A 72,089-nucleotide genomic window follows, 5' to 3' on the forward strand; every position below is an offset into this window, starting at 1 on the left:
TTCCGTCCCCAAGAAAGTTAGGGACATGTAAACAACGCATTAAATGTGTTTGTCCTAAGACGTCAGCGATAAGCATGGACACTGTAGCAACTTTACACCTCATGTATGCACTATACACCACAGTGGTAGCCCCTTGGTATAAAAGGAGGCCCAAGGCAATACAGGAGAGGGACTTTTGGACTTTCTGGCCCAGTTTGCATGCGTGCAATGAGCCAGAGCTCAAGAACTCTCAATACACCAATGCAGGACTAGGGGTTTATGCTTCTCAGCGGCCCGAACCTGGATAAAAATCCCTCGTGTTGATCGCTACATCTGCTCTTTGCATACACCTTGTTCCCTTCCGAACCGTATAAGGGATCCACAGGATCCCATAGGTGTTGTTGCCCTGACATCTTTGGCACGCCATATAGGGCGCGTGAGGTTGTGCAAACGTGATCTAGCAGTTAGCGCGTCAGTTTCTTCGAGATCTTCATCATCATGTTTCCCAAGAGGAAGGGTATCACGACGATTGGTTCATCTGCGGCCGATCTGCCCGTACCAACACGGACGGGCGATGGAGTGGACGCGGGTGGAGGAGAAGTTGGGGATCATGGGCTTCCATGACATTCTAGTGAATAAATCGAGGCGAGCGGTATTGCCCGTGGCCGCGACGATGGCACACGCATCGCTGGATCCAAGGACGGAGTCGTGCTGCCTACGGGCGGCACATCGACTTCCAAAGGTGGAAAGGCGACTTCCAAGACATCCCCACTGGCGCATGCACCGCGGTCTTCCCAGGTCATGCGTGATGAGCATCGGCGCGACATTGATGACCCCAGGCGTCCCCATCGAAAGAGCCCTCAGCATCATTCCCGAGACGCGCGGGGCCAACATGCACGCTAAGAGGCCGATGGAAATGACGCGCGGCCGTGGGACCGTGATGGGGCTCCTTCTAAGACAGTTAGGAGTCAGAGCACCTCACGTTCTTCGCACCCATTGTTGCTGCCTACACCTGCAGAAGCGTTGGCGTGAGCGCAACTACTCCTAGATTTTGCTCCCACTGCGGAGAAGCTAGAAGAATGGAGAGTTGCCATTCAGAGCCTCATCGGTTTCACCAATGTAGATGGGCTGCAGCAGGTGGAGCCCTTGCAGCGGCGGTCCATCGAGCTGGCGCGTGCCTATGGCGGAAGGATCGTTGGTGCCACAACTACGGTGCCCTCCCCTCCATCACGACAGCAGCGGTCGCCAGTTCGGCGGATCGATGCACGCGATGATGGATCCACAACATCGTCCGATCCACGAACTCGCCGCAATCAACGTCAAGTCCTTCAGGAACAACTCAAAGAAGACGCTCGGACCACCATTGAGCGGCGGCGGGAAGCGTGCCATCAATCTAACAGGCGTGTAGGGCCCACTGTGGACAAGCCTGCACCGGGGGATTCTGGAGACTTACCTTACGAGGTAGGTTGTCCAGCTTTTACTCGTGAGCTGCGGTGCGTCCAGTGGCCCACTTCCCGCATGTTCAAACCAGAGGTCCCGGAGAAATACGACGGCAAGACTCACCCGTCGAAGTTACTAAGCATCTACACCAACATGGTGCAGGCTGCCGGGGCTCGAGACGACAAGTTGCTAGCCAACTACTTCCCGTTGGTACTCAAGCCCAACGTCAGGTCGTGGTTGATGCACCTACCAGAAAATTCCATCTCTTCTTGGTCGGATCTGTGCCACGAGTTTGTTGGCGCCTTTACCGAAGGCCACCAAGCTCCCGGCCAGGCAAGTGATTTACATCTCATTCCCTAGAAAGAGGGTGAAACCTTGCACAAGTATATACAGAGATTCAGCTGTGTACAATACAATATCCCAGACGTTCATCATGCCACTGTTATCAGTGTGTTTCATCATAATGTGCGCAATCGCAAGATGTGTGAAGAGTTGGAAATGAACAAGGTTAGGGATGTTGCCGAGCTTTATGTTTTAGCCGATAGATGTGCTCGAGCTAAAGAAGGGAGGAAATACATCGGCAAAGACGCCGGTGCGGGAACTGACTCCGGAGACGAAGATGCCGCCGGCCCGGTGAAGAAGGGCCGACGGTGTAACATGATGTTCAAGGGTAAAACTGTGCTTGCCGTCGAGGGATCCAGCAACCCCGGCACCGCCAAGAAGGCCAAGGTTGACGACCCCGGCAAAGAGGTTGCTAGGTGCACCGCCTACTAGGTCTTTGCAGCTGCTGACAAGCCGGAGAGCTCTAACAAGCAATACTGCAAGATCCATCGCACCAAGGGCCATGACCTCCAGAATTGCTGGCAAGTTGAGCTGCTTGCCGAGAAGCAGAAAGTTGAATATGAAAGGCGAGATAAGGAGAAGGGACAGGATGGTGCTGAGGGGTCCGGCAAGAAGTGTGGTGGCGGAGGGGGTCGCCGCGGCAAGGATAAGCAACAGGAGAGGCCTGCTCGAGGCCGCGACAAGAAATAGGGGGGATGATGACCACAAAGAAGGCGATGAGTCCAGCGAGCATGAGTTCCAAAAAGCTACTGAAGCCATGTGCATCGATGGTGGCGCCTCATTGCATTCTTCTCACCGCCAACTTAAATAGTGGGCGCGCGAGATTAATGCGACAGAACCATCAGTCGATGCACAGAAGCCGCTGAAATGGTCCAACACGCCTATTATTTTTGATGCTAAGGATCACCCTGATCGCACAACAGCGGTCGGGTGCTTGTCATTGTTGGTTTCGTCAACAATCCGCAACCTCAAAGTAACAAAAATATTAGTTGACGGTGGGGTCGGTTTGAACTTGATCTCGCCCAATGTGATCACGAGGCTGCAAATTCCCGATGAAGATCTCAAAGAGACGGACACGTTTCAAGGGATCAACCCAGGAAGAAGCCAACCAAAAGGTAAAATCATGCTACCAGTTACATTTGGTGGCGAGCTGAACTACGGGATGGAAAAGATCGTTTTTGATGTTGCCAAGATCTCATTGCCATATAACAGGATCCTCAACCACCCGGCGCTGGCCAAGTTTATGGTGGCGTCACATTACGCCTATAACACGTTGAAGATTCCCGGGCCGATTAGTGTCATCACTATCGGTTCTGACAAGAGGGATGCACTTATCTGTGCCGACCAGCTCTAACGGGAGGCAGTTGTAGCACCTGCCATGAAGGCACCTGCTCAATGCCACTGAAGCTCCCAGGGGGAATAATACCGGCAAGACCAATTGCACCAGCAAGACCTCTTACACCGGCAAGACCTCTTACACCGGCAAGACCTCTTGCACCCACTCCGGCAAACGCACCTCTTCGGAGTGCTGCATTCCCGTCGAGGAAGTGCTGGAGAGCTCCACCGACAAGAGCAAGAAATCCAAAGCAGCTCCACCAGAAACTAAGAAGGTGCCCGTCAAGGAGGACGCATGGGCGGAACTTTCACCATAAGTTACACCCTCGACAGCAAATAGGAAAGTGTGCTCATCGCCTTCCTATGGCCGAATGTCGATGCGTTTGCATGGCAGGTATCTAACATCCCTGGCATTCCCAGGGAAGTTATTGAGCACCATCTTGCTTTCTGTCCTCACGCACGGCCCGTCAAGTAGAAGGTCAGGAAGCAAACTTTGGAGTGGCAAGAGTTTATCACCAAAGAGGTCAGGAAGTTGGAAGCAGCAGGTTTGCTCAGAGGAGTGCTCCATCCAACATGGTTGGCCAATCCGGTTGTAGTGCGCAAGGCGAATGGAAAATGGAGGTTGTGTATTGATTATACAAGTGTCAATAAAGCCTGCCCAAAGGATCCTTTCCCCTTGCCACGCATCGACCAGATTGTGGACTCCACTACCTGATGTGACTTGTTGTCATTCCTTGACGCTTATTCAGGGTACCATCAGTTCTTCATGATGAAGGAAGATGAAGAGAAGACCGCGTTTATCACCCCATGTGGCACGTATTGTTTTATACGAATGCCTTTTGGGTTGAAAAGCACTGGTTCAACGTTTGCAAGAGCGATCCAGATCGGTTTTGAGCCACAGCTACATAGAAATATGGAGGCTTATATGGATGACATAGTGGTCAAAACCAAAGACAAAGCAATGGTCATACAAGATTTAGAAGAGACATTTGCAAATCTGCGCAAGATGAATCTCAAGCTCAATCATGAGAAGTGTGTGTTTGGTGTCCCATCCGGCAAGCTTCTCGGATTCTTTGTGTCTCAGCGTGGGATCGAGGAGAACCCCAACAAGATCAAGGTGATTGAGCAGATTGAAGCGCCGAGGCGAGTCAAAGATTTGTGCCGACTTGTCGGCTGCATTGCTGCTCTAAGAAGGTTCATCTCCAAATCTGCTGAGCGCGCCCTGCCCTATTTTAAGATCTTGAAAAAGGCAGGACCAATGAAATGGACTCTGGAAGCGGAGGCGGCGGCGCAAGATCTGAAGAGGTACCTCTCCTCTACGCCAACATTAGTCGCGCCTAAACCACGAGAGCCATTGCTGCTATATCTAGCGGCAACGAATCAAGTGGTCAGTGTTGTGCTAGTGGCGCAGAGAGAAGTCGATGGCGAAGTAGCAACAGCGGCAAGACTGTTGAATGGCGAGTTGGGTTGCTCGGTTGGAGTGGAGCAACTTCAGGGCGTCGACGAGGCCATCGAAGAACATGGTCAGTCTGGCGCTCGTGGACACCCTGTCGTCAGAAGAATATTGGAAGTTCGGCAGGCCCATGGTGGATAGTTCTGCTGCAAGCCTTTCCACGACGTTGATACGTCTCCAACGTATCTATAATTTTTTATTGTTCCATGCTATTATATTACCCGTTTTGGATGTTTATGAGCTTTACTTTACACTTTTATATCATTTTTGGGACTAACCTACTAACTGGAGGCCTAGCCCGAAATGCTGTTTTTTCCGCCTATTTCGGTGTTTCAAAGAAAAGGAATAACAAACGGAGTCCAAACGGAATGAAACCTTCGGGAGAGATCTTTTTGGAACAAACGTGATCCAGAGGACATGGAGTGGAAGTCAAGAAACAAAGGAGGCGGCCATGAGGGTGCCCGGTGCGCCCCCTACAGGTGGGCACGCCCCCCACCCTCGTGGGCCCCTCGAGCGTCCACCGACCTACTTCTTCCTCCTACATATACCCATGTACCCCGAAAACATCAGAAGCGACCACGAAAACCTAATTCCACCGCCGTAACCTTCTATATCTGCGAGATCCCATCTTGAAGCCTTCGTCGGCGCTCCCCCTGAGGGGGAATCAACCATGGAGGGCCTCTACATCATCTCCAAGGCCTCTCCGATGAGTTGTGAGTAGTTTACCAAAGACCTTCGGGTCCATAGTTATTAGCTAGATGGCTTCTTCTCTCTCTTTGAATCTCAATACAAAGTTCTCCTTGATCTTCTTGGAGATCTATTCGATGTAACTCTTTTCGCGGTGTGTTTGTCGAGATCCGATGAATTGTGGGTTTATGATCAAGTTTATCTATGAGAAATATTTAAATCTCCTCTGAATTCTTTATGTATGATTAAGTTATCTTTGTAAGTCTCTTCGAATTATCAGTTTGGTTTGGCCTACTAGATTGATCTTTCTTGCAATGGGAGAAGTGCTTAGCTTTGGTTTCGATCTTGTGGTGTCCTTTCCCAGTGACAGCAGGGGCAGCAAGGCACATATTGTATTGTTTCCATCGAGGATAAAAAGATGGGGTTTATATCATATTGCATGAGTTTATCCCTCTACATCATGTCATCTTTCTTAATGCGTTACTCTGTTATTTATGAACTTAATACTCTAGATGCATGCTGGATAGCGGTCGATGTGTGGAGTAATAGTAGTAGATGCAGGCAGGAGTCGGTCTACTTGTCACAGACGTGATGCCTATATGCATGATCATGCTTGCATCTTTACTTTTCCAATCTATATCATAAAATACCAAAAGTATATTTATCTAATCATATTATCTCTATCAGATCTCACTTTTGCAAGTGGCCGTGAAGGGATTGACAACCCCTTTATTGCGTTGGTTGCGAGTTCTTGTTTGTTTGTGTAGGTGCGTGGGACTTTTGAGAAGCCTCCTACTGGATTGATACCTTGGTTTTCAAAAACTGAGGGAAATACTTACGCTACTATTGCTGCACCACCCTTTCCTCTTCAAGGAAAACCAACGCAAGCTCAAGACGTAGCAAGAAGGATTTCTGGCGCCGTTGCCAGGGAGGTCTTCACTCAAGTCAAGACATACCAAGTACCCATCACAAACTCATCTCCCTCGCATTACATTATTTGCCAGTTGCCTCTCATTTTCCTCTCCCCCACTTCACCCTTGCCGTTTTATTTGCCCTCCCTTTCCCAATCTTCCCTCTCTTTACCATTTGCCTTCCCATTGCCATGGCCGAATCAAAAAGAACTAAGGGTCCTTTTCAGGGTTTTAGTACCTTTGATAGTCCCTCTATCCTCTCTAAGCTCATAAATAATGATGCGATTGAAAGACCCACCGGTGTCACCAATGAGAGTTTGAATAATTTTGATGAAGATGACTCCAAAAATTTTCGTTATTTACTTGATGAGTCTTTAAAAGATGCTTGGGATAGGTTATTAAGGATTCGGGCTAGCTATGTGCCACGATATCAAATTGAGGTTTACTTAAAAAGTTTCTATGTTGGCTTACCTGTTTCTTTCAAGCAAGTTCTAGATTCTATTTTTGAAGGAGGTTATCTTGAAGGGGATGCTATAGACACCTATGAAAGAATGAAAACTATATTTTGGCACCCCATGAATGATAAGGTTGAATCTACCACCCTCTTATGCTTTTATCAAAACGAAATTATCAAAGAGATGAAGGCTAGCTTAGATGCAAATTTCCGTAATGTGCTTAATATTAATTCCTCCATTAATGGCAATGTTCTTTCCCAAAATAGAAGGATGAATGCCATAGAAAGGAAATTCGCTCTTTTCTTTCCGAGTGCCAAAGATGGCACTACTTAGATCTACCCTCGCTTTTATGCCTAGCTAGGGGCGTTAAACGATAGCGCTAGTTGGGAGTCAACACAATTTTATTTTTGTTTTTTTGTTTTAGCTTATGTTTAGTAATAAATTTTGCATCTAGCTTCTTTTTAGATGTGTTTTTATGTTTTAATTAGTGTTTGTGCCAAGTAGAACCTATAGGATAACCTATGGTGATAGTTAATTTGATTCTGGTGAAAAACAGAAACTTTGCGCACACGCAAATAATTTTAGTAATTCACAGAAACGTGATTTTGTGTTCATTCTTTTTGCTGTAGATCAATAGACAAATTTCCCAGGACTTCCTATTTTTCAAGGATTTTTAGAGTTCCATAAGTATTCGAGAGTTACAGATTGCTACAGACTGTTCTGTTTTTGACAGATTCTGTTTTTTCATGTGTTGTTTGCTTATTTTGATGCATCTATGGCTAGTATGTAGGGTATGAACCATAGAGAAGTTGGAATACAGTAGGTTTAACACCAATATAAATAAATAATGAGTTCGTTACAGTACCTTATGTGGTGGTTTTTCTTTCTTCCACTAACGGAGCTTATGAGATTTCCTGTTGAGTTTTGTGTTGTGAAGTTTTCAAGTTTTGGGTAAAGATTTGATGGACTATGGAATAAGTAGTGGCAAGATACTAAGCTTGGGGATGCCCATGGCACCCCAAGATATTCAAGGATAACCAAAAGCCTAAGCTTGGGGATGCCCCGGAAGGCATCCCCTCTTTCGTCTTCGTCTATCGGTAACTTTACTTGGAGCTATATTTTTATTCGCCACATGATATGTGTTTTGCTTGGAGAGTCTTGTATGATATTAGTCTTTGCTTTTTAGTTTACCACAATCATCCTTTCTGTACACACCTTTTGGGAGAAAGCCACTTGATTGGAATTTATTATAATACTCTACGTGCTTCGCTTATATCTTTTGAGCTAGATAGTTTTTGCTCTAGTGCTTCACTTATATCTTTTAGAGCACGGTGGTGGCTTAATTTTGTAGAAATTGTTAATCTCTCATGCTTCACTTATATTATTTTGAGAGTCTCTTAGAACAGCATTATATTTGCTATGGTTATAAAATTGCCCCTAGAATGATGGGCATCCAAGTTGGGTATAATAGAAACTATCATAGAAAGTGAATTGGATGCTATGATCAATTTGATACTTGATAATTGTTTTGAGATATAGAGGTGGTAATATTAAAGTCATGCTAGTTGGGTGATTATGAATTTAAAGAATACTTGTGTTGAAGTTTGTGATTCCCGTAGTATGCACGTATGGTGAACTGCTTTGTGATGAAGTTGGAGCACAATTTTATTTATTGATTGTCTTCCTTATGACTGGCGGTCGGGGACGAGTGATGGTCTTTTCCTACCAATCTATCCCCCTAGGAGCATGCATGTAGTACTTTGTTTTCAATGACTTGTAGATTTTTGCAATAAGTATATGAGTTCTTTATGACTAATGTTGAGTCCATGGATTATACGCACTCTCACCCTTCCACCATTGCTAGCCTTTCTTGTGCCACGCAACTTTCGCCGGTACCATACACCCACCATATACCTTCCTCAAAACAGCCACCATACCTACATATTATGGCATTTCCATAGCCATTCTGAGATATATTTCCATGCAACTTTCCACCGTTCTGTTTATATGACACGCATCATCATTGTCATATTGCTCTTTGCATGATCATGTAGTTGACATCGTATTTGTGGCAAGGCCACCTTCATAATTTTTTCATACATGTCACTCTTGATTCATTGCATATCCCGGTACACCACCAGAGGCATTCATATAGAGTCATATCTTGTTATAAGTATTGAGTTGTAATCTTGAGTTGTAAGTAAATAAAAGTGTGATGATCTTCATTATTAGAGCATTGTCCCAAGTGAGGAAAGAATGATGGAGACTATGATTCCCCCACAAGTTGGGATGAGACTTCAGACTTTATAAAAAAAGAGGCCAAAGAGCCCAGCAAATAAAAAAAGAGAAGGCCAAAAAAAATAAAGGCCAAATAAAAAAATGAGAGAAAAAGAGAGAAGGGACAATGCTACTATCCTTTTTACCACACTTGTGCTTCAAAGTAGCACCATGATCTTCATGATAGAGAGTCTCCTATGTTGTCACTTTCATATACTAGTGGGAATTTTTCATTATAGAACTTGGCTTGTATATTCCAATGATGGGCTTCCTCAAAATGCCCTAGGTCTTCGTGAGCAAGCGAGTTGGATGCACACCCACTTAGTTTCTTTTGTTGAGCTTTCATACATTTATCGCTCTAGTGCATCCGTTGCATGGCAATCCCTACTCACTCACATTGATATCTATTAATGGGCATCTCCATAGCCTGTTGATACGCCTAGTTGATGTGAGACTATCTTCTCCTTTTTTGTCTTCTCCACAACCACCATTCTATTCCACATATAGTGATATGTCCATGGCTCACGCTCATGTATTGCATGAAAGTTGAAATTTTTTGAGATTACTAAAGTATGAAACAATTGCTTGGATTGTCATCGGGGTTGTGCATGATTAAATACTTTGTGTGATGAAGATAGAGCAATAGCCAGACTATATGATTTTGTAGGGATAACTTTCTTTAGCCATGTTATTTTGAGAAGACATGATTGCTTGATTAGTATGCTTGAAGTATTACTATTTCTTATGTCAATATGAACTTTTATTTTGAATCATTTGGATCTGAACATTCATGCCACAATAAAGAAAATTACATTGAGAATTATGCTAGGTAGCATTCCACATCAAAAATTCTGTTTTTATCATTTACCTACTCGAGGACGAGCAGGAATTAAGCTTGGGGATGCTTGATACGTCTCCAATGTATCTATAATTTTTGATTGTTCCATGCTATTATATTACCCATTTTGGATGTTTATGGGCTTTACTTTACACTTTTATATCATTTTTGGGACTAACCTACTAACTGGAGGCCCAGCCCGAATTGCTGTTTTTTTACCTATTTCAGTGTTTCGAAGAAAAGCAATATCAAACGAGTCCAAATGGAATGAAACCTTCGGGAGCGATCTTTTTGGAACAAACGTGATCCAGAGGAATTGGAGTGGAAGTCAAGAAACAAAGGAGGTGGCCACGAGGGTGCCCGGCACGCCCCCTACAAGTGGGCGTGCCCCCCACCCTCGTGGGCCCCTCGAGCGTCCACCGACCTACTTCTTCCTCCTACATATACCCATGTACCCCAAAAACATCAGAAGCGACCACGAAAACCTAATTCCACCACCGTAACCTTTTGTATCCGCGAGATCCCATCTTGGAGCCTTCGCCGGCGCTCCATCGGAGGGGGAATCGACCACGGAGGGCCTCTACATCATCTCCAAGGCCTCTCCGATGAGTTGTGAGTAGTTTACCACAGACCTTCAGGTCCATAGTTATTAGCTAGATGGCTTCTTCTCTCTCCTTGAATCTCAATACAAAGTTCTCCTTGATCTTCTTGGAGATCTATTTGATGTAACTCTTTTTGCGGTGTGTTTGTCGAGATCCGATGAATTGTGGGTTTATGATCAAGTTTATCTATGAGAAATATTTGAATCTCCTCTGAATTATTTTATGTATGATTAAGTTATCTTTGCAAGTCTCTTCGAATTATCAGTTTGGCTTGGCCTACTAGATTGATCTTTCTTGCAATGGGAGAAGTGCTTAGCTTTGGGTTCAATCTCGCGGTGTCCTTTCCCAGTGACAACAAGGGCAGCAAGGTACGTATTGTATTGTTGCCATCGAGGATAAAAATATGGGGTTTATATCATATTGCATGAGTTTATCCCTCTACATCATGTCATCTTTCTTAATGCGTTACTCTGTTCTTTATGAACTTAATACTCTAGATGCATGTTGGATAGCGGTCGATTATGGAGTAATAGTAGTAGATGCAGGAAGGAGTCGGTCTACTTGTCACAGACGTGATGCCTATATACATGATCATGCCTAGATAATCTCGTAATTATTCGCTTTTCTATCAATTGCTCGACAGTAATTTGTTCACCCACCGTAATACTTATGCTATCTTGAGAGAAGCCACTAGTGAAACCTATGGCCCCTGGGTCTATCTTTAGCATATAAGCTTTCAATCTACTTTTATTTGCATCTTTACTTTTCCAATCTCTATCATAAAATATCAAAAAAATATTTATCTTATCATATTATCTCTATCAGATCTCACTTTCGCAAGTGGCCGTGAAGGGATTGAGAACCCCTTTATTGCATTGGTTGCGAGTTCTTGTTTGTTTGTGTAGGTGCGTGGGACTTTTGAGGAGCCTCCTATTGGATTGAACACTTGGTTCTCAAAAACTGAGGGAAATACTTACGCTACTATTGCTGCACCACCCTTTCCTCTTCAAGGAAAACCAACGCAAGCTCAAGACATATCAGACGTCAATAAGGCACTCAGTCCAGATCTTCACGCCTTTCTCGTAGTCGTTGTAGGTGGCGGCGGCGCTCTCAATCAGCTCCTTCTCGTTCTGGAGGTCCTTGGCTAGGGTCTTCTCGTGAGCCCTACTACTCTCAAGGGACTCTTTCAGCGTGATCAGCTTCAGCTCCAGACCGGCAATAGATTCATTGGAGGAGGAAAGTTTCTTGGTCTTTTCGGATATGGCAACTTGCATCTCCACCAAGTCATAGAGAGTGTTTTCTCTGTTGGTCTTGAGCGTCGAGATCTCCTTGCTGTGATCCTCCAGATCTGCCTCCAGCTTCTTCATCTTGTTAGCCAGCTCATTCTTGGCGGCCTCTGCAGCTTCAGCAGCATCGATGGCTTCCTTTAGCTTGCTGGTGTGGTCTGAGATCAGAGCGTCAAGTGCTTCTTTGTGCTTCTGCTCCAGCTCTTGGGTTCGCTGCGTGATAAGTTTTTCAATTTCTTTATCCTTTCCGCGGAGCTTGGCAGCAAGCGCCTCCTCGCGAGTGACAAGGTTCTCTTCGTAAGCATCGAGCCTGACACGACGTTCTATTAAGCGAGCATCTTCTGTAGTATCATGTTGAGCAGCATCTTCCTATGGCTTCTTGATATCAGACTGCTTCAAGAGGAGCTCATCCCAACCTTGGCTCGGCTGCTCCCGGCCAGTCCTCAGCTCTTGTAAGGCCTCCGGCATACCAACCCTGCATTTGCTCGACACGACTCTTGAGGTCTGCCTCTGCTCCATCAACAACTGCTGCTCTGGAGTCTAACTTCTCCTTTCGGGTACAATGAAGCTCCCAAGCTTCTCGAAGTTATCGCTCATGGCCTGGAGGAGCTGTACTTCTTTAGATCCACTGTTGTTGGCGCGCCGCTCGTCGATGACCTTGAGCCCGACAGTGGCAATGACTTCCTTGTCAACAGTCTCTCCTTCGATTGGCGCTCTGGTGCTTGCCGTCCTTGGGATGTTGATGAACAAGTTGTCACCAATCTTCAGGTATTTGCTTGAGGGGGGAACTTCAGATGTTGATGGTTGATCCTCGACAACCACCTCACCGGCAACTAGAGGCTCTAGAACCGGTGTAGCGTCGGGCACTCTTGCGGCAGGAATGTTGTTAGTACGGTCGCCGGTCTCCTTGCCGGCCTCACCAATGGACCCCTTGGCGGTTTTCTCATGTACGTCCTTGGCGGCCTCGTCGGCAGTGGTTCTAGCGGCTTCAGCGGCAGCATCCTTGGTGGTCTCCTCGGTGTTCACGTCGACATCCATTCGTTCCGTCATGGTGAGATCTGAAAGCCAAGGAGGAGAAACGAGATGAGACCAAGAGAAAAAGATCAAACAGGAAGAATGATAAGTGCCCTGAAGCGGGCGGCTTACCTGTGAGGAGTTGCTGGGAGGTGGTCCCTTCCCTGGCAACACTTGTTGCCAGTGTAGGACTGTCGGTGCCCGTGCTTGCCGGCTCTTCCTCCACGCGAGTGGGCTTGTCATTAGAAGCCCTTGCCAGGGATCCATCCCTGGGCGGTGTGGTTGACAGAGGCGGCATGTCAGGGGCGGCCCTCATTGGCCCTCTTTGTTGCCGTTCTTCTCCTGCATGCCTGGCAATGTCAGCACTAAAGATATAGACCCCGACGCCCGCCAACGGGAAATGAGTAGTGGACTCATGCTGGGGGCTAGGTTGGGGGCTGCATCATGGGCTAGGCTCCGGGCTGATGAAGATGGCCTCCGTCAAACCTACGGTGCTTGCCGGGGGCTCGTATCTCGTTGAAGTTTTAGCCTTCTTCGCCATCCTTTGCGCCAGGATTTCCGTATCTCTGTGAGGACAGGCCAAAGCAAGAATAAGTGAGATAAGCAAAACCAGAGATTCAGGAAGAAAAGGAGGCGACGATACCCTTACTCTTCTCTCTCCGAGCTCTCTTCTCTTTCCGGGCTAAAAGTGGAGAGGTCAAAATCAACCTCCGCTATAGCATCCATACAAGGGGATGGAGGAGGGTACCTGGGCCGCTTGGCTGTGGCGGAAGCGGCAGGCTGATGTGAGCCTACTCCAGTTTCCGGCGCCGTTGCCCGAGCCGCCCCCGCTGCTTTCTTTGCCGCCGTGGTTGTGCGCCTCGTCTGGCGCACAGGTTCCTGCTGAGTTTCTTGCCATAGCATAGCCTTGTCGGCCGCCCCCCTACCGGGGATCTCTTCGTGCGAGGAAGTTCGCTGGACTGGCTCGCCGGGGTGGCTCGCCGAAGGACACGCTTTTTCTTTTCCGGAGATGAGGGCTCCTCATACGGCTGCTCTTCAACTGTACCTCCGACAGAAGAGCCACTGGCAACACCGCCACTATGCTCTCCAGCAGTCTCCCCCTGCTCGGCAAGATTCTCATCTTCACTGGCTTCATCTTCCACAAAGCCAACACTGCCGGCCTCCGCGGCGAGGGCCGCCTCTTCCGCCCTACTGGCAATGTATGCCACTTCATCGTTAGTAGTTGGGCGGATGAGGTCGCCTCTTCCCGGATGGCCCTCTCCGACAAGTTGTCAAAGAACTCATGTGCGCGCTCCACGGAGGGCTCGACCCAGGTCGGCATTGAACACCGGCATCATGGCGATGATCGAGTTCAGAGCAGAGTTGTTGCACAAGGGAATGACACTTGCCGACAACTTGAAAAGCCCGTCAGTCCTGAACAGCTTGTGGCAGAGAGCTGTGTGCTGAAAAACCGTCAAGTTGTTGTTCAGGACGGGGTGCAGCCTCATGATATCTGTTGTGTTCCAATATTCCCAAGCTGGCCTTCTTTTGTTCTGCAGAGGGGCGATGCAGCGGCGGAGGAAGTCAGCGACAATCATCTTGATTGTGAGTCTGACAGCCTTGAGGCGCTGGATCCTGGTGGTTGCGATTGTGAGCCTCCCATCCTGAGGGTCGAGATCGCTCCAATCATTGCCGCGGGTCAGTCTCGTTTGTCGGGGCATAAAGAACGGCTGCAGATCTTTCTCCATAATCTAGCACCACCTGCGCCGCCATTCATCCCATTTCTCGCGGTAAATCCCTTCTGGTTATGTCTTCTTTATCCCTGCCCTTTGGATCCAGGCGACGCAGCCAGAAAGGGCCTCTCCTGGCTGGATGCGGGGGATGGAGTAATGACAGAAGATGGCTATATTGGGGACCACTCCGGCAAAATTCTCACAGAGGTGGGTGAAGGTGGACATACATGCCACATCATTCGGCGTGGAAACCAAGATATGGAATCCAAATGTGTACATGATGTCGTTGAGGAAATCAGAAAATGGGGGACAAAGCCTGTAGTAGAAGTAATCGACAAAGAAAGGAAATTTATCTGGGACAGCCATGGCGTAGGAAGCTGGGACTACGCGGGTAGCAGGGTGCCCTGTCGTCACCCTTCCCCACATGCACAAATATCGCTCCTTCAGGGTGCGCGCATCGAGCGTCAGGGTGAAGAAGACGTTGTTCTTCCGCATCTTCACCAACTCGTTCTCCGACACCTCCTTGCCCTTGCCCTCTTTGGGCGCCATGGCGATCGGAGGAGGGCGGTGAGAACGCGAAGGAAGTGGATGGATGAGGAGGCTCTGCTTCGGGTTCGAGGAAGAAGACGACTGCGGTTTCTATATTGGAATGAGCGAGAGGTAAATGAGCGGCACTTCTGTGGATCCCCCTTTTTATGGGGAAGGCGCGAGGCTGCCTCTTTACTGTTTGATGTGAAAACACTTCCGCGGGCATGCTGCTGCTGCGGCCGTTCCACGCACGTATCCCACGTCGCACACCCAATGCGGATCGTGGGGGAGTGCAACAGACGGGATGATTACATCAGTTAACCCCTGCCACGCGTGCCCGTGCACTGTTTGGGCCTGGTGCAACAACACCTCACACCCTTGTGTCGCCCAGGCACGGGGGCTCCTGTCGGTGTACCAAAGTTTGGGCCCTTTAGTACCCCATACTTGTGCACGGGAAGTTGTAGCCATTCCCATGGCAAGGCCTGACAGGGACAATTGGAAACAAATATGAGGCGACTAGATAAGACCACAAGCTGGGCCCCCAGCAAGACCCTTGTCAGGATGGTACGTGAAATGAAGCATCGGCAAGACCATCCCCCTTGAGATTGAGAGCTCTGACACCATCAACAATGTTAAGACCAATATCCAGGGGCGTCTGCGTGGTGGCATGCAGATCTTTGTGAAGACCAAAAGGCAAAGTTCCCTAGCAAGATCCTTGCCAGGAATGTTTGCGAGGCCCGGCGAGATCCTTGCCAGGAACGTTTGCGAGGCCCGGCGGGATCCTTCACGGGGACATTTGCGAGCCCATGGCAGGACCCGCACACGGGAAAGATCCCACCGCCCTGCCACCGCTCCAGCGCAGCGACCAGCCTGCCAGCCTAGCCTCGCGAGCCTCGTCATCCTGGACGTGTGTCGAGATGGGGCGAGGCGGCGTGGGATGGGACGGGCTTTGTTTCCATCCCCGAGAAAGTTAGGGACACGTAAACAGCACATTAAATGCGTTTGTCCTAAGACGTCAGTGATAAGCATGGACAATGTAGCAACTTTACACCTCCTATATGCACTGTACACCACTATGGTAACCCCTTGGTGTAAAAGGAGGCCCAAGGCGATACAGGAGAGGGACTTTTGGACTTTCTGGCCCAATTTGCATGTGTAGCAACGAGCCAGGGCTCAAGAACTCTCAATACACAAAAGCAGTGCTAGGGTTTTACACTTCTCAGCGGCCTGAACCTGGGTAAAACTCCCTCGTGTTGATCGCTAGATCTGCTCTTTGTGCACACCTTATTCCCTTCCGAACTGTATAAGGGATCCACGGGATCCCATAGGTGTCGTTGCCCCGACACACGGACGTGATGCCTATATTTCATAATCATTGCCTTAGATATCGTCATAACTTTGCGCTTTTCTATCAATTGCTCGACAATAATTTGTTCACCCACCATATTATTTGCTATCTTGAGAGAAGCCTCTAGTGAAACCTATGGCCCCCAGGTCTATTTTCCATCATATAAGTTCCCGATCTACTATTTTTCAATCTTTTACTTTCAGATCTATAAACCAAATAACCCAAAAATATTTACTTCATCTTTTTTTTAGTTTCATCTATCTCTATCAAGTCTCACTTTTGCAAGTAACCGTGAAGGTATTGACAACCCCTTTATCACGTTGGGTGCAAGTTGTTTGATTGTTTGTGCAGCTATTGGAGATTTGTGCGTTGTCTCCTACTGGATTGATACCTTGGTTCTCTAACTAAGGGAAATACTTATCTCTACTATGCTACATCACCCTTTCCTCTTCAAGGGAAAAAACAACGCAAGCTCAAGAAGTAGCAGGAAGAATTTCTGGCGCCGTTGTCGGGGAGATCTACGCCAAGTCAAGACATACCAAGTACCGATCATAAAACTCTCATCACTTGCATTACATTATTCGCCATTCACCTCTCATTTTCCTCTCCCCACTTCTGAAACGATTTTTGAAAAGATTTGCCTTTTTATTTGCCCTTCTTTTGTTCGTGTTTTTAGTTTGCCCTTATGTCTTACTTGGATTGTTTGCTCATTTGCTTGGTATAACTGTGTGTTTATTGAAAATCAGAAACAAAGTTTATGGATCCTCTTAAAGTTTTCTACTTGGATCATCTTCGATCCATATGTGCTCGTGCTGAAACCCCAACTAGTTTGATTGAGGGAAAATCTTTAGATGAGCATGATCATTTTGTGCGTTACTATTTGTCTGGAAAAGGGAGACTCTGATGGAATCAAATAAATTGTTTGCTATGTTATGCTTGGAATCTTTGTGAACTTTGTGATTTTACTTGTTACTCTAAGAACCATAAAAACACCTTCCCTACCTATGTGAGTTTAATGATAATGAAATCTTATCTTCTTATGAAAAGGGTGTTTATAGTTACTATGATATCAAACAAATTGAAGAATTTGTTGCTTTTAAGGGTGCTTATAAAGTTGCTTCTTTGATTGAAAAGTATGATATTACTCTCTACAGATCTGAAAATTTTGACATACTTAAATATTGCTATGAAAACTATGCTCACAATGCCTATGTCGAAGAATTTATTGAGAGAATGTCCGTTGCTTTGGAAGAAAATAATGATATACATGAATCTATAGATAATTATGATTCCGTTGATTTGATTGAGATATCTTCCATTGATGAACATGATGCTTGCTATTCTTATGGCCATGATGCCAATATTTATGGATATGAATTTGCTATAGTTCCTTATGTTAAACATGAGATTATTGCTATTGCACCCATACTTGATAGTACCCTGAATCAAAAGCATGATTGCAATGATGTTATTATAAATTCTATTAATGTCCATTGTGTTAATGATATGCCAAACCCTAAGCTTGGGGATGCTAATTTTGCCATGTCTACTACTTGTTGCAATGATCATGATTGGGGTGATTCTTCTTATGATCTTGAAAATTTATTTAAGCTCCATGATGAATATGAGATTGATAACAGTGTTTGCAATAATATTGAAAGTGTGTTTGGAAGAGTGTCAACTTTAGATCCCACATATTTGGAGAATGTTCAATCTTATGAAATTTTTGATAAAAGTGGGTTTGGAGAGGTCATGACTTTAGTTAATGTTAATCCCACTATTTTGGAAGAGTGTCAACTTCTCATGCATGTGGATCATGTTGAGAATATGTTATGTGATAGCTATATTGTTGAATTTGAATATGATCCTACATGTAATTATTATGAGAGAGGAAAATATGGTTGTGGAAATTTCTATGTTAGTAAATTACCTCTCTTCATGTTGAGATTGCTATCGTCTCTTTGTTCTTTGTTGCATATGCTAGTTTTTGCTTACCTTGATAATTTTTTTGCTTATAAAATGCCTATGCATAGGAAGTATGTTAGACTTAGATGTGTTTGTCACGTGTTTTATGATGCTCTCCTTGCGCTTCAATTCTTGTCTTCCATGTGAGCATCATTGAAATCTCAATGCCTAGCTAAAAGGCTTTAAAGAAAGGGGCTTGTTGGGAGACAACCCAATATTTTTCCTTGCTGTTTTGCAATAAATAATTCATCTAGCCTCTGGTTAGATGTGTTTTTATGTTTAATTAGTGTTTGTGCCAAGTAAGACCTTTGGGATGGCTTACGGTGATAGTTGTTTTGATCGTGCTGAAAAACAGAAACTTTTGCGCCCAGGAAAATAGAAGCATGCTTTTGATCTGATTCGTTTTGCACAAGATTGGTACACAAATTTCCCAGATTGTCCTAATTTTGCAGAATTTTTGGAGTTACAGAAGTATTCGAGAGTTACAGATTGCTACAAACTATTCTGTTTTTGACAGATTTTGTTTTCTATGTGTTGTTTGCTTATTTTGATGAATCTATGGCTAGTATCGGGGGGTATGAACCATGGAAAAGTTGGAATATAGTAGATATTACACCAATATAAATAAAGAATGAGTTTACAACATTACCAAAAGTGGTGGTTTACTTTCTTATACTAACGGAGCTTATGAGATTTTCTGTTGAGTTTTGTGTTGTGAAGTTTTCATGTTTTGGGTAAGGATTTGATGGATTATGGAATAAGGAGTGGAAAGAGTCTAAGCTTGGGGATGCCCAAGGCACCCCAAGGTAATATTCAAGGACAACCAAGAGCCTAAGCTTGGGGATGCCCCAGAAGGCATCCCCTCTTTCGTCTTCGTCTATCGATAACTTTACTTGAGGCTATATTTTTATTCACCACATGATATGTGTTTTGCTTGGAGCGTCTTGTATGATTTGAGTCTTTGCTTTTTAGTTTACCACAATCATCCTTGCTGTACACACCTTTTGAGAGGGACACACATGAATTGTGATTTATTAGAATACTATATGTGCTTCACTTATATCTTTTGAGCTAGGCAATATTGCTCTAGTGCTTCACTTCTATCTTTTTAGAGCACGGCGGTGGTTTTATTTTATACAAATTGTTGAACTCTCACGCTTCAGTTATATTATTTTAAGAGTATTTTTAAACAGCATTGTAATTTGCTTTGGTTATGAATTTAGTCCTCATATGGTAGGCATCCAAGAGGGATATAATAAAAACTTTCATATAAAGTGCGTTGAATACTATGAGAAGATTGATTCCTTATGGTTGTTTTGAGATATAAAGATGGTGATATTAGAGTCATGCTAGTGAGTAATTATGAATTGGATAAATACTTGTGTTAAGTTTGTGTTTCTCGTAGCATGCACGTATGGTGAACCGTTATGTAACGAAGTTGGAGCATGAGCTATTTTTGATTGTCTTCCTTATGAGTGGCGGTCGGGGACGAGCGATGGTCTTTTCCTACCAATCTATCCCTTGAGGAGCATGCGCGTATTACTTTGTTTTGATGACTAATAGATTTTTGCAATAAGTATGTGAGTTCTTTATGACTAATGTTGAGTCCATGGATTATACGCACTCTCACCCTTCCACCATTGCTAGCCTCTCTAGTACCACACAACTTTCACTGGTACCATACACCCACCATATACCCTCCTCAAAGCAGCCACCATACCTACCTATTATGGCATTTCCATAGCCATTTCGAGATACATTGTCATGCAACTTTCCACCATTCCGTTTTGTTATGACATGTTCTGTCATTGTCATATTGCTTTGCATGATCATGTAGTTGACATCGTATTTGTGGCTAAGCCACCTTTCATAGTTCTTTCATACATGTCACTCTTGAGTCATTGCACATCCCGGTACACCGCTGGAGGCATTCATATAGAGTCATATTTTGTTCTAAGTATCGAGTTGTAATTCTTGAGTTGTAAGTAAATAAAAGTGTGACGATCATCATTACTAGAGCATTATCCCATGTGAGGAAATAAAATAAAGAGGCCAATGAAGCCTAAATAAAAAAAGGTGGCCAAAGAAGCCAAACAGAAAAAAATGAGAGAAAAAGAGAGAAGGGTCAATGTTACTATCCTTTTTTCCATACTTGTGCTTCAAAGTAGCACCATGATCTTCATGATAGAGAGTCTCCTATGTTGTCACTTTCATATGCTAGTGGGAATTTTTATTATAGAACTTGGCTTGTATATTTCAACGATGGGCTTCCTCAAATTTCCCTAGGTCTTCATGAGCAAGCAAGTTGGATGCACACCCACTTAGTTTTCTTTTTGAGCTTTCATAAACTTATAGCTCTAGTGCACTCGTTACATGGTGTAAGGGCATATTTATCCCCAAGATGTTTTGGTGATTGACGACAATGCTTGTGCGGACTAATCATGTGCGTTAAGTTCTTTCAGAGATTCATCCATTGGCACGAGACGATTACCTCCCCTTGGTGTTTTATTCAAGATGGTGTAGCTCCTTCGTTTCGTTGTTGGTGGACTAGTTTCGTAGGAGTCACCGTACTATCAAGAGGGGATCCGTTTTGGTAAGGCTAGGGTGGAATCAACACGTACACATCCTTCTCACACCCGACGTTTTCCTTCCGCTTCATTGGAGCTGCCTTTTCCCCTGTGTATGCTTTGTCCTGCCCGAGCGGTAGTACCGCGGTCCACAGCGGTAGTACCGCCGAAGCACCCCAGTGGTATACCGCTCCCAGAGCGGTAGTACCGCTCCCAGAGCGGTAGTACCGCTCCCCAAGTGGTAGTACCGCTATCCGAGCGGTAGTACCGCTTGTGGTCTTTGGCCGTAGTACCGCAGTGGTTCCGGGCTACTGTCGCCTCGATTCGAGACCGGTGTTTTTCGTGTCGGGTTTTGCGGTACTAAGTGCGGTAGTAGTGGCGGTAGTACCGCTCCAAGCGGTAGTACCACGCCTACTCCCACGGTAGTACCGCTCTGGGGTCAGGACCCTGACCTTCCCGTCAGTGCGGCAGTACCGCTGGGTAAGAGCGGTAGCACCGCCCTCAGCGGTAGTACCGCCCTGCCCAAGCGGTAGTACCGCTCTGTGTGGGGCTGTTCAGTGGGGTAACGGTTGGATTGGTTCCCCCACTATATAAAGGTGTCTTCTTCCCCAAAGTTGACCCACCTCTTTCCCCCAAAGCTCCATTGTTGCTCCAAGCTCCATTTTCGCCCGATCTCTCTCCCTAGCCAATCAAACTTGTTGATTTGCTCGGGATTGGTTGAGAAGGCCCCGATCTACACTTCCACCAAGAGAAATTGGATTCCTCCCACTTATCCCTAGCGGATCTTGTTACTCTTGGGTGTTGAGCACCCTAGACGGTTGAGGTCACCTCGAAGCCATACTCCATTGTGGTGAAGCTTCGTGGTGTTGTTGGGAGCCTCCAAGTGTTGTGGAGATAGCCCCAATCTTGTTTGTAAAGGTTCGGTCGCCGCCTTCAAGGGCACCAATAGTGGAATCACGACATCTCGCATTGTGTGAGGGCGTGAGGAGATTACGGTGGCCCTAGTGGCTTCTCGGGGAGCATTGTGCCTCCACACCGCTCTAACGGAGATGTACTTCCCCTTAAAAGGAAGGAACTTCGGTAACACATCCTCGTCTCCACCGGCTCCACTCTTGGTTATCTTGTGCCTTTACTTTTGCAAGCTTACTTGTATTGTATCTATTGCTTGCTTGTGTGCTAGTTGTCTTTGCATCATATAGGTTGTCCACGTAGTTGCACATCTAGACAGCCTATTTCATTGCAAGGTTTAAATTGTTAAAGAAAGTCTAAAAATTGTTAGTTGCCTATTCACCCCCCCCCCCTCTAGTCAACCATATCGATCCATTCAATTGGTATCAGAGCCTCATCTCTTTATTAAGGACTTTGCCGTCCGAAGAGTATGGTTGACACCAACGATGGTGCGGAGGAGCACTCCGGTGTGAATCCCATCCCGTCTTCGGCCGAAGGGGGAACCTCGGTCTCACGTGAGGAATTCAATGTGGCTTTAGACACATTGAAAACCTCCATGACGGCCGAGGTTAAAAGCATGTTTTCTGAGTTCCTAGAAGGACTTAAACTATCTACCTCGCCGATGAAAGTGGGTGATCCCACTAACAAGGTGACGGATGCTACCTCCGACAAGGGGGAAGCTAACAGTGAAAAGAATCCTTCTACTAGTGGTAGAAATGGCACGGGCATCTTTGCCCATGTGGAACCCCCAGTGTATAGAGGACCGATCCCCTCTACTCATTTGAATCATGCCGGTCCTCCTCCTAAATATGAGAAACATGAAGATTTTGATTCTTGGGTTTATCGCTTCAAGCGTCATTTAAAACATGTGAATACTAACCTTTGGAGAATCATTGAAGAAGTTTTCTATCCTCATGACACAAGCAACTTCACCCCTCGAGAAGACATGGACAATCAATTCAATGAGAGTGCTCTCTTCATCATCCAAGATGCAATCCTTCCCGAAGATCTCCCTCATCTTCGACCTCATGTCATGGCTAAAGAAGCATGTAAATGTGTTGAGTCTCTCTATCGAGGAAGTGCTAGCATTCAACGCTCCAACTATGAAGTGGTGCAAGATGAAGCCAATGAGTTTGCAATGAAAGAAGATGAAGAACCTCGTGAGCTCTTTCGAAGAGTGACCAAACTCGCGGTCGCACTCCGAGATCATGGGAGCAAGGACACGGATGACAATTGGATCAAGCACAAGTTCCTCAAGGCCATGATGCCCTACAACAAGGCCATGTCCTCCGTCATTCGTCAAAGACCGGACTTCCACTCCATGACCTCAGGTGAAGTGTTGGATGAGTTTGTTGCAATGAGCATCTTGGACAAGACCGCCGACAATGCGGTGCTCCGTTCTCAAAGGGCAAAGAAGCCCAATCTTGCCTTGAAGGCCAAGGTTAGTGTGAAAGAAGAAGAAGAAGAAGAGGAAGATGAGGAGAGCAACCCCGAAGACACGAAGTATGATTATCATGAGCACATGGCTCTTGCCTCAAGACAATTTTGGAGTAGGAAGAATACAAGACCCAACTTCAACAAGAACAACTCAAGTGGCCTCAAGGAAAGCAACGAGTTAGAACTTGTTTCAACTGTGGCAATGTGAGCCACTTCGTTGCGGATTGTCCTTACGAGAAGCGGGAAGACAATGGTGGCAAGTTCATCCGAAAAGACAAAGCCAAGTCCTTCCCCAACAAGAACAACTTCACCAAGAAGACTCCTACTCGTGGGTTGGTGGTTCAAGAAGAATATCGTGAGGATGACGATGATGATGAAGATAGTGAAACAATGGCCATGGCATCCGTTGCCATTGTCACAACTCTCCGGGTGTCTCTCATCGATTCACCTAACGAGAACATCACCGCCAAGTGCCTCATGGCTAAGGCCACCAACAAGGTAACCCCCAACATCAAAACCGTCATTATTCCTAATCCTCCTTCAACGGATGACTTTGATAATGGTAAGGGGTCTAATGAGGAGGTAAATGAATTTGATTCATTCATGAGTAAGCTCAAGGGCAAATCCAAGAAGCACTTCGTTGCTCTCTTGGAACAACTTGGTGAAGCCAATGACATGATCGAGGCTCACGAAGAAACCATCTCTAAGATGGAAGGTCATAGTCGTGACTATGCCGATGAGATATCGGATCTCTCTAATGCTCTTGAGGAAGAGCGAGGGCATCGTTTGGCTCTTGGGGAGTCACACAACGATGGCCATGACAAACTAAAGAAAGATCTTGATCATGCTCTTGTTGTGTCTCGTGTTCTAACTTCCGAGAAGGCTAAACTTGGGGTTGATCATGTTAGACTCAAGGAGGAGTTTGATGTACTTGACAAGGCCCATAAGGTCTTGAAAGGTGCTCATGCAAACCTCAAGGAGTCTCATGCTCAACTCCAAGTTAAGCTAACCAAGGAAAAGGCCACATTTCCTCATATGGTCTTGATTGATAATGCAAATGCTACTAACCCATGTTGTGAGCATGTGCATCTCGTGGAGGAGAATGTCAAGTTGAAGGAACAACTCGAGAAAGGTCTTGTGTCATGCATACAAGGCGAGAAGAACCTAAATTACCTTTTGAGCAATCAAAAGGAAGTTGTGGGCAAGGAGGGAGTTGGGTTCTCACCCAAGTCCAAGAACAAGAAGAAGAACAAGGAGAAGAATAACAAGACCAATCGACCTCCCCCACTCAAGCAAACCTTTGTGAAGGAGGGAGAGGGTGCTCCTAAGGAGAAGAATAACAATGCGAAGAGTGGTGATGCCAAAGAGCGCAAAGCCATCTCTGCCAACAAAGCCCTTTAACCCCTCTTATGTGTTGTGCCGTGCTAGTGATGGGCATGTTTATGCTAAATTTGTTGGTTCTTCTTATGAGTACATTGAATGGTCTATTTGGGTTCCTAAGACCCTTGTTACTAACATCAAAGGACCCATTACTCAATGGGTACCTAAAACCAAGCATTGATCTCTTGTAGGTGTTTGCTTCCGGTGGGGGGTCATGGTTGCTCGATAGTGGAGCAACAAATCATATGACCGGGAGCAAGGACTTGGTGGTGGACGTGCACAAGATCCCATCTATGCCCACCAATGTTGAATGGGGTGATGCTTCACATTCTAAGGTATTGGGTCTTGGCAAGGTTGTTATTTCTCATGATCTAACGATCGAGAAAGTCATGCTTGTTGAGTCCCTTGCGTTCAATTTACTTTCCGTTCGTCAACTTGCACTCATGGGTTTTGCCACCTTCTTTGATATTGATACCGTGGCCCTCTTGTGGAGCAAGACTCTTAAAGTAGCCTTTGTTGGGCATGTCAAGAACGATCTCTATGTGATTAACTTTTCGGAGCAACCCACCAAGACCGCAACATGCCTAATGGCTAAAGTTGATGTGGGATGGCTTTGGCATCACCTTTAGCCCACGTCAATATGAGATCTTTGCAAACTCTTCTCAAGGGGGACCATGTTCATGGACTAACGAATGTTAGTTTTGCCAAAGATCGTGTTTGCAGTGCTTGTATCGAAGGAAAGCTTCATGAGACGGCTCACCCTCCCACGACTATCATCTAATCGAAGAGACCCTTGGAGCTCCTGCACATGGATCTCTTTGGGCCTCCATCCTTTGATAGTCTTGGGGGTAGAAAGTATTGCTTGGTGATTGTGGATGATTATTCGAGATACACTTGGGTATACTTCTTCAAGAGGAAGAGTGAGACTCAACAAACCGTCATCGACTTTGCAAATGAAGCTCAACGTCAACATAATGCGAAGATCTTGACAATAAGAAGTGACAACGACACCGAGTTCAAGAACTACACCTTGGATGAGTTTCTTAGTGATGAGGGGATCAAGCACCAATATTCTGCACCATATACCCCTCAACAAAATGGTGTTGCGGAGAGGAAGAACCGGACGTTGATGGATGCGGCAAGGACCATGATGGCGGAGTTCAAGTCTCCATACAACTTTTGGGCCGAAGCCATTGACACTGCATGTCATGCATCCAATCGGCTCTATCTCCGCAAAGGCTTGAACAAGACTCCGTATGAGATACTCACCGGGAACAAGCCCAATCTCAAGTACTTCAGGGTGTTCGGGTGTAAGTGTTTCATTCTCAAGAAAGGTGTTCGTTTGTCTAAATTCGAGGCTAGAGCTCATGAGGGCATATTTGTTGGTTATGCTACAAACTCTCATGCTTACCGTGTTCTCAACAAGTCCAACAGACCCATTGAGGAGACGTGTAACGTGGAGTTTGACGAAAATAACGGCTCCCAAGTGGAGCAAAGTGGTACTTGTGATGTAGGTGATGAAATTCCTCCCCAAGCCATAAGAAGAATGGGTATTGGTCATATTCTACCCATTGAGGAACCCCTTGTGGCCGAAGGAGAAGGACAATGCTCCACTCCAGTGGATCCTTCACCTACTCAAGACCCACACGCTTCCGAAGAACAAAGTGTAGGCCCTCAACCTCGGGAACAAGACCAAGGGCAAGATCAATCTCAAGATGGTGGTGAACCTCCACATGATGCCCAAGGTCAAGTTCTCCCCTCCGAGCAAGTTCAAGATCATGAGCAAGCTCAAGATCAAGAACAAGCTCATGACGACGCTCAAGATGATCAAGTGAACCCTCCTCCTTCCACATCCGAGGAGGAATTAGAGCGTCGTGCTGCGAAGATTGCTTCCAAACTCACCACCAAAGGTCATCTCATGGAGAATGTGGTTGGAAGCCTAAGAAAGGGGGTAAGCACTCGTAGACAATTAGCAAACTATTGTGAACATCACGCGTTTGTCTCTTGTGTTGAACCCCATAAGATCTATGAGGCGCTCGAAGACTCGGATTGGCTCAATGCCATGCATGAAGAACTCAACAACTTCGAGTACAACAAGGTGTGGAGATTGGTGCCAAGGCCTTCGGGGAACCATAACATCATTGGAACCAAGTGGATCTTCAAGAACAAGCAAGATGCTCATGGGAACATCATTCACAACAAGGCAAGATTGGTAGCACAAGGCTACTCCCAAGTCGAGGGTATCGACTACGGTGAAACCTTTGCTCCCGTTGCTCGCCTTGAATCCATTTGTTTGTTGATTGCTTATGCTTCCCATCACAACTTTAAGTTGCAACAAATGGATGTGAAAAGTGCTTTTCTTAATGGTCCCATTAATGAGTTGGTTTATGTCAAGCAACCCCCAGGGTTCGAGGATCCTTACTTCCCGGATCATGTGTATCAACTCGATAAGGCACTCTATGGCCTTAAACAAGCCCCACGTGCGTGGTATGACCACCTTACCGAGTTGTTACAAGATCATGGATTTGAAGTTGGGATAATCAATCCCACTCTTTTTACTAAGAAGGTCAAAGGGGAGTTGTTTGTGTGCCAACTATATGTTGATGACATTATCTTTGGTTCTCCTAACAAAGCTTTCAATGAAGAATTTGCCGCTCTCATGACCTCTGAGTTCAAGGTGTCTTCGATGGGAGAGTTGAAGTTCTTCCTTGGTTTGACATCAAACAAAGAAGAGAATCAACCTTCATCGACCAAGCCAAATACACTCAAGACATGCTAAAAAGATTCAAGCTAAGTGATGTCAAGCCGGCTTCTACCCCAATGCCCACCAAGTGCCAACTTGACATTGATCCCAATGGTAAAGCGGTGGATCAAAAGGTATATCGCTCCATGATTGGTTCCTTGATTTACCTTTGTGCATCTAGACCGGATATCATGTTGAGTGTGGGGATGTGTGCATGGTTTCAAGCCGCACCGAAGGAAAGTCACTATGTGGCGGTCAAGCGAATCTTTCGATATTTGGCTCATACCCCAAACTTTGGCTTATGGTACCCAAGAGGGGCAAACTTCAAACTTGAAGGATTTACGGATTCTGATTGGGCGGGAGACAAAGTGGATAGGAAGTCCACTTCCAGAGGGTGCCAGTTTCTTGGGTGCTCTTTGGTGAGTTGGTCTTCCAAAAAGCAAAGTTGTGTATCTCTCTCGTCCACCGAAGCGGAATATGTGGCGGCCGGTAGTTGTTGTGCACAACTTTTATGGATGAGGCAAACTTTAAAGGAATACGGTGTCATTTGTGACAAAGTGCCTCTTTGGTGTGACAACGAAAGTGCCATCAAGATTTCTCTCAACCCGGTGCAACACTTCAATACGAAGCATATTGAGATTCGGTATCATTTCATCCGGGATCACATTAGTCGAGGGGAGATCGAGCTCAAGTATGTCAACACTCATGATAACCTTGCAGATATTTTCATGAAGCCCTTGGATGAAGCAAGATTTTGCGAGTTAAGGCATGAGCTAAATATCATTGATTCGAGCAATGTGACTTGAACCCTTGCACACCCCACCTCACTCAACTTGGTGTCTAGCTTAAATGTAGGCATGGACATAGGGGGAGTGTTGTTCTCTCAATGAACTCTCCCTCCCCCCATTATGCATAAAACGATCAACTCTTTCACATTAGCCATTTTTTATGGTACTTGTGCTTAAAAGACGAGTTTTGGTCATGGGCCCAAGGATAATTCTTCGCGCTGCCATACCAATTGACTCAAACATAGGTGGCTCCGGCCACCGCCCTCTCTTGAGAGAGGCCAGAGCTCGCTCTGTTTCGTGTGGTTGTTTTTGTAAGAGTGGGTTCTGGACCGTTGTTAGTGTGTGTGTTGCCTTGTTGGTCTTCTCTTTCCCTTAGCCTTGCTTTCTCGTCTCTTTGGTGCTTTAGCCGCTTGTCTAGAAGCCGTTTTGTTGCTGAGCGGTACTACCGCTGGTGACGAGCGGTACTACCGCTCCGAGCGGTACTACCGCTCTCCAGCGCGGTACTACTGCTGTGAGGCGTGGGCAGGGGATTATATCGGGGGCAGGGGGAGTTTCTTCTCCCCCATACCCATTCGCACGCCCCCTTGCTCTGTTCCTCTCTCTTCAGCAACCGGCACCGCGGGAGGGCTCCGGCGGATCTCCCTCTCTGGGGCGTTCCTCTCCATTTCCTTCGGTGGAGTCGATCCCCACCTTGTCCTCTTGCCATGGATGCCGGTATTGCCCCCGCTCCCTTTTTCTTCTTGTCTAGACTTCCAATCTAGCATCTTAGGGGCAATAGCAGTTGCATCTCTAGATTTTTGGCCAGATCTAGGCTTGAGTAGGATGGAGAATGCTTCTAGAAAGTTTGGATTGGTGTTCGGTTGGCGGATCTAGGTAGTGCCGGATCTGACCACGGCAGTGGGAAACTGTTGTTTCCCCGTCTCGAGCGGTACTACCGCTTGGAGCGGTACTACCGCTCTCTCCAGAGCGGTACTACCGCTCGCGGGTCACGGTACTACCGCCCTCTACCAGTTTCCACCATGCTCTTACCTCTCAGTGATCTTTTTGCTCGTGTTTTGTGACTTATGCTCGTTCTTTCTGGTTGTTTGCGTGTTCTTGTGTGTGGTTCCAGGTGATGAGGTTCCTGAGCATCAGGCTCGTCGTGTCAACCCCGGTCGTGCCACGTCCAAGCGCTACCGCACCACTGAGTCTGCCGGAGGTTCTTCAAGTGCTCCACCTCCACCTCAACTCTAGAGGAAGCCTGGGGTCAAGCCAAAGCCAGGCAAAACCGTGCCAGAAATGCCCCCAAGGAGTTCTGGGCAAGGCGTCGCCGCAACCCGTATGAGGCAGACCAAGATCCCACTTTGGTCAACCGTCCGTTCTGGAACAGGTTCCAGTTTGCCATCTTCTTTGATGTTCTCAAAGCCAAGAAGAACCTCTTTGTCAACATGCACTCCATCGACACCGACCATATGGAGAAGGATCCTGAATACTTTGGTGAAGCTCTTCAGAGTGCACTCAACTGAACATTCTTGGGATCATGCAATTCAACAAAGATTACGATGCTGATATTGTGGCCCAATTCTATGCCACGGTTCACCTCGGGACTGATGAGGACAGGACACTGACTTGGATGACCAATGGCAAGTTGCTTTCAGTCAAGTGGAAAGCTTTCATGGAGTTGATTGGGGTGCAAGATCTAGGTCTTGAGTCTCCTGTCGGCTTTCGCCCCCACCGCCGCACCACCGCCACTCACAAGCAAGCTCTATGGCCCTACTGCACTTTGAGGATCAACCCTGAGATGAAGAAGGAAACTTATGAGCTGCCTGCCTATCTGGATATCCTTCACCGTATCTCCAGAGAGACTCTTTTCCCTCGTATCGGGAATCTGGATATGGTTCACTCCTATCTCGTGGACATGCTTCTCTTCTGCCAGCGTGAGAAGGGACAGAACACCGGAGAGTCCCTGGATATCTCTCATGTTATGTGGTCTGAGCTGTTATCTGCTATCTTAGAGCGCAAGTGCCAGATTTATGGTCCGTTCATCACGCTGCTTATTGAGAAGGCCTGGGATCGTGTCTATCCCCAGGTGATTCTGGAGACTGGAGAGTTGGTCTCTCACGACGTCAAGCGTCTGAGGAAGAAGGATAACTGGGGCACTCAGGCCCCTAAGACTGGAGTTCCTTCGTCTGCTACTGCCATGGAGACCGAGGAGGAGACTGGGGCTGAGGCTGAGGATGATGATGATGATTACGTGCCTTCTGAGGCAGAGCCCTCTTGGGCAAAGAAGCTCAAGCTCAAGATGAAGAAGTTGTTTTGCATGGAGTCTCACGGTCAGTACATGACTCATGTGGCTGAGAAGAAGGCCCGAGGTCGCCACAAGGAGCTCATGCGTCAGTTGGGTGCTACAGTTGTCAGTGGATCTGAGGACCAGCTTACTGAGGAGGAGGAGTGGATTCAACAGCACTGCCCATGGACCGATTCTGATGCCGAGCACTTCCCGACTGACGACGGTGGCGCAGATGATCCCGCTGAGCTCTGATGTGTGTGTCCCTCGTTTGCTATCACCTGGAGCCGTAGCAACACTCCCTCTCCTTTTTGGTGTCTCGATGCCAAAGGGGGAGAGAGTTTAGGGATTTGTGCTTTGTGTTTTTCGTCTTTTGTGTTTGTGTTTTCCTTGCAATTTGCTTTATTTGGTTTGCGTTAGTGAGACCTATGTTCCAGTCATATGGTGTGAGACATATGCTATCTTATGCTACCTTATGCTACCTTATCTTTCCAGTATCATTATCTATGTCACTATCTAGCTTATGAGTTGCATGCTTATCCTGTTAAGTTATCTATGCTACTCTCATATACCCTGCTTAGGTGGTTGGTCTCTAAAATGTAGGGGGAGCATTGATCCTAATACTGTGTCGTGCAGTCCAAAGCACTTATCTAGATAGCACACATCTAGGGGGAGCTCATCTACATTTTAGGACTCTGGGGTTTTTGCGCTTGTCCTATATCTCTCATATTGTGCAAATCCCGTATTGTCATCAATCCACCAAAAAGGGGGAGATTGTAAGGGCATATTTATCCCCAAGATGTTTTGGTGATTGATGACAATGCTTGTGCGGACTAATCGTGTGTGTTAAGTTCTTTCAGAGATTCATCCATTGGCACGAGACGATTACCTCCCCTCGATGTTTTATTCAAGACGGTGTAGCTCCTTCGTTTCGTTGTTGGTGGACTAGTTTCGTAGGAGTCACCGTACTATCAAGAGGGGATCCGTTTTGGTAAGGCTAGGGTGGAATCAACACGTACACATCCTTATCACACCCGACGTTTTCCTTCCGCTTCATTGGAGCTGCCTTTTCCCCTGTGTATGCTTTGTCCTGCCCCAGCGGTAGTACCGCAGTCCACAGCGGTAGTACCGCCGAAGCACCCCAGCGGTAGTACCGCTTGTGGTCTTCGGCCGTAGTACCGCAGTGGTTCCGGGCTACTGTCGCCTCGATTCGAGACCGGTGTTTTTCGTGTCGGGTTTTGCGGTACTAAGTGCGGTAGTAGTGGCGGTAGTACTGCTCCAAGCGGTAGTACCGCGCCTACTCCCACGGTAGTACCGCTCTCGGGTCAGGACCCTGACCTTCCCATCAGCGCGGCAGTACCGTTGGGTAAGAGCGGTAGTACCGCCCTCAGCGGTAGTACCACCCTGCCCAAGCGGTAGTACCGCTCTGTGCGGGGCTGTTCAGTGGGGTAACGGTTGGATTGGTTCCCCCACTATATAAAGGTGTCTTCTTCCCCAAAGTTGACCCACCTCTTTCCCCCAAAGCTCCATTGTTGCTCCAAGCTCCATTTTCGCCCGATCTCTCTCCCTAGCCAATCAAACTTGTTGATTTGCTCGGGATTGGTTGAGAAGGCCCCGATCTACACTTCCACCAAGAGAAATTTGATTCCCCCCACTTATCCCTAGCGGATCTTGTTACTCTTGGGTGTTGAGCACCCTAGACGGTTGAGGTCACCTCGAAGCCATACTCCATTGTGGTGAAGCTTCGTGGTGTTGTTGGGAGCCTCCAAGTGTTGTGGAGATAGCCCCAATCTTGTTTGTAAAAGTTTGGTCGCTGCCTTCAAGGGCACCAATAGTGGAATCACGGCATCTCGCATTGTGTGAGGGTGTGAGGAGATTACGGTGGCCCTAGTGGCTTCTTGGGGAGCATTGTGCCTCCACACCGCTCCAACGGAGACGTACTTCCCCTTAAAAGGAAGGAACTTCGGTAACACATCCTCGTCTCCACCGGCTCCACTCTTGGTTATCTTGTGCCTTTACTTTTGCAAGCTTACTTGTATTGTATCTATTGCTTACTTGTGTGCTAGTTGTCTATGCATCATATAGGTTGTCCACGTAGTTGCACATCTAGACAACCTATTTCGTTGCAAGGTTTAAATTGTTAAAGAAAAGTCTAAAAATTGTTAGTTGCCTATTCACCCCCCCCCCTCTAGTCAACCATATCGATCCTTTCACATGGCAATCCCTACTCACTCACATTGATATCTATTGATGGGCATCTCCATAGGCCGTTGAATACACCTAGTTGATGTGAGACTATCTCCCTCTTTTTGTCTTCTCCACAACCACCATATTCTATTCCACCTATAGTGTTATGTCCATGGCTCACGCTCATGTGTTGCGTGAAAGTTGAAAAGGTTTGAGAACGCCAAAAGTATGAAACAATTGCTTGGCTTGTCATCAGGGTTGTGCATGATTTGAATATTTTGTGTGATGAGATGGAGCATAGCCAGACTATATGATTTTGTAGGGATAAGCTTACTTTGGTCATGTTATTTTGAGAAGACATAATTGCCTTGTTAGTATGCATGAAGTATTATTGTTTTTATGTCAATATTAAACTTTTGTTTTGAATCTTATGGATCTGAACATTAATGCCACAATAAAGAAATATTACATGTATAAATATGTTAGGTAGCATTCCACATAAATTTTTTTATCATTTACCTACTCAAGGACGAGCGGGAATTAAGCTTGGGGATGCTTGATACATCTCCAACGTATCTATAATTTTTTATTGCTCCATGTCATTATCTGTTTTGGATGTTTTATATGCATTAATATGCTATTTTATATTATTTTTGGGACTAACCTATTAGCCTAGAGCCCAGTGCCAGTTCCAGATTTTTCCTTGTTTTTGAGCTTCGCAGGAAAGGAATACCAAACGGAGTCCAAATGAAATAAAACATTCCCGAATAATTTTTCTTGGACCAGAAGACACCTGTTGGACTTGGACTCCAAGTCAGAAGACCTTGGAGTAGACAACAAGCCACAGGGGCGCGCCCAGGGGGTAGGGCGTGCCCCCTGCCTTGTGGCCTACTCCAACACCCCCTGACCTAATTCTTCGTCCTATATATTCACATATATTCCAAAACCACCAGAGGCATCCACGAAAACACTTTTCCACCGCCGCAACCTTCTATTCCCGTGAGATCCCATCTTGGGGCCTTTTCTGGCATCCTGCCGGATGGGGATTCAATCACGGAGGGCTTCTACATCAACTCTATTGCCCTTCCGGTGAAGCATGAGTAGTTTACCACAGACCTATGGGTCCATAGCTAGTAGCTAGATGGCTTCCTCTCTCTCTCTCTCTTTGATTATCAATTCCATGTTCTCCTCGATGTTCTTGGAGATCTATCCGATGTAATCTTATTTTGCGGTGTGTTTGTCGAGATCTGATGAATTATGGATTTATGATCAACTTATCTATGAATATTATTTGAATTTTCTCTAAATTCTTATATGCATGATTTGATATATTTGTAATTCTCGTCGAACTACCGGTTTAGTTTGGCCAACTAGATTGGTTTTTCTTGCAATGGGAGAAGTGCTTAGCTTTGGGTTCAATCTTGCGGTGTCCTTTTCCAGTGATAGTAGGGGCAGCAAGGCATGTATTGTATTGTTGGCATCAAGGATTAAAAAGAGGGAGTTTACATCATATTGCTTGAGTTTAATCCTCTACATCATGTCATCTTACGTAATGTGTTACTCTGTTCTTCATGAACTTAATACTCTAGATGCAGGCAGGAGTCGGTCGATGTGTGGAGTAATAGTAGTACATGCAGGCAGGAGTCGGTCTACTTGACACGGACGTGATGCCTATATTTCATAATCATTGCCTTAGATATCGTCATAACTTTGCGCTTTTCTATCAATTGCTCGACAGTAATTTGTTCACCCACCGTATTATTTGCTATCTTGAGAGAAGTCTCTAGTGAAACCTATGGCCCCCAGGTCTATTTTCCATCATATAAGTTTCCGATCTACTATTTTGCAATCTTTTACTTTCAGATCTCTAAACGAAAAAACCCAAAATATTTACTTTATCTTTTGTTTAGTTTCATCTATCCCTATCAAATCTCACTTTTGCAAGTAACCGTGAAGGGATTGACAACCCCTTTATCGCGTTGGGTGCAAGTTGTTTGATTGTTTGTGCAGCTATTGGTGATTTGTGCGTTGTCTCCTACTAGATTGATACCTTGGTTCTCTAACTGAGGGAAGTATTTATCTCTACTGTGCTGCATCACCCTTTGCTCTTCAAGGGAAAAACCAACGCACGCTCAAAAAGTAGAAGGGGTCCCCTCCCCCTCCTCCAACCTATATATACTAGACATTTTGGCACTTTTGAATACAAAAATTTTGGAGCCTCCGCTAGTTCTCTAATTCTAGTTCTATTTGATCCTACTTGATCTAATTAGAACTAGACCTAGATACTCTAATCCTCATAATTAGAAGGATGGTGTGGTTCTAATATCCTCCCTCTAATTCTCGATGATGATTAGCTTTGGACAGCGAAGTGCTGCTAGATTGTGAAGACCGTACGGTTGCAATCTATAGAGAGGTCGTGCTTTCGGTATTTAGTTCGAGGGATCGTTCATTGAAGGTTCGAGGGACTCCAAGTACCATCTACACCGACTCGTCTTCTTCCGCTACAACTCAGAGTTGGTAACAATCCGATCCAAACTGTTATTGCACCTTTATAGTGTTCCTGGTTGATCTAGGGTGAATTGTTTCTACTACGTTTCCCAACAAGATTATCATAATCCATGGCAATGCCAAACACAGCCTAAGAAACTAAGAAATTTTGGCACACCACAATTGTTTTGCAACAAACACTGGCCACACATTGTGGCCACAAACCAAACATACTATAAGGCTCATGGACACATTGCTTTGGAGACACAATTGATCGCATGGTGACGTAGTGATTTTTCATGTAAATTAAATTGTAGTTTCTATGAATTTCGTGTGTTTTGAGCAAGCCTTAATGTCTATATGTTACTATCTTTACTGATGCTAAGTGCATGTGGTTGGCCCACTGCACAAAAAAAGGCAAGCTATGGCTCAACTATAGCGCTTTAAACGAACTACCACTATGTAGGTACAACTGCTAAAGCGTCGCGAACTCCTGCTAAAGTACATAGCTGTTGGAGGAGTTTAACGCTGCTATTTCAAATTTAGGGCTAGAAAAGAATCATGCGTCATTTCCCACCACACAGAAGACCAAGACACAACCATAAACCCTCAGCAACGGTTTGAAACTCTGCTCGTAGACGCTCCCTCTTGTGTCTTACCCCCCCCCCCACACACACACACACACGCGCGCGCGCGCGCGCGCGCGCGCGCAAAAGATTTGCAGTGTCTAAGGCGGCAACTTCAACTGAAGGTTCAACCAGCGGCGAGGGCATGAATCAGACACCTAATAAAGATTTATGAGTGTATTAATTTATCTTCCTTTCAATTAACCGTTGAAATCCCGTTTTTAGCAGGTCACATATGCCATGTTTTTCTTAAATATTCTACTCCCTTCATCCGAATATAGGGTCTAATGCGTATTTCAAGATCTATCTTGAACATCATTTAAACCAATAATGTATGATATATGTGTTACAACAAGTAACTGTTGAACTTGGATTTGAAAGGAATTTCTTATGATACAATTTTTATAGCATGTACCTCATATATCTGGGTAGAGGGAGTAAATGGTTTAGTTGCCTCTATAGCAGTTGTACTTTACGGCGAAAGTAACTGCTAAAGCATTTAGCCCGCTATTGAAAACTTTTGTGCACAGGCTGGTGGCCACCTACGAGTGTTTGCTAAAACTTCTTAGCACATTGATAAAAATGTAAGTTATTTTAGCTTTATAATTTGATGTAAAATTTACTAGTGGTGTTGCTACATCTAAGATCTTGTAATGTCAGTTCATTTCATTCAACTTTGTGTATTTGTATATAAATACAATTATCTCTAAGCTTTAAAAAAGGTGAAATAAATTTTATGTCCTATACGTTTGTGCTAAAGTTTATGCACGGCGATCCATTCACTCTTTATGCTCTATGGCACTCCCTCAAAATGTAAAACGCTTTTTGACACTACAACATCAACATGTAGTACTATGCTATTTTAATCAGAATTTGTTTGGTTTGCAGTGTAAGAGCATCTACAGCCGCGGACAGCAAATTGGACCACTCAGCGCGGAAGCGCCCGACGCATCTGCGGACAGTGACCGGTCACTCCTCAAATTTACTCCTCTGGATCCGGATACCTCATACTACAAACCTTAGAGCATCTCCAGCCGTTCAGCCCCCAGGACACCGAAAAAGCGCCGCCTGGGGCCGAACTGGCGTTAATTTCAGTGTGAAGGCAAACGTGTTTCCAGCCGCCGCCCCCAGGTCGCCCCCAAATCGGCCAAACACAACACAAAATTCATCCAAACTCGGTGATTTCATTCAAATTTGTACAAAAAACAAAAAACATGATCTAAAACTACATAAAAACGACAACTACGCCTAGCACTACTACGGTGTTGCCGCCGCCCGCCTTATACATGCCGAGGAGCCTGTAGAACCGGATGTAGTCGCCGCCGCCGCCGCCGCCGTCATCATCGTCGCCGCCGCCCTACATCCCGCTGGCGTCGCCGCCGTCCCTGCTGCACCCCTGACCAGGGTCGCCGTTGCGCGGGGGGTTGGATGGCCCGGGCTTGTCCTTGTCATCGCTTTTGAGGACGACGACACTGCCCTCCTCGCGTCCGCGGCGCCGAGCTTTGATCTCCTCGTAGGCCCGGTGCCGGCGCTCCACCTGCTCGCGGACGTGGGCGGTCTCGTCGTGGGCGGCCATGTCCTCATGCACCTTCTTCACGGGGAGCAACCCCGGCTCGGTCTTCGGCCAAACAAGGCGGTAGGAATGAGGGGAGGGGCGGCCTCCCTCGTTGATGACGAGGGCGCCGCTGCGGGTGCGGCGCCCAAGCGGCGTCTCCTACGGGCTCCAGCTTGACAGGGTGGAGCGCCGACGAACCGGAGGAAAGAGAGCCAGAGCCCGATGACGAGGAGGTCGTCGTCTCCATTCGCCACGGCGTCCAGGAACTACTGCGACAGCGAGGGAAGGAGGGGGGTGCCGGGTACTCCAGGTGTGACGTGTTGCCGGCCTCGATGTGGTCGAGGATGGCTTCAAGGGTGCGGCCGGCCACGTCCCACCATTCGCGCCGCCCGTCGGAGTTGAGGCGGCCGCGGGGCAGGACACCATTTGTGAAGGTGACCTGGTTGCAGTGGCGGCGGTCGAAGTACATCGTCCACATCATGTGGCTAGCGTCAGCGTACCTCGGCTCATTCAGCTTCTCCTCTGAAAGCGACGAGCGGATGCGCGCTATCTCGGCGCGCCGTTTTGCACCAGTTGGCACCGGGGGCACCGGGACGCCACCGACGCTCAACCTCCATGAGTCCGGCACCCGCATGTCTGGGGGCGCCGGGTAGTCGGCCTCGTAGAGGAGGTGTGCCTCGTCCTCACGCAGATGGTGTCGGCCGAAGCCGTTCGCCGCCGCGGCGTCGCCTGGGTAACGCTCGACCATTGCTCGTCGGTGGGGGAAGAGTTGGGGCGAGGGGCTTCGGTAGCGAGAGGGGGCGATAGGGGCGTCGGTGGCGAGTTGTGGCGAGAGGGGCGTCGGTGGCGATTGTGGCGTTCAAAGGCGGCGAGGTTGGCTTTTATAGCCGAAGATGGGCGGTGAGAGGTTGCCCGCCGGGTGCCGCGTGGCGGGAGCGAGCGAGACGCGCGTCGCGGCGCCTTCACTGCGCCGCCCGTGAGGCATCAATGGAAGGCTGATCGGCGCGGCAGCGTGGCAACCTTGGCATTGATTCCTGCGGGAACCGATGTGATGAGGACGCCGAAGGCGGTGAGTCGCTGAATCGGTGAGCCCATTCCCGTTCGCGCCAAAATCTGTTTCCCTGGCGCCCCCAGCGCGCCGGGTTCGGCCTGGGTCCGCCGGCGCCAAAATCGGCTCGAGCCGGCGAAAAATGGGCTTCTGGGGGCGCGGCTGGGCCGAATTTTCGGCGCCGATGACAAAAGGGGGCCTGGGGGCCTGTTGGGGGCACGGCTGGAGATGCTCTTAGATCCATACAGAAGCATGCAAATGATGAAATCCATGTACTACATACATCAAGTAACCTATACTACCCTAATCCTCGTCGGATATGTCCACTATCTCTATGCCTGGTTCTGGGTACATGGCCGACAGCTGCAGCTCCGTCTCCTGCAGCTCCTTCGGCTGCTCCACGTCAGCCTCCGTCTTCATCTCTGCTTCGACCTTGTCGAAGAGCGCATCGGATGTTGTCCATTCCTGTCGGATGAACTGTCGGTTGGCATCCACATAGGCCTCATCCTAGATGGAGGATGACCTGCTGCTCCGCCATCTCAGCCGCTTGGAAGACCGCGAACTCCGCCTCCGCGTCCTCTATATTGAAGCCTGTAGCCGGCGCCAGCTCCTCCTCCGGATCCGCCACCTCCATCGGAGCCGGCTGCTGCTCCTCTTTCCTCCTTCGGTTTTGGCGAGTACGGAGGCAAGCCGACAGCGATGCGGGCGGCACGCCTCGCTCGGATCTCCTACTCAATCTGGTATTGGCGCTTCGGCGTGAGCATGGCATAGGTGATCTTCTTTTGCTAAACCATGGCGAAGCCGGAGGGCGTGGGAAGAGCGGCAGAGCAGGAGAGAGGTGGCAGATGGGCTCGGGCTTGCGGCACGGAGAGGAAGAAGGTGGATCTGGCTAGGGTTGGGGGACGCCGACCAGCTTAAATAGCCGGATTTGGCCTCAGACAGCGAGCCGGAGCGGCGCCACACGGCCTTCAAACACCCCACCGGAGGAGACGTTCGTTGCGCCGGGTTCCTGGGCGATTTCGTGTGGGACCTCATCATCAGTCCGACATGTCGCATGTGCCTGGACGCTCTATATCCGTCCTAGATTTGGGCTGGATATAAGGGGTACCGTTCAGTCTGGACGTTTGAGGCCCATTTGAGAAGCATGTCTGGGTTGATTTTTTATGACTGGTCAGTGACTGGGCAGTTTGTCCGGTCATTTGAGGCGGGTTTGGAGGGATCCGGCTTGCCTGCTCCCTTTCCATGCTCCCATCCGTGCTCCCACTTCATCCTACGGTTGTCCTTTTCTTTTTTTTTTCTAATCTAATCATCTCCCCCCTGATTTTCAAGGGATGGGACCGGACCTTATTTTCTTCCAATTAAATCAAACCACGTACGCGGGAGCACGGATGGGAGCATGGGAAAGGAGCAGACAAGTCTCTTGATGCTTCGGAAAATAAAAGGGACTCCAAGCAAATGATCCTTTTCTGTGATCGTCATGAGATCCATGAGCTCGAGCCGGCCAGTAGATTTTAACCGGTAGACCAACAACATCGTGCTAACGCTTGGGCCAGACGGCACGATGCTCGACAGTCACGTGCAACCCGGACTTGAAATTCACACAATCAATAGTCTATCACATGGATCATTGATGGATTGGACCGCTTGAATTTGATTGGTATCTGAAAACCCATTACCATCGGCAGGGCCGCTATCAAGCGAATCAGACACAAGTACAGAGTGTTCCCGCAGCAAAAAAAGGAAGAAGAAAAAAGAGACACAACTACAGAGTGGCGATGTTGATTAGCAATTGTGGAATGTGGATAGAGTCAGATGAGCTGCTCTTGCCTACTCAAAACAACCGGAGAAATGTCAGCGCTCACTTTCGCGTGCAATATGGCCTTGTTGATTAGCATCAATAATCCAATGACCGGTTGTCTCTTTCTTGAATCTGCAATTATATTGGGAATAAAAGAGATTGACTGAACAGGAGGGTGGTCGTCGTTGTTTCGCCGGGCCGGCGTACGAACCGGCAAATGACACCCTGCCGGCAACCAAGGCCCTAGGCTCGACCCTCCACTGAGAGGCGACGCCATCCAGCACGGCCGACGCGCGAGGACACGGCACCATCTTCGACAAGGACAGAGGCAGCATCTCCAGTGACCTTCAACTCTGCCTCGACGAACATCATTGTCTTGAAGCGATTGGCCTCCAGATAGAGAAAAGTCGGAGTAAAAAAACAGCAAGGAAACAAGGTATAACCTTTTTCCCATTTTGTTCTTGCAAGCACATCACCTGCTTTACCGGGAACAAATCCACGGAAAGAGAGAAATATGGACCCGCATGGCCAACAAATCGTTCCTTGGCGAACCAATCGTTCCATTGCCCCAGTTTTTTTCTCTTTTATTTTTTTCTCTTTTAGATTTCGAATAAAATTCTGACTTTCAAAAAACATTCACGGATTCAGAAAAGGTTCTTGAATTCAAAAACTATTCGCAATTTAAAAAGAATGAACATTTTTGGAATTTTAGTGACATTTTTTATTTGACGAATAACATTTTATAAGCATTTTTCAATAATGATGAACATTTTTTTATATTTAATGAACAAATTTTGAATTCTATGAATTCTTTTTGAAAAATTGTATTCTAGATCATTTAAAAAAATGGACGAAGAAATTTTGAATATGATGATAAATTTTGAACTTTGATGATTATTTTATGAAATTGATGCAAAAAAATAATTTAAAAGACATTTTCTGAATTCGATGAAAAAATAATGCTCGTAATTTGAAAAGAAAATTCGCAAAAAAAGTGAAAAGGTAAAAAAAATAAAAGGAAACATAAAAGAACAAAAAAGGAAAAGGAAATTGGACCGGCCCATACAAACGCCTATGCACTCACTCTGCAGCGTCTCGTGGGCTGGCCCGTGAACACGAGCTGCTGGCTCGCTCGGATCTCCCAGCCATGGTTTTGATCTTCTTTTTTTATTTTCAGGGACTTGGTTTGATCAGTTGACTTGACCCTGTTGACCACTGACTGACCCTTTGACCATTGACTCAACTGTTGACCATTTCAAAAAAGTTCACGAAATTGAAAAGTTCAGATTTACAAAAATCATGAACATGCAAAAAGTTAACAAATTCAAAAAAAGTTTATGTATTAAAAAATCACGAATTAAAAATCACGGATTAATTTATTTATTTTAAAATAATTTCGTAAATTCAAAGAAGGTCACGAATTTTTATAAAGTTCACAACTTGCAAAAGGTTTTTTTAGAAAAAAATATAAAGTTTACAAATTTGAAAAGAAATTTTGTAAACTTGAAAAAGAAATCACGAATTTGAGGAAAGTTATCAAATTTGCAAAAAAAAATGGATTTGATTTTTTTTCCCACATTTCAAAAATTGGAAAGAAAAAGAAAGAAAACCTAGTAAAACCCATGCCAAGAAAAACCGCCCAGAAAGTCGACAGAAACTTGTGGAAAAAAAACACTGCATGGGCCACCCATTTTCCACGTAGCGATGGGAGGGATGATGTGTGGCATGTAGCAAAATTGTTTATAAGTGGCGCTTAAAGGCGCCAAATAGGATATGAGTGGGAAACCAGCCCTATGTTGAAAATATGCCCTTGGGGCAATAATAAATTGGTTATTATCATATTTGTCATTCGTAATAAATGTTTATTATTCATGCTATAATTGTATTAACCGGAAACTTAAATACATTTGTGAATATATAAACTACACTGTGTCCCTAGTAAGACTCTACTATACTAGCTCGTTGATCAAAGATGGTTATGGTTTTCTGAGCATAGACATGAGTTGTCATTTGATAACGGGATCACATCATTAGGAGAATGATGTGTTTGACAAGACTCAACCATAAGCTTAGCATAACAATTTAGTTTTGCTATGGCTTTCTTCATGTCAAGTATACTTCCTTCGACCATGAGATCATGCTACTCCCGGATACTGGAGGAATGCCTTGTGTGTTATAAAACGTTACTTCGTAACTAGGTGATCATAAAGGTGCTCTACAGGTATCTCCGATGGTCTTTGGTGGGTTGCATGGATCGAGACTGGGACTTGTCACTCCGTATGACGGAGAGATGTCTCTGGGCCCACTCGGTAATAGAACATCACAAGAAGCTTCATGTGACTAATGAGTTTAGCCACGGGATCTTGCATTACAGAACGAGTAAAGAGACTTGTTGGTAACGAGATTGAACTAGGTATGGAGATACCGACGATCGAATCTCAAGCAAATAACATATCGCCGGAGAAAGGGAATTGCATACGGGATTACCCGAATCCTCGACATCGTGGTTCAATCGATAAAGATATTCATTGAATATGTGGGAACCAATATGGGCATCCAGGTCCCCCTATTGGTATTGACCAGAGAGGAGTCTCAGTCATGTATGCATGATTCTCGAACATGTAGGGTCGTACGCTTAACATTCGTTGACGCTAGAGTAGTATTGAGATATGTATAATTGTGACCGAAGGTTATTCGGAGTCCCATATGAGATACCGGACATCACAACGAGTCCCGGAATGGTCTAGAGGTGAAGATTGATATATGGGAAGTCATATTCAGGGTACCGAAAAAGTTCAGGTGTATACCGACATCGTACAGGGGGGCACCGAAGGGTTCCGGGGGACCACCAGTGGGCCACCACCCCCAGGGCCACCATGGGCTGGAGGGGGGGCGCCCTGGCCTAGATGGGCCAGGCGCACCAGCCCCCGTAGTCCATGTAGCTTGGCGGGAAGAGTCCCTGAAGGGGAAGGGAGGAGTCCCCCATCTATCGTACTGGAGAGGGACTCCTCCCCCCTTGGCCGCAACCCTACTTGGAGGAGGGGCTAAGGGCTGCGCCCGCCTTCCCTTGCCCCTATATATAGTGGAGGGAGATGAGGGGAACGGCACCCTAAACCCTGACGCAACACCTCTCCCTTCTACCACCATATTCTCTTGGTACGGCTTGGCGAAGCCCTGCCGGAGTAACTCCACCACCATCTCCACCACACCGTCGTGTTGGTTGAGACCCATCTACTTCTCCACCTTCTCTTGCTAGATGGATCAAGGAGGAGGGGACGTCACCGAGCCGCACGTGTGCTTAACTCGGAGATGTCGTCCGTTCAGCGCTAGATCAGTTTGGATCGTGATTGGATAGCGAAGAGTACGACTACATTAACCGCGTTATATTTGCTTTCGCTTTTGGTCTATAAGGGTATATAGACACACTCCCCTCTTCTTGCTATGCATCTCCTAGATTGGATATTGCTTCCGCTTTCGGTCTACAATGGTATGTAGACACACTTCCCTCTCGTTGCTATGCATTTCCTCGATTGGATATTGGGTGTTTCGTAGAATTTTTTTCTGATTTTCATGCTTCGCTCCCCGTCACCCTAGAACAAACCCTAGCACGCAGCAGAAAAATTAGGCCAAAAAGCTTAGTGTAGCAAAAAAAACTTAAATGCCAAAAACGCCTCTCCTTTGCAGATTTTGTTGTTGTACGTTTCGTACGAGGTCTACGCTACATCGAACGAAGTATCAAAATCTGCTTAGGATGGCGAGTATGCGGGTGGAGCGGGTGTGGAGAGAGATATTTACCTAACATGGTCGCAACATAATCTCCGTATCGATCCACTATCTCCTTCGCTAGGCACAATGTCTGTCTTATATGACTTTACTATTGCCGATATGTTAGTTTTTATTTTTTATTTTTTTAAACTGTTGATGTTTGGTTGTGTGCATCTTAGCTATTCAAAGATCTGGTGTTGCTCATTATGATTTTGTATCCGCTTAATGATATATTGTGAAATAAGAAAAACGTCATTTATTAAAAAATGTAGGAGCTTGCTCATTTGTAATTTTGTGTACCAAGACTGTCAGGCCGACAGGCCTCGACAGCTTGCAAATCTACGTACTTGCATCTCCATTTGCAACGAGTTGTAGTATTCTACGTCCAGCGTTCAATCTGTTGTTTTACTAGCAAGTTGTAAGGTGTATTTATCTGAATGTCTGTATTAGTATGTCGTTTTTTCGCGAAAAAACTTCCAATCTATTCATCTTCAATCATGGCAGTACAACGAATACCAGAAATAAAAATTACATCCAGAATCGTAGACCACCTAGCAACGACTACAAGCACCGAAGTGAAACGAAGGCGCGCCGCTGTCATCACCCCTCCATCGCCGGAGCCGGACACAACTTGTTGTAGTAGACAGTCGGAAAGTCGTCGTGTTAAGGCCTCATAGGACCAGCACCCCAGAACAGCAACCGTCGCCGATGAAAAATAATGTAGATCGGAAGGATCCAAACCGAAGACACACGAACATAGACGAACAACGACGAGATCCGAGCAAATCCACCAAAGATAGATCTGTCGGAGACACACCTTCACACGCCCACCAACGATGCTAGACGCACCGCTGGAACGGGGGCTAGGCGGGGAGACCTTTATTCCATCTTCAGGGAGCCGCCGCCGTCTCGCCTTCCTAAGTAGGACACAACCCTAACAAGATTGAAAAAAACGACTAAAAATGGAGCCCTCCCGCCGGCCCTTGCCATGATCCACCGCGCCTCCATGGCCCTAGGGCCACCGGAGACGAGGCGGACCTGCGCCGGCGCCGGCGAAAGGCACAAACTCTAACTTTCTTTCTTGGAAGAGGAGGAGGAGGTGGAGGAGGAGCCCTGAGTATGTCGTTGCCTTGAGAATTAACCAGTGGACGTCAGACCCCGTGCCTGCCAGTAGTATTTGTCTTTCACCGAGCAGTTGCTGCTAAATGCCGATTTATCGTCAAACCAGCAGGTTGCCGCTAGCGATAAAAGTGCGTCCTGTGAGGCTTAGCCTGATGAGTGACCAGTCGAGTGTTTGTTACTGCATACTATAGTAACCACGTGTACTTGTCTCAAAAAAAAAATTAGTAACCACGTGTGCAGAGAGCAGTTGTGCCTTCCCATTGTCTGTCTGTATACGCTATATTAGATGAACCACAACGAAGTAATAATACTGATGTACAGCAGTGCTGTATCAATCAGATTATCAATGCTGCTGTTGTGACCAGGATACACTTGCGTGCGTATAAATCAAACACCTGCCGTATGCGGATGTATAAAGAAGAGAAGGTGGACAGGTGCCAGGACAATCTGAGCGTAGATTAGATTCTTGCAAATGGATTCTGCAGCGGTGCAATAAAAGAATAGGACGAGTGCAGAAATCAGTGAAGATTAGGCGCGAACGCGACAGTAAGGGAAACCAGACGTGTAGCCACATACTCCTCCTACGTGTTACGTGTTGGCGAACCTCCGCGACAGCACAGAACGCCTGGCGGCGGGTGCAGTGCAGTGCAGGGGGCGGTGATTGTTTCTGAGCAAGGGCATGTGGATTCAGGGCCTTTTTTATGGCCTCTGTCTGCCTTCACAAAATGTACCAGTTCACATCACGTACAAGTTAAGAGACGTGTAGGCTGTGGAGATTGATCGTCTCGGAGACGGAGATAGCGCTGAAAATGTGGGCATCGACCACCCATTGTCCTAGGGGAGAGGTCACGGCTGATCAAGTCACCGACCGAGCGGGGCAACCTATTTTGGAAGCCAACTAATAAGCAAGGATGCACGGCCATGAGCGGCAGGGCGGAGATGGATGGGTGGATGGATGAATGATTGGACAACGAAGGAGCACGGGAGAAGAGAATCGGAGATTGCGACGGCGTCCGCATGCGGGCAGGCAGCGGTTGCGGCCCGGCCGATGCGCGGACAAACGCGCGGCCCTTCCGTTCCGCCCGTGACCGTTGCCCCCATGTGACCTGGGCATGTGCGCGCTCGTCTTCTACCGCGCCCTCTTGCCCTGTGTCGCGCGGCTGTTCATGGCCACACGTTGATTCGATGGGCTTCGTTCCCACAGCTTAACCTTCACGTACACAGCTCAAAACCGTTGCCACGATCCCACGACCACGAGCACGGTGTACGTATGCTTCAGGAACGGACTAGCCTCCGCCTCGGCTAGATGCTAGCTCGTCCCGTCAATGATCGATCACATGTCTGCCTTTGGTTTTGGCAACCGATCGAAAAGTGGGCACATACGCATAACTGCACTGCGTGCACAGCAATGGCATGGCAGAGACGCATCAATCTTCCAGAGGTTAAAAACAAAAGAGCAGGGATCTGGCATGGCACCTCTATAGATTAAACGTAGGGACAACTATGTCTATCATTCAACACGGGGGCAAACCCGCCGAGGATGCCGGGTAAAGCACATTCATAGCCATCTGGCTAAACTGACTAAATTCTGCAAAGCAAGTGAGCTGTTAGGTTTGCCTGAGATGACTATTTTTTACTTGTTTCCCTCGTTGTTTCTTAGAGCTGTAAACAGAGCAAAAAATATTTTGGTTCAGCGAGATGCCTGTGAGCGTTAGTAATTCCGTACTTTAGTAAGAGCAACTCTAGCCGAGTCCTCATATTGGGCCGATCTGCATAATAACCTTTGATATGACGATTTTGTCTGAAAAAATCACTTTAGCAGTCAATTGAGAGCTTGGGGGAAAAAGATGCCCTATTGACGAGTAGGTCCCACGATGTGAAAACAACCAATATGAAAACTATGAGTTTGCACATCACCTTGGTATCTCCATAATGCATATGGATTTTTGGATTAGCTGCCAAACTGGACATACTCGCGCTCTAATTGCACGTGATCTCTTGGACCACAGGGAAGCATATATATAAAGGACAACGTCCGTTTTGTTTCCCCACAAAATCTGGTGCCGAAATTACTCCTCCCCGCTCGTGAATAAATTTTATGCTTCATTCCTGTTTCAGTAAATCGGTGTCAAAGAAGATGCGGAGCAAACGGTATAGATGAGATTATAGCAGAGAGAGATTACTGAAATGTCATAATAGATGCGGTTCACCACCGACAAGTCCTCACTGAATAACCGCCGTAAACAAATCGCCAAGCATACATGATCATGGCGAGGAGCATAAGCAACAAGAAGACATCACTTACCCATTCCCTGTGCAGCTACAAGACCCTTGCATGCACGTGAGTTGTGGCCCCATTTCCCGCATTCATTTTCATCTAATCTTTTGAGAGGGAGGCGCAAACATGGCCGCCCTGAACCTGAAGCTTTTTATTTAAAAAGAAGCCTCTGTCTTTCCCTCCTCACAAGCAATCCACACCTCTTGTGTATGCTGTCTATTTATCTACTCCCCAAGCACGTACAAACACTCTCCACACAGCTAGCCAACAGGTACAGACACAAGGATGAAGCTCAGAGTAAAAGGCTTCGGCCTCCTGCTTCTCCTTGTCTTGCTTGCTCTGTGCTCCACCATTGATGTCTGCGACGCGAGGAGAGGCAAGCATTGGAGGCCAAGGAGCTCACCGAGCTCCTCTCTGCTCAAGAAGAAAGGGAAGGCAAAGAAGGGGAGCTCCCACCGGCAGCACGGGGGCAACCGGCGAAGCCCGCCACCAGGCCCCCCTGGTGTTGGCAAAGGACACCAGACGCCATACCAACCAAGCCCCAATGTACCTGTAAGTCCGAGCCCGAGCCCGAAGCCGAGCCCTGACAAAGGCAATGGACATTCAAGTCCACAGCTTCCATCTCCAAGCTGTGGAAAGGGCAGACAGCCGCCGCCGCAGCGACCACCTGCGGCCTCGGCCTCACCGGGTGCGGTGTTTAACGTGGTTGATTTCGGAGCCAAGGGTGATGGAGTTTCAGACGATACAAAGGTCGGTCAATATCACTGCACCTCAAATTGCTGTTCGCTAACTTGTGTAGCATCATGCATTCCCGGACACAGAAATTCTCACTGCCAATTCCATTTTGCATTGCACATTTCCTTTTGTAATCCATATCAGGCATGTCATGCATGACCGCTCCGTGTTGATCAGTCCAGGAAAACAGGTACCACTAGGCATGGGCTTTCTAAGATTAGAATTTCAGTATTTGTATATTTGGAGTGGCACTTCAGGTAGTGTGAAGATTTGGATTTTTGCCGGACATATGATCCGATGTACATTTCATTGAGTCCTGTGATCCATCATCATCGACTACCCTCGCATGATTTCCAGTGCAAAGCCGCAGGAAATTGTCACTAGTGACAGACCTTTCTGTAGTCAGTATTTGCATGATTGCCTGTGCTTACTGGAAATTTTATTGGTTTATTTTTGGATTGTTCTGTTCTTCACATGTACACACTTCAAGCTGGTACGGCTTTTCTTTTATTTTTCCCTTTTTGAGGAATCCACTCAGGTACTGTTCTTTTATTTCTCTTGGTGAACAAAGTGGGGCATCCACTCAGGGTTCACAAGAAAATATCGATATTTTTTTTCAAATTATTTTTGCACGCAAGAAACATATCGATGGCAAAAATTGGATGAACCAACAGTACCTTTTTTAGTGTTAGTTCTCAAAAACCAGTTCTTTAAATTTTATTTTAAAAATTAAAAAGGTGGAAATGTTTTATGTAGAGGCATACTTGAAATCCAAAAATGCATACCAGAAAAAAGATTCAATGGTAGTTAAACTCATGGAAATTGGGAGATGAATTGCAAGTTTCCAAAAAATAAGCTTCCACCAACATTGAACAGTGTATTTGGGCTTCTTTTCAGCCAAAAGAAATCCTCATTTTTTGGGTACGGTTTTGGATAGTTTTCATTTCGACAAAACCATAGGGGCACAGTGGAACTATATACTATGATTAGCTTAAGGATCTGAGCTCTACAAGTGTGTTTTGTCGCTGGGTTCATTTTATGGAACAAGAGTCTAGTCTTTTGAGAACAAATCTCTAATAAATTAGTGTGCATGCAGGCTTTTCAAGCCGCGTGGGCTGCTGTGTGCAAGCTGGGAGCATCTACAGTTCTTGTACCATCAGAACTAGAGTTCCTTGTTGGGCCAATCTCGTTTTCTGGGCCTAACTGCAAACCAAACATTCTTTTCCAGGTAATTCTGCACCCCCCCCCCCACCCCCACCCCAAAAAAGAAAGGTAATTCTGCACCTAATGCCAAATATATACCTGAAAAAGCTTTCCCCATTACCTGCATTGAACAGCACGACTCCTTATTCTAGAGAAGCACTAGATTTTTACAACACCTGCAAGCCCACCTTATTCTAGAGATAAAAGTTTGTATGTTAGTATAGATACGCCATCCTATGTAGTATGTACTCTTATATATGCAGGGGAAATGATTTCTTGATGTTATGAGCATGTAAAAGATTCCAATGCTATATTTGATATGTCAAAATAATTCAAATGAAACGACAATTTCATGTGTACAAAGAGAAACAAACTCCAATCTGGCAAAGGTGAAACACAAAAACATAACGGGGTTAAATGATGCGCTAATTTTGTAGTTGGAAGGAACGATCTTAGCCCCAACAAATGCTAAAGCATGGGGTTCTGGCTTGCTTCAATGGCTTGAATTCACCAAACTAAGTGGATTATCAATTCAAGGCAGTGGCACCATAAATGGTAGGGGGCAACAGTGGTGGACCTACTCAGACCCAAATGACGATGAGGATGACGACAAGGTAAGACCCGACCATTTAGTACTAAATCACTCAATTCAAAAGTTGGTTTATTAATCACTAACCTTGGATACAATCCAGCAGTACAATGAGGAGCTTGAGAGGATGCCACGGGTTAAACCTACGGTAAGATCACTATCTTAGTGCACATTCAGTACTGTATACCAAAACAAACATCTGGCAGTTTTGATTCCATACTCTGATGCAGGCATTGAGGCTCTATGGTTCTTCAAATGTCGTAGTGGCTGGCATCACAATTGTCAACAGCTCACAGTGCCATCTCAAGTTTGACAACTGTCAAGGGGTGCTGGTCCACGACCTGACAATATCCTCCCCTGAGAACAGTCTCAACACCGACGGAATACACCTGCAGAACTCCAAAGATGTCAGCATTCATCATACCAACTTGGCTTGCGGTAATTCCTCTTTATGACTAACTTCAAGAAGAATTTTATTTTGCCAATCTAGCATGCATTCATATTATGTTCAGCAATTTTGTTTTGCCAACACGTGTCCACGTGAAACATATCTTCAACCAGAATTTGAGAACACAAGACAATTTATATATTCCAACAAACTACTCCCTCCGTCCACAATGTAAGACGTTTTTGCAAGCTATATTAGCTTGAAAAAACGCCTTACATTATGGGACGGAGGGAGTATAATATAAGGCATATGATCAACTGAAAGCATGTCCCTCTGTTCTGCAAGCTCTGCAGTGCAACGGGCAGTTCCAGACTTAGAGTACACTGGAAAAGGGCGACGAATCGTATCGAAGCATCTTTTGCAGTTACACAAAAGTAGTAAAATGAGTATATAGCACAGATCACATGGCATCTTTTGTCTTGTTCCATGCAGGTGACGATTGCATCTCCATCCAGACAGGATGTAGCAACATATACATACACAATGTGAATTGTGGACCAGGCCATGGAATCAGCATTGGTGGACTAGGCCGGGACAACACAAAAGCATGCGTCTCTAATGTAACAGTAAGAGATGTCAACATGTTCAGAACAATGACTGGTGTCAGAATCAAGACCTGGCAGGTAAGATCAATAATTCAAGAAAGAGCATGCAGAATAAACTCATAATACCTACTGAGCTAAACCAATTGAATTCTCCTTGCAGGGCGGTATAGGACTGGTTCAAGACATAAGGTTCTCAAACATACAAGTCTCCGAAGTTCAAACACCTATTATGATAGACCAGTTCTATTGCGACAAAAGAACCTGCACAAATCAAACAACAGCAGTGGCGGTATCAGGCGTTCAGTATGAGAACATCAGAGGGACATTTACAATCAAGCCTCTCCATTTTGCATGCAGTGACAGCTCACCTTGTTCAGGGATCACACTTACAGGAGTACAACTTAAACCTGTGCAAATAGCCCACTACCACCTAAACAATCCATTCTGTTGGCAAGCTTTTGGGGAACTCTTCACTCCAACCATCCCTCCCATAGCTTGTCTGCAGATTGGAAAACCTGCTGGGAACAACTTGCAGTCATACCATGACATATGCTGAAACACAGATAGTATCCTCATCCATTAGTTGGTGCTTATCCATGAGTGGTCGTTGTGATGCTTCCGACCCTTTGCACCATTGCCTCGTCATGTGCATATATACACAGTTAATTACTTAATTTATGTTTTGTTATCATGGCAAGTGTGTCATGTTTGTGGGAAAGCAAACATAGATGTTTTCATATAAAATGGGCAGGCAGACAGATTATATGTGTGAGCTGAAAAAATATAGAGCATGTTATTTCTATGCTAATACAAAGTATAAGTGTTAAAAAATAATATTACAGCACTTCTGCACAACTTTTGCACATTGCTACACCTTACTATTAATAAAAACAGTGCCAACATGGGTAAAGGTGAAGCAAATGTTAACGACCCAAGAATCCCAATGACAATGTTGAATGTACAATATAGAATAACTCGGTTAAGATTCAGAAACAGATTGATACAATATAATAAATGTTTAGATGACAAGTATACTGATTGGTTAATCAAAGGAAAATTTTGTTTTGGCACTTGGGCAGAAGGAACGGAAAAATGATATTGAAGTGAACTGTAAGAAAAATGAACAAGTACAATACATCCAGCTTCTAAGCAACAAATGCTAAAATCATTTGCAACATACACATTCTGTATTCAAGACTAGCAGTGCAGCGCGGAAAGGAAATGTGCTTTTTTTAGGTTTAGTAGCTAGAAAGATTTTGACAGACGGATAGAAAAAAAATGTTCAAACAGATCAACTTAATTAGATAATAATGGTGTAAAAATAGAATGAGTGAAAGCGAATTAACCATTAGAACATGACAGGGAGGTGACCATTTATTAACTACTCCCTCCGTAACTAAAAAACGTCTTATATTAAGTAACGGAGGGAGTAGGTTATAATGATCACTCATAAGCATTTTTACCATCTTTCTAGCCTTATAACTCAACGAGAATCAGCTATCTTTGAATAAGGGAACAACAAATATAAGCTATAATGGAAGATACATAGATTGGTGCAACACTTACTGAACCGTACAATGTACTGATCTTACTTCTAGGTGGACAGACAACATGTTAACGCATAAGCATTTTTACCATCTTTCCAGCATTATTACAACTTCTAATCTTAATGGCATGTCAGTTCCATGCAAACGGATGAGCTAAGGCATTAACTTTTACATAGTTGGCCCATATAGCTTATATACCCATCTCTAAATTATCACGACCAACACTAAATCAATAAAGTGCTGCCATCAAGAATCAAAATTACAATATTTAAATACCAAGACTAATTCACACATCTATTTTGGAATGGATGTCACTATCTACATTAAGCACATTTCTTAACTATAACAAATTATTATTTAAAACTAGAGTTTTGTATGAAGATCACATCAAACCATATTATTAGGGAATTTCATCATACATAACAATAGCACACATGTAAACTCAATGTAAGTCAACTGATAAACATGAAAATGTACCACAGCCACCATTCTTATTGAGATATTACTACCAATGTGCTTTCGAGCAACACTTTTTTCCCAATAATCCATATTTATGTTGATCAAACAGCTTGTGAAGAAGTTTCATGTTTGCATGGACTTCGTCGTGCCAGATTTGCCACCACGGAAAGATTAGGACTTCTTAGTGCATTGTTAGATACAAATATCGCTATGCTAGAAACAAACATAATGGCAAAAAGACATGGGGCCATACAGCCATGTTATACAAAGATATACTAGCATATGATGTGTTCTCAACTCTCAAGTACGTATAATACATGCTGGCCAATGCAAGAGATGCACCAACATCACTGCGCATTATCCAGTTAAAAGGCTATTCATGGCTCAGTTATTTGGTTGTTACAACTAAGGCCAGGATGTAATCTTTGCTTTGTACTTTAAATTTTGAGAAAACAAGAGGTCAACACAGTCTCGTGGAAAGAGAGAAAGTACAGTATATCCCCAATATCATAGCATGCAAACAAAAATCCTATTCAGATATTCATTGTTGGAAATAATACTTCATCCATAAATAGTGAAATTTCTGTATATAATTTCATTAATGTTGTACATAACTAGACATAGCAAAACTGCCAAAACTAGAATGACAGCAGTGTATACACCAACAAACAGTTCCACAAACACTTGAATTTGTAGCTCAGCTTGATGATGCACTTGGAAAATTTGCAGAACCTGTTTGTACAGTAGCAGACAAAGATTTCAGAATTGCTTAATAGAACATGAAAAGACACACGAACTAGACAGGTTTAAGATGAAGAAGACTGACGGTCTGACGCAATCATCTTGAAAAACTAGCAACATCCTTTGTCCCTCTGTAGTTTGATATAGTTTCAGGGCTTGCTTGTCCTGTTATTTCCTCGTATTTGTCCTCAAGATTCTATTGGAAATGAGAAAGTTCGACTAGACGTAAGCAAAGTTACAAAGTGAGATACGGCATAACAAAACATAAACACACGCGCACATGCTTCAAGAAATATTTGTAGCATGTTATTCAGAAAATATACCAAATCTTGACAAACCAAAAACCCAAAGTCATGTAACTCCAGCCAACAAAGCATTAAAAAAAAAACTCCAACCAAGAAAGACTAACACATATATACAAAAAAAGGATCATATCTTCATCATGAACAGCCCTGTTGATAACAACAAACAATTAGTGCGTCTACTCTCTCCCAAAAGAAAAGCAAAATTTGGAGGGACATTAGTGTCTTATTTGCAGCGCCCCACTATTCCAATAATTCCAACACTGCTGGCTTTTGAGAGAGCATATAAGCACAAGAACTAATATCAAATGATATTCCTAGGTGTAACTTCACCTACTTCGGATTCGCATTTACTAACCTTCAGCTGCTCATGTATGCTCTCAACAACATCCATAGTCATTCTGTCAAAGAAAAGGATTCCCTGCAAATCCACAAGTTGATGGTGAGTGGCCACATGACTATAGTGCTGAATGTGTTCACACACCAATATAAGCCCTTCATTACGAAAATTGAGGTGTCCTCAGACCCCAATTGGTTTGTTGGATCAAAAGTAACATGGACAGTGAAGTAAAGAGAAATAGACTGGATTTAGTTGGCCATTAAATATTTCATTCACATAAATGAACTCAAGTGGAAGATTTAATTCAAAAATCTTACATAAATACATGACAAAATTAAGTTTGATCAAGGTTAAGCCCATGCCTGTAAATGATCAAACTCATGCTGGAAAACTCTTGCAAATAGCTCTGATAATTTAACTTTGATCTTTGCTCCACTAGCATCTTGAGCATCAATTTTAACAGTGTCTGGTCTCTGCATAGCACAGTGGTGAAATAATTGCAAATGCCATAGTCCATTAGTAAAATCCTCCATTTTCAGAAGAACGCAAATACTAAATATAAAAGAATACTAAATAATAGGATCAACAAAGGTGGATCTTAGTTGCATTCCCTAACTTGCCTACTCCCATCATTTGTTTGATACCTGATACTTTTGTCTTGTATATGAACGCTTAGTGACATAATATAGATAGTTAAGATAATAAGTATGGTGAATGTTAACAAGCTTTAAACTCTAAATCTCATGTACTCAGGTTTTTCAGTAGCAATTTGAACTTGTGAAAACATAATCTATTTGCAGTAATGCAGCCATGCAGGTCATACTTGCTATGAATGCAAACTGAAATTATATTTAGAGTGTTGGGGCAGGTCTAATTTCAGATGGCTATGTGGCTGATAAATATCACTAATATTTCTAGGTGATTACAAAAATGAAAAAAGTAACCTTTTAACCCTGAAATTGCAGAAGTTTACTTTCGAATCTTGAACTGTTGAATCAGTTCACCCCTGGCCCTATCCCAAGTGGTTTTGCGCAAACTGAGACCACATATGGCACATATGTGGATCACTTTATTCTTGCCTTGTCAGCAACTTAATTAAAACGTTAAAAAAATAAAGAAATATCTAGAAATAATACTCCCTCAGATCCGAATTAATTGACGCAGCCTCTACACAATGTAAAATGGACATTGTATAAAGGCTGCGTCAATTAATTCGGATCGGATGGAGTATATATTTTTACAAAAAAATGAACTATTTAGGAAATTCAGGGAGAAGTTTTTTCGGATTGACTACTGAGACATTTTTCAGTTTGACTACCAAAAAAATCCTTTTCGGAACTTGGGTTTTTTCAAACTGACACTAAAAAAAGTTTAGCTACATGTCATCTGAGAACTACTGAATCTGCTTTTTTTTCTTTCACTAAAAAAAAGAGAGTCTGGTTTCCGATGACTTTCTACTATTTGTGAATTGCTTGGAAGTTACAGATCTTTCCAAAAAAACTGATTATTATTATTATCATTATCATTATTATTTCATTTTATTGTCTGAATTATTTAATTCTTACTTTTTCACTTAAGTTGCTGACATGTCAAGATGATGGCACGTGTTGTCTCAGTCAGCACAAAACCGCTTGAGAGAGCCAGGGGTTAAGTAAACTGATTAAAGAGTTCAATGTTCAAACAACCAGATTTACAGTTCGAGTTTGAAAAATGAACTCCTGGCTCCTGCAATAGTTCAGGGTTGTAGAGTGGATTTTTTCTATAACAATATACAGAATTTGGAATTAAGCAACACATGACAAATGAGACAAATATTAAATTCAACACATGAAAGATGTATCTTTCTCGCTATCAAACAAGAACAGAGCTGGTATTGGTGTCGAGACTAGCTAATGCGTGTGCTTTTCCACATAAGTTATTTCTGTACATATCTTCTATATCTAAATAGTTAGCCCCCACTAATCTATTTCCCTAAACATGCACACATGCATGAAAAGGCCCAGTCTCAACAAGTCAACATACAAATATGCATGAGAAAAGACTCAGCTCAATAACTAAATATAGTAAATCATATGTATTTCAAATTTAGTTCTTATATTACAAATTTAAATTTCCTATCCGAAAAGAACTAAATCTAACCAAAATATAGTATTTCAAATTTTAGTTATATTCTTAATTTAAAATTTATATCACATACAACTACATCTACTTAAAATGTATTTCAATCAATTCTTGCAGCAACACGCAGGGTATCATCTAGTTATCAGTTAAATGCTTATGCCACCATAGCACCTGGGTTTTGTGCAAATGTTGAAAAGTTATCTCAAAAATATATAATTGACTCAACCGTATGTCCTCCATAGAATGGATGGCAACCAGTAATTGCTAGTAACTCAAGAGGTGAACAGACACAGCCAACAACTTAGATCTTAATAAGAGCAAAGATAAAGGCTACTCTCACCAGCACATTGGCATATATTCCAGGGAACGACAAGCACCCTTCTTCATAGACTGACAATCGCTTTGAGAACTTGTAAACTACTGGGTTGACAAGGACAATTTCCTCTCCTTCCCCTTTCACCCCAGCTGGGTTGAATACCATGAGCTGCACGTTCACTCCAACTTGTGGTGCCGAGAGACCAATGCCATCAGTCCTGTAGCATGAAACCAGGTCAATCCTTTCTAAAAACAGCGGAGAGGCCTATGAGGTTATGACGGGATATTTGCACCCACTAGAATATGACTAAGGCATTTCAGGTCCACCATAAGTAAATGAGTAATATGACATATAGCCCAGATAAAAAAAAATATTAACTATAGCAGTAGCACCATGTGCACTCATGCACAACTACCTGACCATTCCAGGGCTCAGAGCCTCAGATAGCCTCATGAGTATAAATGACACCTCAATTTGCTAATTTGACAAGAGCAATGCATATAAAATACTAGAGAACGTAGGAGATGTGCACACATGTGCATCTCTTGTCTATCGGTTGATAGTGTCAAGGTCCCTAACCACCTAGCGACTCTGGGGGTGTATGGAAAGTCAGTGTATACAGGAAGAGGCAAAAATCAGAGCACTATATGGACTTCTACAAGCCAGTGGTGCTCAAATTAACGATACCGTGCATATATTTAGTAAAGAAAGTGGCACGGCAACCTCATGTGCATTTCATCAAACAGCTCCGGTGCGCACAGCAGAGGCAAGGTAAAAGGCACATGGCTTTACGTCCAGACTCACTTGTACATGACATCAAACATCTCGTCGGCGAGGGAGCGAAGGTTGTCGTCGAAGGTGTTGATGCGCTTGTTGCGTGCGCGCAGGACGGGGTCGGGGTACTGCACTACCTTGAGCGGCTGGTCGAACCGCAGGTCCGCAGCTACACCGTGCAATAACAACAACGTAGTAAGAGAATTAGAGATATAAGCTACAATCCGAGTAACGAAGAGTTCCTGGAAGCGGCTGCTAACCTGTGGCAAAGTCGTCATCCTCGTTGGGCGGGGCGGCGGCCATGGAGGAGCCGAACCCGCGGCGCGTGCGGGCGGCGAGCGGCGTAGCCGGGCCGGTGCGTCGTAGGGGAAGGGTCCTGGGGTGGGTAGCGAGGAGGGGGCGAGAGGAGAAGGACGCGAAGGCGCGGAAGCGGGGGCAGAGGCGAAGGTGGAAGCACGCGGTCGCCATGGTAGTGGCCTGTCCCTTCTCGTGGCCTGGTTCGATTTTTTTTCCCCGTTGGAGAGTTGTGCGGGCACCACAAGGTCGACGTGATCCGATTGCATTCAAAGAAAAAGGTCGACGTGATCGGACGGCTGTAGCCCGTCCAGTTATTTTATATCTGAAAAATACGACCTGTTGCTTGTTTTTCCCTACGACTAAAACTCCTGTTTTTATATATGCGGCTAAAGAGGGCTGGGCGTTCGGTTCCCCCGAACCGATCGGATCGGTTCCTCGGTCAATTCAAAATTTCGGTTTTGGCAAAGCACAGACCGATCGGTCAGTAGAATATTAGCTAACTGATGATTCTCTGCACCGAAATTTCGATTTGGTCGTCGGTTCTACCGAACAGCACCGAGTAAATAACAGACGGAATCATTACCTCTATTCTGATGAATGTACAGTACACATACTAGCAGCAGGAGCATCTATACTTTTATTCTGTGCAGTGCTTATAGGTCTGTGTACTAGCTACTAGTAGCCACTACTGCTATTGATTCTCCCGAGCAAAACTTTACTCTATAAAATTAGCGGTGGCAGCTCCTTTAGTCAAGGGGACCTATAAACCAGGACGGAGGTAGTACGCGAGAGAAGTACTACTACTAGTACTTTGTCTTTTAGACAAAATATATAGCGACGGTGGCTCACTGTGGTACTACTCAGGTTCGCCTCTTCCCGATGCGGCCGTTGGACTCAGTGCACTCGAGAAGTGGAAAGAGCACTTGAGTACAGCAACAGACGTGCAGGTCGGACCCCTATGTTTTCTCGGGTTTCGGTCTATTCGGTTACCCCAGCAATAAACCCAAATTCACCGGACTAAATTCGGTTTTCATCAAATGGCAACCGGACATACAACCGAAGTTCCCGGTTTCGGTGAATTCGGCTTCGGTGCCGGTTAATTCGGTTCGGGACATCGGTTTTCGGTTTATATGCCCAGCCCTAGCTAAAGAGGATAGCACAATTGTCTCTGTTTATCACCTGACAGGAGCCCATCTCATAGACATGTAGGATCTGATTGATTGCAGCGATGCTCTCCGGGTTGGCTTCGAACAGGAGAAGTGAGTCCACGAACAGTAGATGACTTGATGTGTTCATTTTGTTCCGCCTGAAGTAGTACAATGTGAAGATATACGGTGATATTGGATCACCCTGTCGCAGCCCACGGCCTCGGATCACTTGTTCAGTGCATGACTCATTCACCTTAAATCGGAATCTGACTGTCCTTATGCACATACTGATGAGTTTGATAAAACCTTGCGCAAACCCAACCTACTTCATGACCTTCTCGAGAAAACCCCACTCGACACGATTGTATGCCTTGCTCATATATAACTTGAGGGCTGCAAAGCTTGTGCTCCCCGACCTTTTCCTCTTGAAGAAGCGGGTCATCTCATATGTCAAGATCGTGTTATCTGATATCAATCTCCCGGGCACAAAGGCACTCTGATTAGGTGAAATAATATCTTCCAATATAGTTTTCAACCGGTTGGCCAAGGCCTTGGACACGAGCTTGTACACTACATTGCAAAGGCTAATTGGGCGTAAATCTTTCAGAGTCTCTGGATTTTGTACCTTTGGGATTAACACTACCAGAGTGTCGTTCCATCCCTCCGACATGTTGCCGCCTCGCAATACATGCAAAACCTCTGGCATCACAGAATCACCAACCAAACTCCAGTAATGCTGATAGAAAAGTGTTGGAAGCCCATCCATACCCGGGGCCTTAAGATCGCCAATACTATCCAATGCTTACTTTCTTGGGGAACGTTTCATGGAAAACAAAAAAAATCTATGCACACGCAAGATCTATCCATGGAGATGCATAACTACGAGAGGGGAAGAGTATCTTCATACCCTTTAAGATTGCTAAGCGAAGCGTTTATCAACGTGGTTGGTGTAGTCATATACCTTCACGATCTGTCCCAATGAAGTATCAAGTGTATGGCACCTCTGCGTTCAGCACACGTTCAACTCGATGACGTCCTCGCCTTCTTGATCCAGCAAGAGAGGCGAAGTAGTAGATGAGTTCCGGCAGCACGACGGCATGGTGATGGTGGTGGTGAAGAACAATCTCCGCAGGGCTTCGCCAAGCACAACGGAAACTATGACGGAGGATAAACTGGAGGGGGCGGGGTTGCCGTCACACGGCATGGTGAATCTTCATGTGTTCTAGGGGCTAGCCCTGCTCCTCTATTTATATATTGAGCCCTGGGGTAGTTTCTTGGAGAAAGAGCCTCCTCAAAGTTGGTTTGGAACGCAAGGAAGAGTCCTTCTCGGTTTCCAGTACCATACGCCACGGTCCTCGGCGTCTGGCCCAGGGCCGGACGCCAGGGTCCCTGGCGTCTGGTCCCTGACCTCCGCAAAACTTCCTTTTGCACTGACCTAAAGCCCCGTGGGGCTTACTCCTTGGCCTAACCATATCATCCTATATATCAATCTTTACCTCCGGACCATTCCTGAGCTCCTTGTCATGTCCGTGATCTCATCTAGGACTCTGACAACATTCACTCACAAACATACATAACTCATATAATACTATATCGTTAACGAACATTAAGCGTACGGACCCTACGGGTTCAAGAATGATGTAGACATGACCGAGACGCTTCTCTGGTCAATAACCAATAGCGTGACCTGGATGCCCATATTGGTTCCTACATATTCTACAAAGATTTTTATCGTTCGAACCTTTATGACAACATACGTAGTTCCCTTTGTCAATCGGTATATTACTTGCCCGAGACTCGATTGTCGGTATCTCCATACCTAGTTCAATCTCGTTACCGGCAAGTCTCTTTACTCATTCCATAATACATCATCCCGTAACTAACTCCTTAGTCACTTTTCTTGCAAGCTTCTTGTGATGTTGTATTACCGAGAGGGCCCAGAGATACATCTCCGTCATACGGAGTGACAAATCCCAATCTCGATCCATGCCAACTCAATAGACACCTTCGGAGATACATGTAGAGAACATTTATGATCACCCAGTTACGTTGTGACGTTTGATGGCACACAAGGCATTCCTTCGGAGTCCAGGAGTTGCATGATCTCATGGTTGAAGAAACATGTATTTGACATTAAGAAAGTAGTAGCAATAAACTGAACGATCATATGCTATGCTAACGGTTGGGTCTTGTCCATCACATCATTCTCCTAATGATGTGATCCCGTTATCAAATGACAACTCATGTCTATGGTTAGGAAACCTTAACCATCTTTTGATCAACGAGCTATTCTGGACATGGTATTTGTTTATGTATCCACACATGTATTTAAGTTTCCGGTCAATACAATTCTAGCATGAATAATAAACCTTTATCATGAATAAGGAAATATAATAATAACAACTTTATCATTGCCTCTGGGGCATATTATCGGTGTCAAAACCGGTGGATCTCGGGTAGGGGGTCCCGAACTGTGCGTCTAAGGCTAATGGTAACAGGAGGCGGGGGACACAATGTTTACCCAGGCGGGCCCTCTCTATGCAGGTAATACTCTACTTCCTGCTTGATAGATCTTGATGAATATGAGTATTACAAGAGTTGATCTACCACGAGATCGTAGTGGCTAAACCCTAGACGTCTAGCCTATGAGGATATGATTGTTGTGACTAAACCCTAGAAGTATGAACCCTCCGGTTTATATAGACACCGGGGGGGGGGGCTAGGGTTGTACAAAGTCGGTTATAGAGAAAGGAATCCACATATCCGAATCGCCAAGCTTGCCTTCCACGCAAAGGAGAGTCCCATCCGGACACGGGACGAAGTCTTCTATCTTGTATCTTCATAGTCCAACAGTCCGGCCAAAGTATACAGTCCGACTGTCTGAGGACCCCTTAATCCAGGACTCCCTCATTAGCCCCTGAACCAGGCTTCAATGACGATGAGTCCGGCGCGCAGATGTATTTGGCATTGCAAGGCGGGTTCCTCCTCCGAATATTCCAACATAGCCTTTCAAACATAGAAAATGTGTCCGGTTCTGCAAAACAAGTACCACACACAACCATAGAGAGTATAATATTTCACGAGTCCGATCCGCTGACAACTTTTTGTAGCGTGACATCACACCACTGCCCAGTCATTATTCAAACCGTTTTTTAGCCCGCCGCTCTGTATTTCGAGGTGCGGTTTCATTGTCACGTCTTGTCGAAGCATAGACCGTGTCCCCTTATCACGGGATTCTCATCAATACGGGCATGGGCAACCCAACCGTGTCATCTGCACGATGCTTGGGGAATGGGTGGATTTTAAGGCGAGCAGGGAGGCGCATGACTTTTACTGCCTTTATAAAGGGATAAGGATTCATCCTTGTTCACCCATGCCTTCTCCTTCCTATGCCCATCCATTCTCGAGCTCCAACGCCCAAGCTTTAGCTTTCTTCGCCCAAAAAAGCACTCCAACCATGTCCAGATCCGAAGGTGGAGGCAAGTGGATGGCCTCTTCTGTCAAGAAGAAGGACATCAAGGAGCTCCGGGAGGCCGGTTACCTGGCCAAGGAAATCGTTCGTCGACTTCCGGCCAAGGGACAGATCGTCCCTACCCTAGAGCCCCATGAGAGGGTTGTGTTTCTCACACACTTTGTTCGCGGGCTGGGATTCCCTCTCCACCCGTTTGTCCGCGGACTGATGTTTTACTACGGGCTGGACTTCCATGATTTGGCCCCCAACTCTATCCTCAACATCTCGGCATTCATTGTCGTGTGCGAGGCCTTTCTCTGCATCCCACCCCACTTCGGCCTATGGCTGAAGACCTTCAATGTGAAGCCCAAGATGGTGAGCGGCCAACAAGCTAAGTGCGGGGGTGCCATGGTGGGGAAGATGCCCAACGTCACCTGGCCCGAGGTCTCCTTTGTGGAGACGGTGAAGGGGTGGCAGTCGGGGTGGTTCTACATCACCGAGCCGCGCGACACCAACTGGCCGGCGACCCCCGAATTATGATTCGGAGTTCCGATGCGGCTCACCTCCTGGCAAGAGAAGGGCCTGACCTGGGGTTCTTCAGATGAGCTGACTGGGCTCCAGACGTGCGTCCAGAACATGATAACCAAGAGAATCAAGCTCGTCAACGTGATCTAGGTTATGCTCATTCACCAGATCATTCAGTGCCAACGCCGGACTTGCTATTTGTGGGAGTTCGATCCGGCCAGGCACCAGACGCTACTAGAGCTCTTTGGCACAACGCATGAAGACATCTGGAAGGTGATGTTCAAGGCGGCGAGACACCACTGCCCACGACCGAGGATCGTGGGCTTATCTTGAAACGCCAGGCTAATTCGGTAAGTTCTTTCATGTTTTCAAGGTATACCCTTTAGCGGCATATTTTGGGGAAGGAACCTAAGCCTTCCTATCAATTTTTCAGGCTTGGATAGAGATAGCGGGGCGGATTAACTGCCCGGCTCCGCTACCCGAAGACCAAGAAACCCCACTCCTGACGAAGATGTTGTTTCCGGCACCTTATGAGGTGCCGGAGAAGAAGGCCAAGAAGACGGCCAAGAAGACGGCCAAGGGGACCAGAGATGGTCTCCAACGCAAGGGCGCTTCGGACGCGATGTCCGAAGACGTCGAGGATCACTCCTCCGTTGCCGGAGACGAGGAGGAGGAGGAGGAGGAGGAGGAAGAAGAAGAGGAGATCTATTCCCCCCTGTTGGGGGAAGAAATAAAAGGGCAGCCTCCACACATGGGGAGGCCGAGGCGTCCAAGAAGGGGAAGACTTCCCTTCCGGACAACTCCGCGGCGGCCACCAACAGCAGCAGGGAGTGGGAACCCAGGGTCAAGCCCCTGGCCAAATCGTAAGTATCCAGACACAGTAATATATCCGACCTTTTTACTTTATTGCTTTTAATAGGCCAGATCATGTACTTGCAGTCCGGCTCAGTCCAACATCGATCTATCCTCCTCTTTAGAGGGATCGCTGGACCCGTCGGCGATGAACAGCGAGTCCCTTCCAACGGCCTCCTCCCCCAAGGCCGCGGACAACACCGAGGTGTTGTCTCAAAGGATCCTAGGCCAGGGAGAGGGTCAGGAGGCCGTCCCGGTGGTGCCGGAGGGCAAAACCCCGGTTACCGAACACATGGGGGGACAGACCCCTATGGACACCGACGATGGGGGCCGTATCCAATTCGGCCCACAGCCGAATACAGCTCCGGAGACCCAAGTGGCACCGGATTCAGGCATGCCGCCTCTTTCACACAAGGGGGGTGAGCCAACTCCACCGGTGACCTCTGTCCATCCAGAGGCACCAGATAGATTACTGGAAGCGCTGCAAGGCGCTTCCATTATGGAAGAACATCGTACTCTTATGAGTACGATGATTGAGAAGGTCCAGTCCGCCAAAAGCGGACTGACAGAAGCCTGCACTAGCCTTCTAATAGGCTTTGAGGTAAGTAATATAATTGTAAAAGAATATCACAATGTAGACAGTAGCCCCTGATGCTATGTTCGGTGTTCGGAAAGAAAAGTCGAACAGAGGATCAAAATAATTTTCGTAGGAGTCTAACATAGGATGTCTATGTGAGTAAGCAGGCATCGCTGCTGGCTGCAGCTGCTCATACTATGGAGGTCTCCAAAGTAAAGTAGAATTGGCCGAGGAAGAGCTCGACCTCGTGAAGAAGCAGCTAGAAGAAAGCAAAGGTATGTAGTAACCTGTGTGTATATTTAGGAAGGATGAATGGTTCGCACTGACTAAAGGGTCATGAACTTTATTAGGGGCCACGATCGAGGTGGCAGCCCTCAAGAAGGCGTTAGCCGAGGCCGAGGACAAAGCGGCCAAGGAACGCACCGCACGCGAGAAGCAGGAGGCCCGGGTCAGCGAGGTCCAGCAAGAGCTCCAAGACGCCGTTAAGAAGTACGAGTCCTTGGAGCGTGATTCTAAGACTCAAGAGTCCGAACTTGCCAAGGCCCGTCAGAGCGCACAAGATGCCTGAGCCGAAGCCCAGAGCGCCCTCCAGGAAATCCAGGCGGCCAAGAAGATCGTGGCAGGTAAGGCTTTCATTATGCAAAGCAAGTATGTGAAGGAAACATTCCTTTTACTTACCCGAATTTGGAGCTCTCGGGGAGCGTTTGCGGATCTGCCGTGCAGCATATCAGATGCTGCAGAGTTCTATCGAGCCGAAGAAGGGAGCTCTACGGAGAAGTTGTTCTGGTCTCAATACCTTGGACCAGAACATCAAGTGCCCTTTAGCGACCAGCTGAAACAGCTGGTCGAGCTGCACAAGGCGGCCGAACTAGCCATGAAGGTCCTGATAATCCGGTTATGGCCTGCTGAGCCCATGCCAAGCAGCTACTTCGGACTTGTGAAGCAGCTTGTGGTGCCTGTCGGTGTCAAAACCGGCGGATCTCGGGTAGGGGGTCCCGAACTGTGCATCTAAGGCTAATGGTAACAGGAGGCAGGGGACACGATGTTTTACCCAGGTTCGGGCCCTCTCGATGGAGGTAATACCCTACTTCCTGCTTGATTGATCTTGATGATATGAGTATTACAAGAGTTGATCTACCACGAGATCATAGAGGCTAAACCCTAGGAGCTAGCCTATGATTATGATTGTTCTTGTCCTACGGACTAAACCCTCCGGTTTATATAGACACTGAAGGAGGCTAGGGTTACATGGAGTCGGTTACAAAGAAGGAGATCTATCATCCGAATCGCCAAGCTTGCCTTCCACGCAAAGGAGAGTCCCGTCCGGACACGGGATGAAGTCTTGAATCTTGTATCTTCATAGTCCAACAGTCCGACCAAAGTATATAGTCCGGCTGTCCGGATACCCCCTTATCCAGGACTCCCTCAGTAGCCCCTGAACCAGGCTTCAATGATGATGAGTCCGGCGTGCAGATTGTCTTCGGCATTGCAAGGCGGGTTTCATCTTCAAATACTCCAAAGTAAATCTCGAATACTTAAATCGTGTCCGGCTCTGCAAGACGATTTTCACATACCACCGTAGAGAGAACAATATTCCACAAATATAATCTGCTGACAACTTTATATAACGTGACATAGTCATTATTCGAACCGTTTTCCCACAACCAGCCACCGCACATATTGCGAGGCGGTTTCCTCGGCACGTATTGTCGAAGCAGAGATCATGTCCCCTTATCACGGGATCCTCATTAATACGGGTACGGGTAACCCAACCGTGCCATCCAACGTGGCGCTTGGAAAATAAGCGATTTCATCAGGCAAGCGGGGAGGCGCACAGTTTTCGCCACCTCTATAAAGAGATAAGGATCTCCCATTTTTACCCACACCTTCTTCCTCCTTTGCTCATCCATTCTCGCACTCTCGAGCCCAAGCGCCCAAGTTCTCACCTTCTCCGTAGGACCATTCGCAGTATGTCCGGAGTGGGAGGCAAGTGGATGGTGATACGTCCATTTTGCATCATGCTTTTATATCAATATTTATTGAATTATGGGCTGTTATTACACATTATATCTCAATACTTATGGCTATTCTCTCTTATTTTACAAGGTTTACCATGAAGAGGGGGAATGCCGGCAGCTGGAATTCTGGCTAGAAAAGGAGCAAACATTGGAAACCTATTCTGCACTGCTCCAAAAGTCCTGAAACTCCACGAAACATATTTTTGGATTTATTAAGAATTATTGAGCGGAAGAAGTACACAAGGGGACCCACACCTTGTCCAGGAGGGTGGGGGGCGCGCCCCCCCTACTGGGCGCGCCCCTGTCTCCTGGGCCCCCTGGTGGCCCTCCGGTGTCCATCTTCTGCTATGTGAGGGCTTTTATTCTGGAAAAAATCGTGGGCAAATTTACGGGACGAAACTCCGCCGCCACGAGGCGGAACCTTGGCAGAACCAATCTAGGGCTCTGGCGAAGCTGTTCTGCCGGGGACACTTCCCTCCGGGAGGGGGAAATCATCACCAATGTCATCACCAACGATCCTCTCATCGGGAGGGGGTCAATCTCCATCAACATCTTCACCAGCACCATCTCCTCTCAAAACCCTAGTTTATCTCTTGTATCCAATCTTGTATCAAAACCACAAATTGGTACCTGTGGGTTGCTAGTAGTGTTGATTACTCCTTGTAGTTGATGCTAATTGGTTTACTTGGTGGAAGATCATATGTTCAGATCCTTTATGCATATTATTACCCCTCTGATTATGAACATGAATATGCTTTGTGAGTAGTTACGTTTGTTCCTGAGGACATGGGTGAAGTCTTGCTATTAGTAGTCATGTGAATTTGGTATTCATTCGATATTTTGATGAGATGTATGTTGTCTTTTCCTCTAGTGGTGTTATGTGAACGTCGACTACATGACACTTCACCATTATTTGGGCCTAGAGGAAGGCATAGGGAAGTAATAAGTAGATGATGGGTTGCTAGAGTGACAGAAGCTTAAACCCTAGTTTATGTGTTGCTTCGTTAGGGGCTGATTTGGACCCATATGTTTTAAGTTGTGGTTAGGTTTACCTTAATACTTCTTTTGTAGTTGCGGATGCTTGCAATAGGGGTTAATCATAAGTGGGATGCTTGTCCAAGTAAGGGCAGTACCCAAGCACCGGTCCACCCACATACCAAATTATCAAAGTACCGAACGTGAATCATATGAACGTGATAAAAACTAGCTTGACGATAATTCCCATGTGTCCTCGGGAGCTCCTTCCTCATTATTAGAAATTGTCCAGGCTTATCCTTTGCTACATAAAGGATTGGGCCACCTTGCTGCACTTTATTTACTTTGTTTACTTGTTACTCATTACTATTTATCTTATCACAAAATTATCTATCACCTACAATTTTAGTGCTTGCAGAGAAAACCTTACTGAAAACCGCTTATCATTTCCTTCTGCTCCTCGTTGGGTCCGACACTCTTACTTATCGAAAGGACTACTATAGATCCCCTACACTTGTGGGTCATCAAGACTCTTTTCTGGCACCGTTGTCGGGGAGTGTAGTGCTTTTGGTGAGTGGAACTTGGTAAGGAAACATTTATATAGTGTGCTGAAATTTTCTGTTACTTGTCACTATGGAAACTAATCCTTTGAGGGGCTTGTTCGGGGTATCTTCACCCCGACCAGAAGAGCAAAGAGTTGCTCCTCAACCTATTGAACTTTATACAAATATTTACTTTGAGATTCCTTCGGGTATGATAGAGAAACTGCTAGCTAATCCATTTATAGGAGATGGAACATTGCATCCCGATTTACACCTTATCTTTGTGGATGAAGTTTGTGGATTATTTAAGCTTGCAGGTATTCCCGATGATGTTGTCAAAAGGAAGGTCTTCCCTTTATCTTTGAAGGGAGATGCATTGACATGGTATAGGCTATGTGATGATACGAGATCTTGGAATTATAAACGATTGAAGTTGGAATTTCACCAGAAGTTCTATCCTATGCATCTTGTTCATCGTGATCATAATTACTTATATAATTTCTGGCCTCGCGAAGGAGAAAACACCGCTCAAGCTTGGGGGAGGCTTAAGTCAATGTTATATTCATGCCCCAATCATGAGCTCTCCCGGGAAATGATTATTCAAAATTTTATGCTCGGCTTTCTCTTAATAATCACAACCTGCTCGATACTTCCTGTGTTGGTTCTTATATGCTGAAGACTATTGATTTCAAATGGGACTTATTGGAAAGAATTAAACGCAACTCTGAAGATTCGGGTTCCGACGATGGTAAGGAGTCAGGTATGACACCTAAGTTCGATTGTGTTAAATCTTTTATGGATACCAATGCTTTTCGTGGATTTAGCACTAAGTATGGACTTGACTCTGAGATAGTAGCTTCTTTCTGTGAATCTTTTGCTACTCACGTTGATCTCCCTAAAGAGAAGTGGTTTAAATATAATCCTCCTGTTGAAGTGAAAGTAGTTGCACCTATTACAGTCGAAGAAAAGACTATTACCTATAGTGATCCTACTGTTCCTACTACTTATGTTGAGAAACCCCCATTTCCTGTTAGGATAAAGGATCATGCTAAAACTTCGACTGTTGTTCGTAAGAGTAATACTAGGACTTATACACCTCCTGAGAAAATCAATGTTGAACCTAGTATTGCTATGGTTAAAGATCTCTTGGATGATGATTTAGATGGGCATGTTATTTATTTCCGCGATGAAACTGCTAATATTGCTAGACTAGATACTAAGATACATAGACCTGTCGTAGGCATGCCTGTTATTTCTGTTAAAATAGGAGATCATTGTTATCATGGTTTATGTGATATGGGTGCTAGCGCTAGTGCTATACCTTATGATTTATATAAAGAAATTATGCACGACATTGCACCCGTTGAATTAGAAGACATTGATGTTACTATTAAGCTTGCTAATAGGGATACCATTAAACCTGTTGGGATTGTTAGAGATGTTGAAGTTTTGTGTGGGAAAGTTAAATACCCTGCTGATTTTCTTGTTCTTGCTTCCCCACAAGATGCCTTCTGTCCAATTGTTTTTGGTAGACCCTTCTTGAATACAGCTAGTGCTAAGATTGATTGTGAAAAAGATATTGTCACCATTGGCTTAGATGGTATGTCTCATGAGTTTAATTTTGCTAAGTTTTGTAGACAACCTCGTGATAGAGAATCACCTAGTAAGGATGAGATTATTCGTCTTGCTTCCATTGTTGTGCCTCCTACTGATCCGTTAGAACAATATTTGCTAGACCATGAAAATGATATGTTTATGAAGGAAAGAAGGGAAATAGATGAAGTGTTCCTTAAACAGGAACCTGTGCTGAAACATAATCTTTTCGTTGAAATTCTTGGGGATCCCCCTCCACCCAAGGGTGATCCCGTGTTTGAATTCAAACCTTTACCTGATAATCTTAAGTATGCTTATCTTGATGAAAGAAAATATATCCTGTTATTATTAGTGCTAACCTTTCAGAGCAAGAAGAAGAAAGATTATTGAAAACTCTAAAGAAGCGCCGAGCTGCTATTGGATACACTCTGGATGATCTTAAGGGCGTTAGTCCCACGTTATGCCAACACAAAATTAAATTGGAGGACGATGCCAAACCAGTTAGAGATCCTCAACAACGACTAAATCCCAAGATGAAAGAAGTGGTAAGAAAGGAGATACTAAAGCTCCTTGAGGCAGGTATAATTTATCCCGTTGCTGATAGTGAATGGGTAAGTCTTGTCCATTGTGTTACTAAAAAGGGAGGTATTACTGTCATTCCTAATGATAAAGATGAATTGATCCTGCAAAAAATTATTACATGTTATAGCATGGTAATTGATTTTCGTAAATTAAATAAGGCTACTAAGAAAGATCATTACCCTTTACCTTTTATTGATCAAATGCTAGAAAGACTATCCAAACACACACATTTTTTCTTTCTAGATGGTTATTCTGGTTTCTCTCAAATACCTGTGTCAGCGGGGGATTAATCAAAAACTACTTTTACTTGCCCTTTTGGTACTTTTGCTTATAGACGTATGCCTTTTGGTTTATGCAATGCACCTGCTACCTTTCAAAGATGCATGATGGCTATATCCTCTGATTTTTGGGAAAAGATTTATGAGGTATTCATGGATGACTTCTCCGTTTATGGATCCTCTTTTGATAATTGTTTGAGCAACCTTGATCGAGTTTTGCAGAGATGTGAAGACACTAGTCTCGTTCTGAATTGGGAAAAGTGTCACTTTATGGTTAATGAAGGCATTGTCTTGGGGCATAACATTTCCGAGAGAGGTATTGAAGTTGACAAAGCCAAAGTTGATGCTATTGAGAAGATGCCATGTCCCAAGGACATAAAAGGTATAAGAAGTTTCCTTGGTCATGCCAGTTTTTATAGGAGGTTCATTAAGGACTTTTCTAAGATCTCTAGGCCTCTGACTAATTTGTTGCAAAAAGATATTCCTTTTGTCTTCGATGATGATTGTGTAGGAGCATTTGAAATACTTAAGAAAGATTTGATCATTGCACCCATTCTTCAGCCCCCTGATTGGAATTTACCTTTTGAAATTATGTGTGATGCTAGTGATTATGCTGTAGGTGTTGTTCTAGGGCAAAGAGTTGATAAGAAATTGAATGTTATCCAGTATGCCAGTAAAACTCTTGATACTGCCCAAAGAAATTATGCTACTATTGAAAAAGAATTCTTAGCAGTTGTGTTTGCATGTGATAAGTTTAGACCTTATATTGTTGATTCCAAAGTTACTATTCACACAGATCATGCTGCTATTAAATATCTTATGGAAAAGAAAGACGCTAAGCCTAGACTCATTAGATGGGTTCTCCTGCTCCAAGAATTTGATTTGCATATTATTGATAGAAAGGGAGCTGAGAACCCCGTTGCAGACAACTTGTCTAGGTTAGATAATGTTCTTGATGACCCACTGCCTATTGATGATAGCTTTCCTGATGAACAATTAGCGGTCATTAATGCTTCTCGTACTGCTCCTTGGTATGATGATTATGCTAATTACATTGTTGCTAAATTTATACCTCCTAGTTTCACATACCAGCAAAACAAAAAGTTCTTTTATGATTGAAGACATTACTTTTGGGATGACCCACACCTTTATAAGAAGGAGTAGATGGTGTTATTAGACATTGTGTGCCTGAGCATGAACAGGAACAGATCCTTCGCAAGTGTCAATCTGAATCCTATGGAGAACACCACGCTGGAGATAGAATGCACACAAGGTACTGCAATCTGGTTTTTACTGGCCTACTCTCTTCAAGGATGCTCGTAAGTTTGTCTTATCTTGTGATGAATGTTAAAGAATAGGTAACATTAGTAGACGTCAAGAAATGCCTATGAATTACTCTCTTGTTATTTAACCGTTTGATGTTTGGGGCTTTGATTAAATGGGACCTTTTCCTGCCTCTAATGGTTACACACATATTTTAGTTGATGTTGATTACGTTACTAAGTGGGTAGAAGCTATTCCAACTAGTAGTGCTGATCATAACATTTCTAATAAAATTCTTAAAGAAGTTATTTTTCCGAGGTTTGGAGTCCCTAGATATCTTATGACTGATGGTGGTTCACATTTTATTCATGGTGCTTTCCGTAAGATGCTTGCTAAGTATGATGTCAATCATAGAATCACATCTCCTTACCATCCGCAGTCTAGTGGTCAAGTCGAGTTGAGCAATAGAGAGCTCAAATTAATTTTGCAAAAGACTATGAATAGATCTAGAAAGAATTGGTCCAAAAACTTGATGATGCATTATGGGCCTATAGAACTGCATACAAAAATCCTATGGGTATGTCTCCATATAAGATGGTTTGTGGAAAAGCATGTCATTTACCTCTTGAACTTGAACATAAAGCATATTGGGCTATTAAAGAGCTCAATTATGACTTCAAACTTGCCGGTGAGAAGAGGTT

At 45.3% G+C, this 72,089-nt stretch overlaps 2 protein-coding genes and 1 long non-coding RNA gene across 5 annotated transcripts; 1 reads left to right on the top strand and 2 right to left on the bottom strand.

The window, feature by feature from the left end:
- Positions 1-46,370: 46,370 nt before the first annotated feature.
- On the bottom strand, positions 46,371-50,043 carry LOC119276355. 2 transcript variants are annotated; one of them, XR_005136559.1, is made up of 4 exons: positions 49,915-50,043; positions 49,782-49,837; positions 46,807-46,998; positions 46,371-46,690 (listed from the first exon to the last, which is right to left on the bottom strand). It is a non-coding gene; the product is annotated as an uncharacterized LOC119276355 (long non-coding RNA). The 2 variants fall into 2 exon arrangements; XR_005136558.1 differs by having other exon boundaries at positions 46,371-46,998.
- On the top strand, positions 47,205-51,378 carry LOC119276353 (polygalacturonase At1g48100-like). Of its 2 annotated transcripts, none has more exons than XM_037557402.1 (7): positions 47,205-47,917; positions 48,999-49,130; positions 49,543-49,719; positions 49,798-49,842; positions 49,925-50,132; positions 50,575-50,765; positions 50,848-51,378. In XM_037557402.1, the coding sequence occupies exons 1-7, from the start codon at positions 47,453-47,455 to the stop codon at positions 51,241-51,243; spliced, it is 1,614 nt and encodes a 537-aa protein (XP_037413299.1). In that variant the 5' UTR covers positions 47,205-47,452; the 3' UTR covers positions 51,244-51,378. The 2 variants fall into 2 exon arrangements, with proteins under 2 accessions (XP_037413299.1, XP_037413300.1); XM_037557403.1 differs by having other exon boundaries at positions 47,211-47,917; positions 49,801-49,842.
- Positions 51,379-53,203: 1,825 nt separating this feature from the next.
- Positions 53,204-57,830, bottom strand: LOC119276354 (peptide deformylase 1B, chloroplastic-like). Its single transcript, XM_037557405.1, has 7 exons — positions 57,548-57,830; positions 57,318-57,456; positions 56,538-56,730; positions 54,439-54,549; positions 54,095-54,157; positions 53,520-53,630; positions 53,204-53,425 (listed from the first exon to the last, which is right to left on the bottom strand). The coding sequence occupies exons 1-6, from the start codon at positions 57,753-57,755 to the stop codon at positions 53,532-53,534; spliced, it is 813 nt and encodes a 270-aa protein (XP_037413302.1). The 5' UTR covers positions 57,756-57,830; the 3' UTR covers positions 53,204-53,425; positions 53,520-53,531.
- Between the last annotated feature and the right edge of the window lie 14,259 nt (positions 57,831-72,089).

Source organism: Triticum dicoccoides, chromosome 3B (assembly GCF_002162155.2).
Source record: "Triticum dicoccoides isolate Atlit2015 ecotype Zavitan chromosome 3B, WEW_v2.0, whole genome shotgun sequence".
NCBI lineage: Eukaryota > Viridiplantae > Streptophyta > Magnoliopsida > Poales > Poaceae > Triticum > Triticum dicoccoides.

Bases quoted from the DNA above. Each gene is read 5' to 3' on its own strand.
- LOC119276354 (XM_037557405.1), bottom strand. From the start codon at position 57,755: ATGGCGACCGCGTGCTTCCACCTTCGCCTCTGCCCCCGCTTCCGCGCC. The intron at 56,731-57,317 runs GTGAGTCTGGAC...TTCATGCTACAG, and splicing joins ATGTTTGATGTCATGTACAA to GACTGATGGCATTGGTCTCT. The intron at 54,550-56,537 runs GTGAGAGTAGCC...TGTGCTATGCAG, and splicing joins GAATATATGCCAATGTGCTG to AGACCAGACACTGTTAAAAT.
- LOC119276353 (XM_037557402.1), top strand. From the start codon at position 47,453: ATGAAGCTCAGAGTAAAAGGCTTCGGCCTCCTGCTTCTCCTTGTCTTG. The intron at 49,843-49,924 runs GTAAGATCACTA...ACTCTGATGCAG, and splicing joins TGCCACGGGTTAAACCTACG to GCATTGAGGCTCTATGGTTC. The intron at 50,133-50,574 runs GTAATTCCTCTT...TGTTCCATGCAG, and splicing joins TCATACCAACTTGGCTTGCG to GTGACGATTGCATCTCCATC.